The sequence below is a fragment of the Sceloporus occidentalis genome, unplaced genomic scaffold (genome assembly GCF_023333645.1).
Source record: "Sceloporus occidentalis isolate IW3139 unplaced genomic scaffold, rSceOcc1.0.p SCAF_139, whole genome shotgun sequence".
Taxonomy (NCBI): Eukaryota; Metazoa; Chordata; class Lepidosauria; order Squamata; family Phrynosomatidae; genus Sceloporus; species Sceloporus occidentalis.
Window position 1 is genome coordinate 1,119,106 of NW_028317119.1, and position 72,089 is coordinate 1,191,194.

The 72,089-nt window shown below is 40.7% G+C and overlaps 2 protein-coding genes and 1 non-coding gene across 3 annotated transcripts; 1 reads left to right on the forward strand and 2 right to left on the reverse strand.

Moving 5' to 3' along the window:
- Window positions 1–4,411: 4,411 nt before the first annotated feature.
- LOC149281092 (U6atac minor spliceosomal RNA) lies at window positions 4,412–4,536 on the reverse strand. Its single transcript, XR_016278079.1, has one exon. It is a non-coding gene; the product is annotated as a U6atac minor spliceosomal RNA (small nuclear RNA).
- Window positions 4,537–21,471: 16,935 nt separating this feature from the next.
- LOC149281093 (protein kinase C delta type-like) lies at window positions 21,472–34,221 on the forward strand. Its single transcript, XM_089499735.1, has 17 exons — window positions 21,472–21,589; window positions 22,070–22,269; window positions 22,474–22,534; window positions 24,204–24,363; window positions 24,539–24,570; window positions 27,036–27,121; window positions 28,356–28,485; window positions 28,831–28,931; window positions 29,352–29,445; window positions 29,570–29,700; window positions 29,782–29,955; window positions 31,009–31,100; window positions 31,267–31,329; window positions 32,146–32,284; window positions 33,178–33,366; window positions 33,588–33,716; window positions 34,063–34,221. The coding sequence occupies exons 1-17, from the start codon at window positions 21,475–21,477 to the stop codon at window positions 34,219–34,221; spliced, it is 2,055 nt and encodes a 684-aa protein (XP_089355861.1). The 5' UTR covers window positions 21,472–21,474.
- Window positions 34,222–38,292: 4,071 nt separating this feature from the next.
- On the reverse strand, window positions 38,293–49,574 carry LOC149281094 (6-phosphofructo-2-kinase/fructose-2,6-bisphosphatase 4-like). The gene is made up of 14 exons (XM_089499737.1): window positions 49,475–49,574; window positions 47,801–47,917; window positions 46,655–46,751; window positions 45,859–45,925; window positions 45,095–45,169; window positions 44,459–44,515; window positions 43,985–44,106; window positions 43,326–43,533; window positions 41,415–41,561; window positions 40,998–41,102; window positions 40,257–40,386; window positions 39,603–39,665; window positions 39,048–39,112; window positions 38,293–38,352 (listed from the first exon to the last, which is right to left on the reverse strand). Exons 1-14 carry the CDS (start codon window positions 49,572–49,574, stop codon window positions 38,293–38,295), a joined length of 1,413 nt encoding a protein of 470 aa, XP_089355863.1.
- Between the last annotated feature and the right edge of the window lie 22,515 nt (window positions 49,575–72,089).

Genomic DNA, 72,089 nt, shown 5'->3' on the forward strand with positions numbered 1-72,089 from the left:
GCCAAGACAATGCTTGGTTTCTATTTAAAGGACAAGACTAGCACATACAGGGGGCCAAAGTGATTGATTGCAGGGGAAAAGGCAAGTAATGCCGATGCACCGACATTTCATAAAAGGCTTAATATAGGACAAAGAGCACCTGGGGTAGAATAGCAATAGTCCTTGGCCAAGCCTACTAAACATACGCTAAAAGCTTGGAGTGCAGGTTATCAGGGATCAGTTTAAAAAACAGACATGTTACCCCTTTTAATACTTCCTCAGAAAATGTCTGTACTAATCTAAGACTGCTTAACACAACCGTAAATCGAAAGGAGAACCTTTACATGCAACAGAGGCAAAGCTTGACAAACAATTAGCTTATCAGCACGGTGATAATTTCCCACATGTGCATGTAATGGAATATATTACATCAGAGCTATCCAACGTTTTATTGTAATGGATCATTGATATTTTAAGATTTTTTTGTTCATTCACATAATACTGGGTTTCTTTTTTATATCATAGTGCCCACACGGGGGAAAGTCATTGTGGGGCTAATCCATAGCACTGTTCTTGGACTGGATAATCCTGTGTTGCTTCATTTGGTAGGCAAAGTGTCTGTACATGGACACCATTGTCGTGACATGGCTTGGGGGAAAGCATTGGAAGCTATGGGGAACAAATGTTGCATTTGGGTTAAATATAACAAAACAAGTGGAACAGCAACGGTAAGCAAGAGAAGCAAGAGAAAAACCTTTTTAGTCAGATAAGGTTGTACTACATGTACAGTATATAGACAAAAATAACAATACGTCTCATACTGTATATACTTGTGGATAAGCCAACATATTTGGGATGTGGTGGGGTTGAGCGGGGGCCCCAGTAGTAGCGTGGCAGCTTGTACTGCGAGTTGCATTGAAGACAGGCTTAGGCTCCAGCAGGTAATTGAGTAGCATGGGGTTCTGGCTGTGTGTGTGTTAGTGTGAGTGTCTGGTTGTCTGTGTCTAAGTGTGTTTACATTTTTGCAATCGGCTTATCCACTAGTACTGCATTTTCACAGTTTTTTGGTTGAGGGTCGGCTTAGCTTCCTTAAGCAGTCTTAATAACAACTTTTCTAAGAGTAAAATAATCTATTTTATGAATAGGGATTACTGCAGCTATGTATTCAGAAAAGCATTATTATTTATTCATTGTCTTATATAGTGCCACCATATTCTGCAGCGCTGTACAACGGGTAAGCAGGACATAACAAGTATGAGGAAGGCCCTACTCAAACGGGCTTACATTCTGCAAAAAGTTAGGGTATATTACACAAGAGGTAAAAGTACCATTGTTAGTGATAGATCAGCCACACTAGTGTAAGTATTGGACTGGGAAAGATGAGATAATGGAATATGGGAGGAAGGGCGTTAACGTGGAAGTTTGTAGGTTTTTGTGAAAGACCGAAGGTGGGGGGGGTTGGTAGATGGGATCGAGGATAGGGGCAGCCCTTGAGAAATCTTGCAAGACAGTGTGAGAGCTAGAAAACAGAGGATGAGCGGATAGACCAGTTAGAGGTGTACTTGGAGATGAGTGAGGAGATGTAAGTAGGGGAACCGCTATGAAGAGCTTTGAAGGTAAGATTGAGGATTTTGAGATGAATCCTGAATCGCAGCGAAGAGACTGACAGGGGGGAGATGTGTTAGTAAAGCAACGAGGAAGACAACTCTTCCAATAGTCAAGGTGGGAGATAGACAGACGTTGTAGACAGACTGAATATAGGTCAGAGTGAAGTGTGACACCGAGGCAGCAAGCGTGAGTGACGGGGAGATGGTTGTACCATTGACATTGAGGGAAACCGATGAGAGAATGTCAGCAGAAAGGTGAGAAGTTCAGCTTTATAGAGATATTTCCTTTTTGAGAACTAGGTACAGAAAAGTTTATATGAAAACAACATGTTACTAAATATCTCATGCATATATTAACAGGGTTTCCCTAAGGTTGTTTTTCAGGGGGTATCCCTAAGGATAGTAGACTTATGATTACCACCTTTAGGTAATGTCACCAAGAACAATATAAGGGGTCATCACAACAATGGTAATTCTGGAATCCTATGTAATTATCATAAGGCTGTTTTTGGAGCAAACAGAATAAAGGCTGACATTTTAAACCAGAAGCTGCTCCACTTCATTCCAAATGTTCAAGGTTATGCACCTAGAAAGGACCTCTGACACTTGATTCCCATGGCAGCCAGTGGACTGGACTGGACTAAAGCCCTGTTACTGGGAGACACACACCACTGGAAGTGACTGCACAACAAGGAGCTCAGACGTGAGTGTCACAAGCGGTTAAATGTCAGATGTGCACCGAGAAGGGGTGCAATGGTGTTCGTGAAGAATGAGGAAGGAGGAACAGACAAGTCATGCGGGGGAGGAGGAGTGAGGTAAGAAAACTTAGAGATAAAAGAGAGGGAGTGAGGAGGAAGAAGTGGCGGATAACAAGGGGATTGCAGCGGGGTCAGGGAAGGAGAGATTAAATAGTGCACCGTAAAAGAGGTAGATATCTGAGCCACGGCAGGCTACAGGGAACCGGGGGGGAGATATAGGGGGTGGCGCCTGGCGGAGGGAGGTAGTAGCTAGGCAGGGAGGGGGAGTCCCAGCAGAGCTCACATTGAGCGGAATAAGGAAGCGGCGTTAAACCGGGGACCCCCGCCCAGGACCCGACGGCCAGCACCTGAGAGCCTCCGGCGAGCCTGACAGGTGAGACGACGGGGTCGGTGGAGGGGGAAGGTTTGGAAGAGGCGCCGGCGCGAAGGGAAAAACTTTCCGGTGCTGATTGAGAGAGTTTCGGGGGGGGGGGAGTATTCGGTGGACAGAAGGGAAGGTGAAAGGGGCGAGGAGCAGGCTAAGGAAAGGAGAGGAGAGGAGAGGGGAGGGGAGGGAGAGCAGCCGGCCGGGTGGCGGGCACTGGACTTTAGAGGTGTCACGAGAAGTGAATAGGTGGGAGAAGCGAATAAGTAGTGACGGCTGGAATGACTTGTTAGTGGATGCAGAATGGGCTGGCTGGGAGTGAGTGGATGACGCGGGAGGAGTAGGCAGTGAGCAGATACATGGAGTGAGTGAGGGTTATTGTAACGCTGGGGGTGTATTTATTATTATCTTTTATTTATATTGCGCCAGCAATGTACTCGGCGCTTCTTACAAGACGAGAATTGACAGACTAAGACAAACCGATACATTTCAATGTGTATTGGCATTACTAGCCAGAGTGTATCTGCTATGTGACACACACTGCTGTCATCATATTGTTTGTCTTTATTGGCAGCAAAAATAAATAAGTAATTTGTTAGTCAAAGAGCTGACAATCTAAAACTGTGATTTCATTAGGCGGTTATATATAAAGCAGTAAAAGGCAAATCCAGAAACGCTGCTGGCTTTCTGTTTTCTGTCTACAGGATATTTATACAACCCATGTTTCCACATTTAAATCACACAGATATATTGGGGCCGGTCATAGAACACTTCATGCTTCGTATCAGGCTCACTTTTCCATAGAGCTCATAGGGACTGACTCTTTTTGCTTTTAAAGAAAGTGATGAATGATCTAAAAAAAAAAAAGGGTACAGGCTGATCTACTAAGAGGTTTCTACCCACAAGAAGGTCCAATCTTTTTTTCTTTACCAGAATCCTAGATGGTTCTTTAATAACTTCACTAAATATATACATGTTAAGGAAATAAATGCCGGAACTGGCTTGTTCGAGTGTATATTTACAATAGGGGATGGTGTTGATCGTTCGTGATCACTCACGCAATGTATGCGGTCTAATCTAGATGCTACAGATGCTGATACTAATTTCAGGATTAAGTAGTTAAGCATATAATTATTATGCAGCGTGTGATATTTCTGCAGCATGAATGGCTTTCACATGTAGCATTAAACTGAGTAGTATGTAAAGGTTTTGACTCTTCTTTTGTGATCCTCACCCAAACCCTAATGTATGTAGGAGACTAGTATTAAACCAACTGACACATAATTTAGCACTTAATGAACATTCGTCACCATCATGTCTTTGTTGCTGATTCGACTCTTAAAAGTTCCAGGACTTTCATTGTATTTCTGCTTGTGAGCCAACAGCACAAAAAGGTCACAGCTGGGTTCACATCTTGGGCACGATGTATAGGGTGAAGAAGAATGCGTGCCACTGGTGTCTCAATTACCTGGCAGGGCAGCCCCCAGTGGAACAAACAGTCCATGGAAACATATAACTTAAAGGCAAAATAGGAAAAAATGAGCCCATCTAGTCTTCTTGGCTTTCCTGATTTAAAGACCTTATATAGTCCTACAAACCAATCGCCGTTTCAGTAGCCCTGCTTAGAACTCTCTCCAGAAAATCCATATCATTCTGGTGATGGGGTCTCCAGAACCGTACAATACTCTAGATGAGGTCTCACCAGAGATCGGTGAAGCGCTACTTTATAACCACCTAGCACTGACCATTTGTGTGTTGTAAAGTTCCCAAGGACCTGTTCCATCCTTGCCCAGGGGATTGCTAGCCCTCTCTTTCATTTATTTAATTCTAACAACACAACTTATTCTTCAGTAAAAATGGTATGCCTGCCAATTTAAAATTATATCTGTAGGTGATAACCGTGAGTTAAAGCAGGGTGCTCCTCACCTTTTGTTTCTGTAGGTCCAACCTGTTAGGCAATGCTCTACTTATAACGCTGTGTAATAGGATGGTGCAATATAAATCAATATATGACTGTGACTGTACTTAAAATTATCCAGAAATCCATTGTTAAGGTATTCTTAACAATACCCGTTTCTCATGTTTAGAACATAATTATTTTCCAGCTCTACTTTTGATTGGCTGCTGAACTTGGAACCTGGAATTGTTTGTAACTGTTACAGAAGGAGGAGCTCTGGATTTGTGACACTTTTGTCCTTTTGCATAATGATGTCAATGACAGTGTGAGATATACTATTCAAGTGTATGGTGTCACATAAAGAATGCATACTTAAGTACTAAATACTTCTCTTTAAGAAATCAATGGGAGCAAGCCAGCGCTAGAGCTTCTCAGCAGTGAGTATAGCCAAACACATCTCCTGAAAGCCAAGTAGCTGGGTGCAGAATACTGGTTAAAACCAGATTTCAGCAATCCTTTCTGTCTGTTAATGCTTTTCTCTGTTAATATGATAACCTTATGAAACACTTTGTAGAACATCACCTGTCATCATAGATTGTAGTGTACAGAATTAAGGCCGTTATGAATGTTACACGGGCTATGTTGTGTCCCACCAGTGATGAATTACTTTGTAAGGATCTTAACATACATTGTTTTACTGGGAAGAAGAGAGAATCAATCTGTATGGAACTCCTAGGCAAGCCAGCGCTAGAGCTGTCTGGTGGTGAATATCTCGCATACCCGCATTTCTAAGCAATGGTTAATGCGTCTCCTGCAAGGCAAAGAGCTGTGGGAGATAGGGGAAAAGACCAAATGCCTAGTGGACTTGTGAATTCGGATTCATATAAGTTTAATTTTTAAACAAAATTTCATCAATTTACATGAATGTCCGAAAGTGTGAAGGGACCCAAATGAAACAAACAAAAATGAAGCAGAGAGCACCAAATTTCCGTTTGGGTTTTCACTCTCTCTCTCTCTCTCTCTCTCTCTCTCAATGCTCTCTTCTCCGCTGACCGCCTAAGTTGCTGAGGCCTTTCCCGCAGCTCCGCTTCTTCTCTTGCCTCTTCTTGTTCTTCTGCCTTCTTTCATCATCTGCTTCTCCCTGTGTCTTTTTTTCCTTGTAGGCTTCTCTGTGAACCAGGCTGTCCCTGCAACTCCTACCTTCTGCTGAAGTACTCCGAGAGATCAGAATAACGAGGATGAATTTGAGGCTAAAAAGAGGTGCAGAAATGCTTCTCTTTCTCCATGAATCCATCTTCATTATTCTGGCCTCTAAATGTGAATTTGATCACTAGTGTTGACAAATGAAGGGTTTAAACCCCATTTCTAATACAAATATCTATAGCACAAGACTAATTATATTCCCATTCCTAAGAAATCATGTTGCTTTGTTGGTGTTCTCATTGTTTGTTATTATTTTTCTTTATTTGATGTGAATTTCTGACTACAAGCCGCTGTCTATTAACCCCTCAGTAACCAAAGGTTATAAACACATTTTATCCTCAAAAAAGTTCATTTGTTGTTTGTTCAACAAATAATCTCCTTTAATATTTAATGCACTCATACCAATTTGTTTTTCACAACAGAGCATGGAAAATCAAGTAATTGGCAAAAAAAAGCTTTTTACTGTTTTCTTTAATTGATACAACTAATGTGGCTTCTAAATACCCATTGATAGTTTCACCCCATTAGCCTTTGTTGCTCCAGAGATAAGTGCAGAAACTAAACTGATCACAGTAATAAACTGAAATCAGAACAGATCACATTACTCTAAAGGATTAAAAACGGGATGTAATTTTTTTTTCTCCTCTCTAACCCATCCCCACTAACCATGTTCATAAAAAAAGGCAGGGTGAAAAGGAGAATTTACATGTGATTAGCGTGACATTGTTTTTGGCTTCCATGGGAGAAGCGTGTCATCCGATTATGTAACAGTGTATTTAAAGTTACTTAAAAATCATTAGGGCGTTCAGGGCTGCCATCAGGAATTGTGGGGCCCAGTACAGATGTGTGTACCCCGCATCAGCACCATAACCCCACCTGTGTTCTCTGAGACCGCTTCTCTTTCCCAGTTCCTTATCTCAATCTTCCTGTTCCTCCAGTGTCCATACCATCTTCAGTGTCCATCTCCATCCCCACCTTAGTGGTTTTACCACCCTGTTTCCCTACAGATCTGCCTTCCTCCCAACCTCCAGTGTCTCTACCCCTTTGTCCATCTTGTCCGTACCCCTCTGCCCCCCTCCTGTGTCTGTACCTCTCCAGTTCCCATACACCTCTGCCCCTCAGTGTCAGCACAACGCTGTTAAAGACCCTTGACTGGCATCTTGAGATAACCTTTCTCATCCTGCTGCCAGCACGTTTATACACATTGTGCATGCAACAAGCAAGAAATGTAGGCACAGAGGGGTAGGGCAAATATGCTGCATGAGGCCCCCCCCCCCCGAGGCTTGGCCCCTTACAGCTCTACCCCCGATGCCTGCCCTGACAGCGTGCAATGTCATTATGGATGTGGAGATGTTAACCACCCTTTATACAATCACCTTGTCACTTACCAAAGTCATTGTTAGTGCATTCCTACCTTCATGGATTACCGGTGGTCTTAGGTTTTCGAACTGATTGAGGCTGAAGCTTCTGCTTCTTCAGGAAACAAAAAGTCCCTTTGTACATAATATAACAAATAGCAAAAGGAGTGAAATATTCCTTACCTAAGGTAAATACCTGGGGTAAATATAATATAATATTTTGCTTATTTATTTTACTGAAATGAAGTATTTAATTGCTGCCTCGGGTCAAGTGCCCCACACTCTCACAAAGATGTTGAGAACCGCTAATCTAGAATAGCATCTGTTATTCTCGTTAAAGATTATTAGTTTGCAAACATAAAGGGTCTGTGATGTAAAAACCTCATGGATGCAGTAATATTGGTTTGTTTACACTGTCTATACATTCTCGGGATCATTTATATAAACATTCATGTTGTATTACTGCAAAGGTATAAGGGTTCAGATATTTGTTTAAAGCAGAGATCTTTTAGAGAACAAAAATGCATTTAAAGAAAAAATACTTGCTGTGAACCAGCCTATTGGGGCAGGGAAAATGATTTATTCATTTTGGTCATTCCCGAATAATCATAAATGTGTCGCTTTTCACATTCGTTTTGTTGTGTAGACATGAAATGTAGTTTACCTAAAGACACGTCATGATCAGAAGACCTGTTACTGGAATTCTTATCTCTATTCATTTTCAGAGTTTCATTATTACTTAATGAAAATATCGACCTTGTTTAGGCTGCGTTTTCTGCAGCGACTATTGTGTATCGCTGCCTTAAGGGGTTGCGTTTGATTCTTAATTGGTCTCTTACTTTCCTGACTACCGGCAGCACATGTAAGTCATGTGAGTAGAATGTATGTTTTTCTCAAATAGGATGTGAATTTGTATTGTGAAATGCTACTGGGCCCTTAAAACTTTCTTTGCGCTCTAACCCAGGGGTCAACAAATTTGGTTTGGATTTAGGAGCCAGCCAAAAAAAGTTAGGGGACAGCTTTTTTCTTTCTTCCCCAATAATATTTTTATTTTCCTATATTAACCAACTTGACGTCTGGGGTTTGTTAAGCCTTGCCATACACTAACATACGTATACACACACACGTTCTTACATTCAATGCTTATGTACACCCGTGCTAACACTATACAGTAATACACACACTCGAACACTAAATGCTGACATACAGTATGTCATTAGCATTAGTGTGTAACATAACCAACACCATACATGCTGGCACCACACCCTGGCTAACACTACATGTACATGTTGATCTCTGCTTTGACCTCATTATGTGGATCACTGAGGTCAATGGGCATTGTTTGTCGGTTGTCACTGAAGGGCCACAGTTCTAGCCTTATGTTGTAGAGCCTATGGATGGAGATGAATTGAAGTTTATTGTGATATAATTATATAATATTCAGTTTTGCTTAAAGAAGGCACACACTCCATCCCCTGTATCAGATATGGTTATGTCATACAGGTCTTTTGTCAATAATGCACATTAACCAACATCTGCAGCCACAATTCTCCACTTGTTGAGGGACAGGCATTAGTCTCCTAGTAGAAGCCTTCAAAACAAAAACATGTAAAATTTGTTATTTTTGTATCCCTTCTCAAGGAGTCTTATATTTATGGCATGCAAAAAACTGATTTAACTAATATGACTATTATATTGCCTCTTGGGTAGCAGAAGACAATTCAAAGTCAGCTGACTAGTTCAGCAGGTTCATTTAGATGATGGACCCAATGTATCATTAGGAGTGTAGCTGAATATAGGCATTCAATATCACTGAACAATCTGCCCTGTAAATTCCACAATCTGCCCTCATCTAACTAGCGATTTCCTATGTACCAGTGGATTCAATTGTCTTTGTGTACAGATAACACTATTCTCAGGCTTAACCGCAATTCCCAACTTCTTTACGGTGAAAACAATTTTTTAACCCAATATTCCTCTCTGTGGACATAGATGCTGTCTTCTGTGGCTAAAACGCAAGTTTCCAGTATGCTAAAATGCATACTGAATTACAAAGAAGGTCCATAAATAGGTAATTGATAACAATAAAAACCTTATATCTCTGGAATTTAAGCAAAAAAGCAGATCAAACTAAAACTATAGGCAGTACGGGATGAGTTTTATCTATTTAAAATGAGCCCTTGGTAAATCTACCCTGATGAACCATAAGCAGATCTGTTAACATGTAACGTATTTACATACATAGAGAGGCAAATAGATTTTGTGTAAAGTCTCTCCTAATAGCACAACCTGGCTCTTTAGAGCAGGGGTTCTCAAACTGCGGCCCTCCAGCTGCTGCAGGACTACAGCTCCCATAATGCTCCTTCAGCTAAGGGGCTGGCTGAGGAGTATGGGAGATGTAGTCCTGCAGCAGCTGGAGGGCCGCAGTTTGAGAACCCCTGCTTTAGAGCCTAGCTTGTTGACTCAAACTATCCCTGTAGCACTAGCCGGGGTTCTGTAACACCAGAACTTTGGTGTAGGGTTGGTGCCCTTCTTCTCATGCAAAGAATTCCCATTTACTGTTGGTAGAGCTGCTGGTGGAAGGATATAGGTCATCCTCACCCTCCCCCAGTCATTACACCCATGTAAGTAACCCCTCACACTCAACACAATATTAGTTTGGCTCATAATTTGCACTGGAAGCACTTTGTACATGATGTTTCTACTTCTGAAATGCAGAAGTTTTGGTCGTTTTTATTTTGTTGCTTAATGCTTTTCAAAAGTGGCCGTTACAAGTGATATGTAACAACTGGTTAGGTCACAATCACAAGACAAACCTGCTATATTTGTGGATTCCATGTGTCGCAAGCTCATTCCAAAAGTTCTCAGACCTGGTAATATTGGAGGGCAGCACTGCTGGTGCTTTATGATATAAAATAACCAACGGGAGTCTCTGGATCAATGTAATCAGACAGCAATCCGTCAACTAGGTCTAGGGTTGCAGTCTCCCGGTCTCCTCTTGGGCAGTTGGCCCCCTGAGGGCCTCTGTTCAATGTGCTGTTTACCAGGTAGATCTCTGATCTCCTCAGCCAGCCAATTTACAGTTTGGAAAACTGTGCCAAGCCAGCACAGCCGCCATGGGATACATTAAAAGGTGCGCTACGGTGAGGGCGGCTGCTGAGGAGGGGCCCGAGGTAAAAACTCAACTGGAAGATCCATCATTTTGAGTGATCAACCTGCACCAGTGAAAGAAAGGGCCTTGTGTGGGTATCCTCAAAAGGTGCATGGTTGGGCTATTAATTAGTACTGTTTTATCCTCTGATCTTTTGCAATTTATGACACTGCTCTTTATTTCCAATAAATTGCACTAAAATGTGAAAACATTGTAACGTTATCATTAACTCTAAACATTTGGTTTGTCATCTTTTCAGCGCTTTATACTTTTCAGAAAGCGTGGTTAACCTAAGGCTTGCTAGCTTTAATTAGGATAAGTCCATCCTAAGAGAGTCCATGCTGACTTCTTCTCTGCCATCAGTATGGACTCTTAGGATGGACCTACCTTACTCATGTTCATGAAAGGGTAAGACTTAACAAGCAAGTTATCCAGAAAAACACTTCCCGCTAATATATTTAGCTGATGCTTTGGTGTTTCTACTGTTAAAGAGCCCCAAGCGTCTTTCCCAGTCTTGAGTTCATGTAGTTGATGTGATTCTAAAAGAGCAAGTGGAGGCTTGAAATCAGCCTCCCGCTTGCAACCCTGTAAGTAGAGCGATGTTCTAGTTTGACCGGTTTGTGCACTGCTATTGGTCTCACTTTGTTGGTAAAGGACAAGTAGCAGAATATCTCTATTGTTGTTACTATTGATTTACTCTTCCACACCCGTCTTTATTTTTAACCCATTAACTACTGGGGGTGTCCCTTTACATTGAAATAAGGAGATGATCGCTAAACCTCCCTATGAACTCTGAAAGTGTAATTTTGCCGTTACATTGAAGCAATTGCTCTGCCACATGTAATTGACACTTAAGAAGCCAATCTCATAAAAGCGAGGAGCAAACGCGGGAATTGAGATGATTTCTTATGTTTGTTTTTCCCTGTAAATATATTTAGCGTTTGCAGAAAATAACTGTTCCGTGTTCATTTTAAGTACATTTGTCATTTTAACACTTACTCTTTATTGCCTTTTGCATGAATGGTAATTACAGTGTTGTTGCTACGCCAACACGTAAACTAAAAAAAGAATGGAAAATTTTAAATAGTTTCTTATTCCAGCCGTTGTCCTTAAGAAGAAAATAAGTCTTCTAAAGTTGCCCCAGCTGTACAGAGCTCTAGGATAATTGATGCAAACCTGTAATAAAGGATATACGAGTGATGTGATCTAACACAGGCTTTGGGTCCATGATTTCTTCCAGTTGGCTCCTTTTATATCTTATTTGTCCTCTTTACTCCTGAAACTTGCATTAACAGATTTGCATAAGTAAACATTGGATGCTTGTTTGGATAGGAATGCCTAATCATGCATGGAAAAAGTGAGTTTCTGGCTAAATGATAGGAGTCCAGCTTCTAAAGGCTGGTGCCAAGGCACTTCGAGGCCGAATACGGAGCTAAAGGCTGGCTTCAGCCGCAGGGTGGATGTGGTCTGGAGGCTGTGACTGATCGTTTATTGAGCAATCCTAAAAAATGTAGTCGGATGCAAGTAGGACAGCTCTTGGTTAATGAACAAATATAGTTATACAGATTTCAGGGTACACATACTGCTGTGCAAACCCCATATCTCACCCTGCCCCTCCTTCAGAAGAATACTTCTTGGTTACTTATTGGTTATTTGTTAGTGATTCTTGAATCTGACAGGTGGACTTTGGAGCCCTTATAAACTGGAACACTATGTCTTTCTTCTGCTAAAACACGCTCTACCAGATTTATGATGTTATGGAAATGGTATATATACTTATATACTAATTTAAACACCGTGCGTGCACAACTGCCATATGTACACGCTATGTCTGCATGTGCCTTGTGCATATTGATCTACCTTTATAAAATATATTGACTGAGGAATGGGGCTGGCGGGGTGGCACCGGTTTTAGGACCACCTGCCCACCTTACCCAATGAGCCACCTTGTGGTGCTCAGCTACTGAACTTTGCAAGGAGGCTATGTGAGATCTGCAATGGATGTCTTTGCTCAGACCCTCATTGATTTTACTGCTCCACGGGTTATATCAGAGGATCTCCCCATCCGTCCCATGGTCCCTGCTGCCTGAAATCTCTCCTGGATCTCCTCATATCTGTGTAACCGTTCCTTCTCTGTCAACTTCTCTGGCAAGACATCATCACCCCTTCCACTTTCGGTTGGTGTCCCCCAAGGTTCAGTCCTTGGCCCTCTGCTGTTCTCTCTTTATACTTCCTCTCTTGGCAAACTAATCAACTCATTTGGCCTCCAGTATCACCTATATGCAGATGATACCCAAATCTACCTGTCTTCTCCTGATCTCTCTCCATCTCTCCTGTCCCGTATTACCAATTGCTTGTCTGCTATTTCTTCATGGATGTCACAACACTACCTGAAACTTAATCTTTCTAAAACTGAACTCATTATCTTCCCTACCTCCATCTCCACTCCACTACCTGAATTCTCTATCACCATTAACAAAACGACTATCTCTCCTACTAACCAGGCCCAATGCCTTGGGGTCATCCTTGACTCAAACCTCTCCTTCATCCCTCACATTCAGTCCCTCGCCAAATCCTGCCGCTTGCACCTAAAAAACATCTCTCGTATCCGCCCATTCCTCACCCAAGAATCCACAAAAACCCTCGTTCATTCCCTTATCATTTCCCGTCTTGACTACTGCAACACTCTTCTGGCTGGCACTCCACTGTCTCGACTATCTCCTTTACAGTCTATCCTAAATGCCGCTGCTAGGCTCATCTTCCTTGCACGTCGCTCCTCTTCTGCTTCCCCCCTCTGTGAAACCCTCCACTGGCTCCCAATTACCTTTAGAATTAAATTTAAGATCCTGGTACTGACATATAAGGCCATCCATAATACTGCTCCTCCGTACATTTCTGACCTCATTAGCAAATACTCTCCTACTCGATCCCTACGTTCCTCCCATGGGCTAAGGCTCTCCTCCTCACTCATCACCTCTTCCTTTTCCCGTCTACAAGATTTCACTCGAGCTGCCCCATATCTCTGGAATCTACTCCCAAGGAACCTTCAGCATTCTCCCTCCCTCCCAACTTTCAAGAAACATCTAAAAACCCACTTCTTCAGAGAAGCATACCATCTTAGCTGCTAGAACTTCCTTGTCATCGATACAACCCCCACAATACCTCTCACCCTTTCTCTATGCCTTATGTTTGTCACCCCATTTCCCTCTAGATTGTAAGCTTGCGAGCAGGGCTCTCTCCACCAAATGTATCGGTTTGTCTTAGTCTGTCAATTCTTGTCTTGTCATATCCCTTGAATTTATGTATTGTATTAAGCGCTGCGTAAACTGTTGGCGCTATATAAATAAAGGATAATAATAATAATAATAATAATAAAAAAAGCATGACTGTGGGGCAGCTACATGGGACAGTGCCCGAAAAAAACACACACAAAAAAAACTGTCTTTTGAAAAAATCAAGCCACTTGGGAGGTATGCATTCCATTTGAGACTATAAAAATAAATTAAATGAGCAGTTGAGTATATATTGTATTAGTTTAGATTATATGAGATTATATATTATTATATGTAACTGTTGATGGATAAGTGTTAACATTATCCATCAACATAGTACACTTCTAGCTACACCCTTTCCATTTGTGTATACAGTATGAATGTGTATGTGAGATATATATATATATATATATATATATATATATATATATATATATATAATAAAGTTGAAAGAATAGTTATATTTTACCTGCAGCCATATACAAACATAAGACTACCAGGGGGTAGCTTGAAGTTGTACATTTCCTCTTTGTTTAGGATACAAAACTCTTGTGTTCCAAGATCTCTGTTATAAAATGGTCTTTGTTGGTTATTTGCAGCAGGGTCTGTTTGAGAGCGAATGAAGGGCGTACTGAAGTTTATAAAGCTGATTGAACAATTCCTTGTACAAAATACTGTAAGTACCAGTTTGTGCCAGAAAGGGAATCTTCTAGTCTGGTTTTGGAAAATGCAGGCTTTATACCAACAGTGGTATTTATTATACACGCAGCCCAGTCAACCAAGTATGTGTGCATTAATACATAAGGATACAACTAATTTGTGTGTGTGTGTGTGTATATATATATATATATATATCTCATTATATTCACTTTGTGTGCATACTAGGAAGAAGCCACTTTAATTTGTGTTTTCAGGATGATTCTGCTGGTCGGTCTGTTGTTGGGATGTTGATTGTTATTTCTTAGCTCCTTGAGCATAATAGTACGTCCTGATAGAGCACCTGTTGGGGTCAAAGGAAATATTGTGTCCTGCCCTGTTTTGGTGTGGCAGGGGCATTTAAATTAACAGAGACTGGTGTGTGGCAGAGAGTGGTGTATGAGTGTCAAAGTGTGATTTGTATAGCTGCCACACACACCCTCTCTTTCTGTCTCTCTCACACAAACACACAACATGCTGCTTTCAAGCACCAGCAATGCTGCACTGCTCGGCGCTTTCCCTTTCCGCCAGCCTTGCGCTTGGTCCTGGTGAAGGAGCGCCTGCACTCTTCTGTAGGCTGCCGGCATCAATGCAGAATGGACAATTCAAATGCAGTTGCAGAGCAAAGTAATACAAACTCCCACAGGGTCACGCATGCTGTCATAGGGATAGCAGGGCACAGGGTATATGAGTGTTTTTTTTATTCATTTGGTCTTGCAGAAAATACAGCTCTTTGCACTTCTTATGGTACTGCCTGTGTAGGCATTTCTTGACTTTAGCAGCTTGGTCAAGTTGTAGAATCATTTACTCTAGAGCTTCCGGCTCAGCGTCCAAGTATATCCTTAGAGGCCAATCCAGGAAGGAAAACAAATACTAATTGCCTTCCACTTGGAAGGAGAGGAAATTCGCCTGGCTGAGGCACAAGTTCCAAGGAGCACATCTTCCGTTTCAATCTTCTACTTAACCTTCTCACAGCTGGAGGGAGATGGCAGCATGTACACGGACTTCCCCTCCGAACACCTGCTGTTTGTACATACGTGTGTGTGTAATACGTGTACAGGATGCGGCGACAACAGGAAAAAAAGAAACTTTTATCAAGGTTAATTTAAAACAACAGTTTACTAAACTTTTCGAGATTGTACCGTGCGTTATTAAGCACCATATCTGGTGATTTTTATTTTCTTCAAGAAGCGAACGAACCCTCACAGATTTAACCATGCATTGTGCAGTGTCTACTTATCTCTTGCTGGAGAGGCATGTATAATTCATAATGCATTGCTCTGTTGGTGAAATGAAACAGTTTGAAAAGCTACCTATTAACCACCACGGGAACATTTCCTGCCGCTATAGAACGGAATGTGAATGGAAAGTCAGTAAAAAATATAGATTTTTTTTCCCCATATGCCTGATGTTAAAATGGTGGGAATTTCCTACCATTTTGTTGTTAGTATCGCATTAAAAATACACTTCCAAAGTATTGTGCTGTTTTTCTTAAAACGGTTCTAGTTTCTGCATAATACAATGTTTCCAGGCAGCTGCATATTAGTCATTTTTTGCTCTAGCTGTTATTTTAGCACAATCTACTAAACAAAAACCCTGATTTCTTATCGTATTGCCTGTGGTAAATAATGGAATGGCTCAGTCTTAATCATCCAGCCTGACACGCTGTCGCAATACATTTTATTGTATAAGCAGGGTGGTGTTTGAGCAGGGAAAGTCATCCAAAATATCACACAACTGACCATTACAGCAGCCTGCAGGTCCTTAAATAAAGGAATTTTAAGTAAAACGAAATAAATCGGGTCTTTGTACTAGCCTATATCAGTTTGTTTTTTCTTGAGGCGCTTCCTTTATAAGTACCCAGGAATAAAATGATACAACGTGTTACAATACTTTATTTTATGCACATGACTGCGTGCCGCCTTTATGGTATAGTTAACGCTGTAACTGCCCCCTCCACTACATTACAACCCATCCGTTCCGCCTCGCTCATGTCTCTGAGTGAAACTCTATGAAACCGAAACAGCCTGAAGCTTTTGGTTAACAGTGAAGTCGCCAGTTGAGTTAAATGGTAACTCGACTGATGTGACTCAACTTCAGCTGCAAGCGCCTGCGATTTTATGTACAGTAGATTTGTTTGGCCACGTGATACACTTACCCCCAGTCAGCTCCAACAGGAACCCCTGATTTAAATGGCACCACCTGCCATGAATTGCTTCCAGAGTAAGGGAGCTGCAGCTTCTCCCTAAACAAAGTGTGCATATTAACGAACGCATAAAGTGCCTTAATATGCATTCTTTATTGTGCTGTGGTGTGGAAAATTACTTTCCCTTTTAACCCCTTCAGTACCATATGGACACAATACCTAAATAGCAGTGCCAAGATGCCCATTAGTATGTACCAGCACATAGTAGCTTTACTGCAGCGGCAGGAGGTAACGGCGCTTGGCGTCAACTTTGTTACATAAGGAATGCCTGATGGGGCGATGGGGCTTTCCCTTCTGGTAGGCATCGCTGATTATGCCCACTGGAAGGTCACCGAAGGACAGGATAGACCCAGGAGTCTTGCTTGCTGATAACAGTGTTATCAGTGCAAAGGTAAACAAAAAACTAAACATAACCAAACAAAACAAAGCCCTGACATTTCTCTAGCACTACATGTAAGTCAGAATTATGAAAAATACTACCCTATTGGGTACTATGTAAGGATGGATGTGGCGCTCTAGAAACATAAAAAGTGTGTGTGGGGGGGATAGATTGTTAATCAGTGGCACCTACCGTGTAGAAGAAATGAATCCTCCCCATCCTACAGCATAGTGGATGGGAGTTATGGGGTGCAGGGGCCCATGCCTAACCCCGCAGGGGCGTACTTACACCCTCCTCTGAACCCAGGCCGGGAAGCACTTGCAGGCCTCCCTTTGGTTTACTGAAGGTCTTACATTTATTTTATTTCCTTGTGTGTGGGCAGATTACAGCCACATTGAAAATTTGCACACAAAAAAAACCCCAGCCATTTTCTATCTTAGCAAGAACAGCTATTATTGGCCAAATTATGTTTGTGTGTACAACTAAGTGTACAACTTATGTAGTGTACACGAAGGCATTGACCTTTTTTCCTCTGCATGGTGGCTACGGGTGCTATGAAGAAAGAGCCTTTGTTTTGTATATCCAGCTAGGAGCGAGCAGGCAGCACCCCAATATTATCTGGTCTTGTCCCAACCGAATTATGAAGTTTAACCATTTGTGTGATGTTATCTGTTAATGGTTAACTTTTTTAAGGCATACTGCTGCCTGAGAGCCAGGGTTCCTTTTCTCTTGACTTGCATCTAAAGTCACCAATTTTCCCATCATGTTGGTTGTTCTGTGGTTCTGTTTTGTAAGAGTGGATGAGGACAGGTCTTTGATTAGATGCTAATTGGGCCACATTGAGAGAGATCTCGCTTCTTTCAAAATTCAAACTCCAAATATTTATAAAATTGAATCACCACGAAACTACATGTGGTTTATGCTGAAAGCTGTGGCGACTACACCTTAGTGTGTTCGCAAAGATGACCAGTAGATGGCAATATATTCCTTTTCGATTGGTTTAACATACAGCAGGTTCCGATGCAACGCTTTACTTGTGCTAGGCATGAGCATCCGCAGGATTTTTATTGGGGGGGGGGGGATTTTACCTCCTTCCTATTCCCTACCTTTGTTGTCAAAGGAGAGCGGTTTCCTGGTTGGAGACCAATGTTGAGCATTAATAGGAAATATTATATGATCATAGTGGTAGTAACTAACAGACCAGCATGTATTTGTGCAATATGAGAACTTTAACATAGCATAGCTGGGGTGGTAAACATTAGCCACAACTACCTCTGTCTACAATTCCAGTAATGGCTCACTGTATATCATGGGAGCTACAGTCAACAACAAAAGCGTTAGTGCGTAGTGTAGGCCACCACAACCCCAGTCTATAACTACAGTTCTCATGAAGCTCCACTAGCAATATGGCTGCCTGAATGTTATTGTAGATGCAGTCAACAAAATGTAGTGTTTGTGCTGTAGCCCTCCTTATACCCAATATACTGCTACCAGCTACAGTTCCCATAATAATCATCCAGCAATGTTACTTGCTCAACATCATGAGTTGCGGTCAAAACAACATAATATTGTGTAGCTCTGGGATGCACAACAAACATTCTAAGGTATTTAAAAAATGAGGTTAGTAAAAAAGGGACAAAAAAGACCTGAAGCCAAAATTGGACATTTCGTATGATCTGTCAATCAAATAGATGGCTGAGAATCCAAAGCTGTGCATTCCGCTGTTTCAACATCTGTAATATTAACTAACCCTAGCTTCACTACATGTTTGACCTTAACTACTCTGTGTCTGCAGCATGCAAACTGTGAAGGGGAAGAGACCAGACCAAACCACTCTGACAACAGGGGGTGTGCAGAATTAAATAAAAGCTTTTTTTGCTACATTCCCCCTGATTACCAGTTGTTTTTCTGCTCTCTATGTCTAGTTAACCTACTCTAGTCAGCCTATTGTTGGTCCCTCTCTTGCTGCTGCTCCAGTGGCATGTGCCCCCTCTCACCCCACTCTGGATGCCCATAATGCTGCCAGGTGTCATGTATCCATGGCTCCTTAAACTTTACTGCTGCTACCTAACTTTTAAGCCAAACTTGCATTGATCCCTAAAGACATGCGCTACTTGGCTTCTGAAAAAGATAAACTAGCTCGTATGTTCTGCATAGCGTGTCCAGCCTTGTCAGAGCATATTATTGTTTAGCACCAGTGCGCTTACCACACGTATCTCACCTACAATTCACTGCTTAGCAAATAAAAACCCCTACTTTTGTGAGGTTACCTCCTGTTGAGTAGACTGAGATGTTTATGGTAGAACTGGTCATTCTATGTTGTGTATTTCTGTCAATTAATACATAATATTTATGAGGTCATTATGTAAAAGAAAAAAAGAAATTGGGCAGAAAAAAATGGCTATTAAAATATACCTTTCATTAAAATTATGCTAAAATGGATCCTAAGGCTCATGAAACTTATTTTAACATAATTAATCTAGCTAAATCTTTAAGTGATCTACTTAGATACCAATGTAATGTAGGCTAGCTGTAGTTCTTACTTTAAATAGGAGCTCATTGATAAAACTTTCCGATGCATAATTTGAATGAATGTACCCGTCTCCCTACCTATCTATCTGTTTAAAAACTAAGTAGACTTTTCTTTCTGCCTATGGTTTATGAGTGATCTGTACAAAGTTGCAATTCTAACTAGATTAGCATTGAGCAGATTTCAGGCTGTTCATTCATAATTGTACAATGAATAGGAACGTGTCTCGCCTGTGTGGCTTCTTTGGAATTATTTTGGCAATGTGAGATATAGTTTTAATAAAATTTATTAAAAGGCATATTTTAATAGTTTCATTTTTTTCCTGCCCAATTTTTTTTTCAATATCTAGGGTTATCCCCTATGGAAAACTCGGGGTTGTAAATAAGGAACCCTTGCCCCTCATTATGTAAAAGACGCTAGCCCCCTAAGGCACGTTAATAGCCAGTAATGGATTGATGAGCTACAATAATTATCCAGGTTCTGAATAGCACAGTTGCTGAACTCCTGTGTTCCTGCGCTGTTTGTTTAGCGATAATATAAACTATGGACATTTTATTCTTGCAGATTTAAAGCAGATGTTTGACAATCCATTAGGAACGAGTCCAGAGTAAACAGTTGTAGTTACCTGGTTCTGGAACTTTTGCTCTTATTGCCCTGCAATCTCTACAACACATTTTTTTTATTTCCCTCGAAAGAGCTGGAATGTTCACAGAAAGTAGATTATGTCCCAAACAGCAGAAAACCAAATGTTTTTCTTTTGAGATGTTCCCTTCCTTTTAAGACACCTGTTTGACTTGTTCTTGTCTCCTTTATTGGGTAATTCAATTCAGTTCGTCATTAATCTTTAGAACGTCTACTGAAATGACTTATCCCAGCAGGTATCTGGCCTTCTCTTCCTGTTTGAAAGCTTGTCTAACAGCTTTGGAAATCTTTGTAACATGCTTGTCAATGTCTTCTTCACCACCAAGGCTATTCTTAAGAACGAATATATTTTCCCAAACTACAAGACACAACACAGTACATCCTTATAATCTCGCCACGTTGCTCTAGTGGTAAGGACTGCTCGTTAGGATCATTGGGTCTCCCTGGGGTTCTATCTGACTCTGCCAAAGGTCTCTTGGGAAAGGAATTCAAAAGGTTCTGCCATTATAATCAGCAGCTGGGCATAGGCTTAAACTGGTTACGTGTATAGATCAGTGCCAGGAGTTGTGTTGGGGTTATTGAATAATAAATTAATTAAATAATGGAGCGAGGGGTGAGATAAATTTAGAGAATAAATATAGTATACATAAAATCAAATTTACAATCTCTTAAAATATTGCTATCCACAGCAGTTTATTCTGATACCATAACGCGTTTCACCAGAAAGCTTCATCAGAGGGTAGACGATGGATAATCTAGAACAACCTTCTTTGCTTAAGATGTTGTATTCCCCTGGTGGAAGGAAGTAGTCGGATCTGTATTTTGGTTTTTTGTTCTTGTTTTTTATATTATACAGAAGAATGATTGTTTCTGTTGCTCCAAGGAAGTAGTCTGGTAGTAAATAGATCAGATTGTTTCTTGAAGATCCAAAGTATTTCAGGGATAGCTCCAAAATTATGTGTGTCAGGACTAGGTGGTAAGCTTAAGGGGGACTTCCTCCATACACTTTGTCATTGTTGGTATCAATTTTGACGGTGTGTTTTGTTTCAGATGGACCCAGTAGACATTATATGCAGGCATAGAAGTTGCCGATGTAGGCCATCTTGAAATATTTGTGTTAAATTCTGTTTAAAATAAATAAATAAAAACACGTTGAGCTGATGCTTTATGGTTGCTGAATGACCCTTATGAGAGGTTTGTTGCCTATGTAATGTGATACGAGGGCATCCAAGTGGCCAGATAGTTTCAACCTGCGCATTTCGCTGCTGCTAGCAACAATCAGACATTCTATATAATGCTGGAGGGTATCCAGCCAACGCGTGAAATATCACTGTTTAAAGCATAGTACCAAAAAGTAAAAGTATTTTACCATTTTTACCGTAAGCAAGTAACTCATGTTAACCATTTATGATTCTCTATTACAGGCTGCACGATGGCTCCGTTCCTGCGTATCTCTTTTATCGCCTATGAACTTGGCCCTGTACCAAATCAGTCCGAGATATTGCAGCCCTTTTGTGCGGTGAAGGTGAAGGAGTCGCTCACCACGGGTATGAAATTCCTTTAATTTACGAAATGGTTAATTTTGGTCCTGTCACCGTAGAGGTGCGGATAACACTCGTCTCTTACATGTAGCTAGGAAGGTTGAAGAAGCCGGGGTGTGTAGTAGTTGCCCTCGGAAAGGTTTCCTAACCATTTAGGTCTCTGCTGTGTGGCAGGGCTGTGATGCATCGCCACGCTGCTGGCAGATCTTCCCTAATAAAGAAATCTCAAGGTACCCAGAGAGCTCTAGCGCATCACTGGAGCAGGGGGGCGATACACCTTGGCATTGGCCCATAAGAATAGAACCCACTTGATTTCGCCAAGTTTCTGAAAGTTATTAAAGTTATATAACCTCATCAATGAACGCCTAAAAACCCTGCATTTGTATATATATGATTAATGGAGTGCACGTGCATATAAATAAAAATAAAAAAATTTATATATATATATATATATATCATTGTGGATGTTAATGGATCTCCCCACAGAGAGAGGGAAAACTTTAGTGCAGAAGAAGCCCACCATGTATCCAGACTGGAAGTCCGCATTTGACGCTCATATCCATGAGGGTCGGGTGATACAGATAGTGTTGATGAAGGCACCTGAGGACCCCCTGTCTGAGGCCACTGTGGGGGTCTCCGTTCTGGCTGAACAATGCAAGAAGGGGAATGGCAAATCCGAGTTCTGGGTAAGATGATACATTTAGTACATTTTAAGACTTTGAGTTAACACTTCTTTCCTTTTTTATATTTTACAACAAATGAGTTGGTAAAAAAAAGTAAAAGGAAAAAAAAAAAAGAAATTACTTAATAAATGGCATTGTATTCTGTGACTTCTATTCTGCGGTTTGTACTTGGGTTTTGATTTTACTCATTTTGATTTGTCTGTGTAGCTTGATCTGCAGCCTCAGGCCAAAGTACTGGTGTCGGTGCAGTACTTCTTGGAAGACTCAGGTATGTCCTCTCTGGCTTCCTTGTGAACATGCGCAAATGTGAGGCGTGTGATTGCTTTGTGGTGTTTTCTGGAAGCCTCTCTTGCTCTGAGATGTACACAGACTGTTCTCTTGCTGAAGTTCACACCTTGCTGTTGCCTGGACTCGGGTGTGAAAATGTGAGCGGCCAGAGAAGCTGCTGGCACACCACTGGAAATTAACACTTTAGCTGCTGAATGGGACATTGCTGTGAAAATGTGTCATTTTCTTCATTTTTTTTGTGTTTGTACTTAATCTGATGCAATATTTTCATTGAAAAGGCATGTAGAAGAGCGTATTGTTTTTTTTGTTTGTTTTGCTACCTACTGTGTATTTGTATTTATCAATGGATCATAAAACACCCTTTATATTATTGACTATGCATAATGAAGGGCCAATCACGGCTAAATTTCTCCAATGGGAAATACTGAAATCGATTTGAATGTCATCCTCAAGGAGTTTTATAAAGTGTAGAAGATAAATTGTTTCATCCCCATGCAGCCAACATGCAAATTCACATTATAGTGCTGCTGTAAATGTACGAGGGGTGATTGATATATTGTGACCAACAACATATAATCCGGTTATTTCCTCATGGGGAGGCAGGAGTTATGACCCATTATTTTATTCATCGTTAATCCTCTTTTATTGCTCTGAACGCCAAAAGAAACAGACCAGGCCAGCTGGTATACAGTTGATTCATACCTGTCTTTTTTTCCTATTTCCTGCTCTTCTTCATAACCATTACAAATGCCATCCCTGCATTATTATTATTACGTATACATTTAAGCTTTGGAGGCAGAAAGGAAAGTCATTTATCGGACATTTATTAATTTTATCCACAGTACTATTAACAACAATATTATACTACAGTATTCTCAAACTTTCCTCCCACAGTTTTCTTCTTACACATCCAGGTTGGAAGACAGTTCAGTGTTAGTGTGTGTGTCTGTGTGTGTGCGCCCTGTATAATAAATATATAACACCCTTATTAATCTATAACACACTTTCAACCTTCTCAACTGCCCTCCCTTCCTCTTAGTGCCTCTCTTCTCTCCTCCCTCAAACACATCAGTGAGTTTCACATGTAGGCAGAGCAGATCTTTGCTCCGTACGTTGTGTTTATGAAGAGCGCGGTTCCGGAGTCGCTGTGCTTGGACGTCTCTGTATCATGCAGAGCTCTTTGTCTGCACGCTGGAGGGGTTAGTGCTCTGGATCTGGTCACGCTTGTGTGCAGTTTGTTGAGACATGTATGTATGATGGCGCGTATTTCTGTTGTGTGAATGCATATTGTCCACTTGTGTGTGTTTTGGGGGTGTTCTTGTGTTTTTTTGAATTTGTGATTACTTTGTGTTGTTGAATTTTGTGCGACAGCCTCGCTATTATGTGTGGTTGTGTATGAAATGCGGCATAATAAAAGTAATGCTTGTTTACAGACAGGTAATGAGATGTTGCAACGTTGAGTATTGCTTAGAGTCTTGCGGTGGGCTGGTTTTATTCTGTTACGTAGGACAAAACAAGGACTTTTTGTCGTTGCTGCATTAGACTGCCATCCTTTTGAGACACACAGTTTATTTCTCCTTTTCATCAGGTATAAACCAATCCATTTTATTGATCTCATCTTTTTATCTTTATCTTTTTTTTACCTCTAGATTGTAAGCAGTCAGTCCGAGATGACGAGGGCCTCGTGACAATAAACAGAAGAAGAGGAGCCATCAAACAGGCCAAAATACACTACGTCAAGAACCATGAGTTTATCGCCATATTTTTTAATCAGCCAACCTTCTGCTCTGTCTGCAAGGACTTTGTATGGTGAGAAGATTTTTTGGATGATATGGGCTCAGTATACATTAATAACCCTTGCACTTTATATGAATGTATAAATTGTGAAAACTTAAAGCTAATTAATTACCGGTATACGGCAGCATTTTTCATAATCCTGGTCGTAGGGTCCAGTTTAACTGACCTCTTACATTTTGCTTCGCAGGGGCTTGAACAAGCAGGGCTACAAATGTAGACGTGAGTATATTTGTGTTTCTAACCTGCATGTAGTATTTGATTGCTGGGGAGATAGTTCAGAATTCAGTGACATTAGTCACATTAGGTTATTTTGGTACAGAAGGGTGAATAGAAAATAAACAAAACTGCACACCAAATATATAGTTTAACTATATACATTTTTGTATTCAAGTATCCAAAAAATATGATTTTAGTAAGTTAATGAGAACCAGCCCTAGTATATAAACAATCTATCAATATGTCAAAAAAATACGTATCAAAAGGATGTCATAGTGTCCATATGTATGTAACGATTAGTTATCGCATCTTCTCCTTTAAAGATAATGTTTGTAGGAAAAATAAAAAAAAATCATCAATCCACTGAAGAATTTAAAAAATTGATCTGACTGATTTGTCATTTATTCACAATCAATGATGATCAAGGTGATAAATTAATTCCTTTCTCTAAATAGTAAAAAAAAAAAAAAAGCTGAATTAGTCCAGTCAATCAAGGATCATTAATTTAATCTAGAGTAATTCATTGAGAAGTCTTCAAATATTAAAATCAAAAATCTATGCATAGTCCATTGATCTAATTAATCGGAAAGATAGAAACATGATTGTTAGATATGCGATTCCTCCTGCTTGATTCATCCCAATAGTAACGGTACACAAAATCCGCTGGATTCCAAACGCCACAGAGATTAAACGCAATGGAAAGATCTCGCCAATCGCAGCATATGTTGATATTTGAAGCGGGGAGTCCTGCTGAAAATATTTAATCTTTAATATTTAAATATTAATTTAATATATGCTCGAATATTGTTTCAATGCCAGAATAGACACCGGGCCAACATATTATGTAGTTGGTGAGATCTTTCCATTGCATTAACCCCTGTGGCGTTTTGAATCTTTACAGCGTGAAAGAATCAGCTGACTCTATGTACTGCTTAACACTGGGATGATTCAAGCTCGAGGCATCATATATCTAACAGTTATTTTTATACTTTTGTTTTCTCTTGATTAATTGCATCAATGAATTATACTTATTTTTATTGATATTGTTAATGGATTTTTGAAGACTTCCCAATGAACTGCTGTAGATTAAATTAGTCATCCTTGACTATTTCAACTAATTATATTTTTTTACTATTGAGAGAATGGAATTCATTGATCACCTTGATCATCCTTGATTGTGAATATATGACAAATCAGTCAAATTGCTGACTTTTCATTTTTCTACAAGCATTACCTTTAGAGAAGATGAGATGACTAATAGATACATTACATATGGACAGTTTGACATAATTTTGATAACTTTCGTATATTTTCATGTGATCCCATTTAGATTTTTGTCCTTTTTTTCTTTCTTTTGCAATTGTTGGATTGATCATATACAAGTATATTGGGGTTGTTCCTCACTAACTTATTAAAACAATATTTTTGTTGATACTTGAATCAAATGTAATATATTTAAACTACATTTGATGTAAGCATTTCCTTCCTTCCAAGCATTCTGTAGAATTGTAAAATATCCTATTTTGGTGACCATTTAGATCGGTCCGTCATCAAACAGATTTTGTCTATTAACGGATGTAGCTATACAGTATGTCTGTATCTGTCACTTGATAAAATAAGCAGTGTATACGTGTCAGAAACGTGCGTAATCTGCGTGTAGTTCTCCTGTTTTGTTAACTTGTGGGTTATTGTGTATTGGATCCAGCAGCCTTTATAAGAGTGAGAAAGGAAAGAACTTTAGGATGGAAAATTGATCAGATCTTTGTTTGCTACAAGTCAATATTTCCTTGTGTACAATAGTCCCTTACTTTGAAACTGTCCAAAATAATTAGTTATTGACACAAACAATTTCAAAAACATTACTGAAAGAGCTTTCTCCTTTTGTAGTGTTAATGTTCTTTTGACAAACCTTTTGGAGTAGTCTTGGGGAGAAATAAAACCACATCTTAGATCTAGTATCTGATTTGCTCTACAAGTAAAAGCCTTCACATGGTTATGTTTCCTACATGTGCATCTGAAAAATATCACTTGTGGTTTCTTAGTCTGCCCAGCTTCTGTATCTTCAGTTCTTCCCTCTCCTATTATTTCTTTAAAGTTCCACTCTCTATGCTCTTGTATCTGGCTGTCTCCATACGAGCACCATGTTTCTTTACCGTTTATTTCATTGTCCAGGACACATTTGGCATTCTACAAACGTAATGTTTACTGTTCGAAACCCGTAAAGGGAGCATAGAAAGAATCCGGTCGTTATTCAAAAGGTCTTTAAAATGTTAGTCACCCCCTGGTGGCTAAACATGAAATTAAAGTACAACACACATGATCACTTCAGTTAGTAGTCCAAACTGTTTAGACCAGGGTAGCTCAGATGGGGGCATTTCATCACTTGTTAGTACTTGTCTTATTAAAACATCTTGTGAGGCTGTAACCCGCTGTTTACTTGGATCCATACTCCTTTTTATTGTCTCTAGAATGCAATGCCGCGATACACAAGAAATGCATCGACAAGATCATTGGCAGGTGTACAGGCACCGCTACAAACAGCCGGGACACCATGGTAAGTTTCCCTCTCCCTGTAACTAATGCCTTCTGAGTATTGGCTGGAACACCAGTTTGCTTTCCTTATAGATCTTAATTTGTGGACAGGGCAGGTAATTCGGTTTGAAACAAAGCTGTAACTGTGTGTAATGAAAAGAATCCTGAATCCATTCTAGAATAGGTGATACTCAATCACAACTTAAATGGTGTTCTTTCAGGGCTGTTTTCTAAAACAACAATTAGCAGGTGACACATTTTTGGGTCAATACTCAGGGAACGTATTGGTTTAGCTTCCCCGCTTGGTCACTGATGTCTCACTCAAGACTGCTGCGTGCGAAGTTCAGCAAAGGAATCTCTAGCCGGATTACTTGAAAAGGCTCTGTTGTATTTCAACTGTGCCCCTTTCAGATTTTTCCTAAAAGGATCAGGGTTGACGGATATGACCAAAAAAATCAGTCCTTAGGCTTTTCTCCACTCCAGTGCAGTAAAAATAAACCAGGTCAATCCTGAACCCAGCACCTCGGCATGCATCCCAGTGTCTGTGCCAACGAAGGCATTGGGGGGGCATGTTCAAATTGTTAATTCTTCTTATTTCAAAAGACAGTGTACATCAAATCCACGTTCACACAAGATGAGTACAAAGTTTCCCTGTACTTGTAACAAAACAAAAATGACACAATATGGGTACAAAAGTTACTCTGTACATGTTTGTGATATTATGTGAATAAATATCCTAAAATTCAATCAGCCTCCACGTCCCCAAAACCCCCGTCTTTACCAGCTTTACACAGTAATCCACCCGAGAGGGCAGTATACAGCTCGGTCGCACACCGCGTCCCCACGCTCCTGCGTCCCCACGCTCCTGCGTCAATCTTCATATCTGACTGTCAAATAATTTCAACTCTTGTAAGGCAATTCTCTAATCAAGCAGTTTCCATGCTGTAAAAGGGACGCCTAACAAATATACGGAGCTAGTTTTTTGTTTGTTTGTTTTTACAATACTTGGGTGTCGGAACGCGGTGTTCTGTTTTCCTGAATCCAATGGGAATAGGGAGATGGGGAAAAGTCAGTTTCTGGATGCATGGTCATATGTGTACCCTTTCTTTGTACATTTTAGGAATATATCTGTTTTCTAAACCAACTTTAAAGATTTCTGTGATGTAATCATGCACTGTAGGTCATAGAAATTAGTTTTACCTTCTAATTTTTCATTTTGTTGAAATAGATAATGTATCGCTTTTCTTCCTTTGTAGTTCCAGAAGGAACGCTTTAACATCGATATGCCTCACAGATTCAAAGTTTATAATTACAAGAGCCCCACCTTTTGCGATCATTGTGGTAGCTTGTTGTGGGGCCTGGTGAAGCAAGGGTTAAAATGTGATGGTAAGTTTACACAGAACTCTTTCTTTGTGACCAAGCTGACTAGTCTGGCTAATGGTTCATGTTTTTGATCCAAACTCTATCAAACACAATGACTAAGTTAGAAGAAAATGTACACGTAGGTACCTTTAGGTAAAATATGCTCTGATTCCTAGTAACTAAATGTAGCTGGCAGTAATAATCTTTCGCTGAACTAGTTCATTGTTCCACCATGATCCTCCTGAAATTCTAGACGTTATTCTAGCATCAAATATGTACTTTTAGCAAATATAGGTTGATTTTCAACCTATTTTTGTTTCATAGTCTGCATAATAGGTAATTGTGTGGTTTTGGTTTTTTTTTCTGTAGAGTGTGGCATGAACGTTCATCACAGGTGTCAGAAAAAAGTTGCCAACTTATGCGGCATCAATCAGAAGCTTCTAGCGGAGGCGCTGAATCAAGTCAGCATGGTAAGAAGATGGGGGGGGTGTAGGAGGCAAAGGGGGTGGGAAAGAGTTAAAGCTACTCAATGGAATGAACAGACCAGGCCATCCACTAAATCAACAGATACTCAAGTAAGCTGGGTTTCTACTTGGTTCACGGTAAACAAAACAGTCTTGACCATGTAACATAGTAACATAGTAACATAGTTCATAAGGTTGAAAAAAGACCAAAGTCCATCAAGTTCAACCTATATACATATTGTGTCCCTATGTGTGAGATGACAATTCAGCCAAGTTCACCTAACCGAATACCCATGTTGATAACTTCCTTATTTTGGCGGTGTAAACTTGCAGTGTATTTGGGGGTAGGCTGGATGGAGGCTGAAAAGTTTGTTTTTATGTCTGTGCCCGTAAGGAAATGCTAATGTTATTGTGTCTTTGCTGTAGAAATCAAGCAGAAAATCTGATTCAGGCTTGGAGAACTGTGCTATATACCAAGGTGTGCTTCCAAAGCCAGGAGCGACTGGAGCCGATGCTATTGGTAAGCACGGGATTTCCATGAATGTAGTTTGCCAAAAGATGTTACGTGTATGCGAATGCGTTTGGAATCTGTACTTTGGTCTATTGCGTACTGGCAACTGAAATGAAGTTCTGTTTCCCCCCAGATCATCAGTACGGTAAGTTGTGGGAGGGGAGCACCCCTCAGCCTTCGATGCGTGTTTCCAGCCTGAGCAACCGTTTAACTGTAGACAAGTTTACATTCCATAAAGTCCTCGGAAAAGGCAGCTTTGGCAAGGTAATCCATGAACCTGACGAATGTGCTTTGTGTAATATAAACAGCACACAACATACACTAACTTTACTTCCACCAACGTAGGTGCTTCTGGCTGAACTCAAAGGCAAGAATGAGTTCTTTGCAGTGAAGGTGTTGAAGAAGGATGTGGTCCTGATTGATGATGATATAGAATGCACTATGGTGGAGAAACGTGTGCTGGCGTTGGCCTGGGAGAACCCTTTCCTCACCCATACCTACTGCACGTTCCAGACTAAGGTACATCATTGTCTCTAGCCGGTCTTAACAATTCTTATATTGAACAGCGGAACTAATTCAAGAGACACACTAAAAAAACAGGTCTAATGGTGCAAGCTTGAGTCTAGCTTTTACCGATATAAAATAATATTAAGTCTTATGTTCTTGACCAAGTGGTCTGATATAGAAGAGAAATGTCCATATGTGTGATCTTTAAGCAACCATATTAACAAAAGTGCACTCGGTTCACTGAAGAGTACAGTATAACATGACTCAAAACACTGAAAGAGCACATCGGCAATAACACTTGGCAAGGTGTGGCAAACCATATCAACAAAGGGCCAGTATAAAATAAGTCCACGTCTGCTATGACAACTTCAGGTTGGGTCTGAAATTTAGTATAACTAATGTAACCCAGCACAATATATACAGGAATACTGACATCAAAGGTCCTCTGCTGGCAATAATTTATTTTTTCAGCTTATAATGATGAAGACACTTCACGTCACATACACGTTGTGCTTAAAAGTTTGAATACCCTGGCAGAAATTGGGAAATGTGGGCATTGATTTTGAAAATATGACTGATCATGCTAATCTCTTATTTAAGGCTAGTGATCATATGAAGCCATTTATTAGTTGTCTGGCTACTTTTGAAATCATAATGATAATGGATATCGCCCAAATGGCCCTAATCAAAAGTTTACATACCTTTGAATGTTTGGCCTTGTTACCAACACACAAGGTGATACACACAGGTTAAAATGACAATTAAAGGTACATTTCCCACACCCGTGGCTGTTTAAATTGCAATTAGTGTCTGTGTATAAATAGTCAATGAGTTTGTTAGCTCTCACGTGGATGCACTGAGCAGGCTAGATACTGAGCGATGGGCAGCAGGAAAGAATTGCCAAAAGACCTGCGTAACAAGGTAATGGAACTTTATAAAGGTGGAAAAGGATATATGAGGCACAGTGTAGATGTGAATCCGTGTGAGGAGTGATGATTCTGATGAGTTACGCAGCCTTTCTGTGTATCTCTGAAGGTCATGTATTTACCTTCCTATTTTCCTCAGGAACATCTCTTTTTTGTTATGGAGTTTCTAAACGGTGGAGACTTGATGTTTCACATACAAGACAAGGGCCGCTTTGATCTCTACAGAGCCACGTGAGTTTGTTGACCATAGCATGATAAAATTATAACTGATAATTCTACAAGTTAAAAACCATGAAAGATCAGACGCCTGCGTATAGACTATCTCAGTGACTCAGTGACTCAGTGACTAGTCTTTCATGTAAATGTGATCATTTTTTCGCCTTTCTTTCATTTTTAGGTTCTATGCAGCTGAAATAGTCTGTGGGTTACAGTTCCTTCACACCAAGGGTATAATCTACAGGTGCGTGACAGAACCTCTCCTCCAAATCTAATTTACTGGGTGCATTTTCACATTTCTGTTCTAGTCTTGTTCCAATGACTTTAAGGGTGATTTGTTTTCTTGCTCTAAAATAAATGATTTTGTTGTGTGCTTTTTCTAGCTCTTGTTGCTATAATTCAGGAGATTACCAGTAAGGTGGAAAATCTTTGTTCTAATGATACACATTTTTAGGAGTTCCTTGAAAGCAGGGCCGGCCTTAGGGGTGTGCGACTGCACAGGGCGCCATGGTAGCGGGGCGCCTGCCCGGGACTTAACTTAAAACATCGGGGTTTTTTTGTTTGTTTTAACTTTATTTAACATTATTCATGTTAAATAAACTTTAAAAAAAACCAAAAAAAACCCCGATGCTTTAATCTAAGTCCCGGCAGGGGCGCCGAGCGGTTGCTCGTGAAGTTCTCGGCAACCGCTCGGCGCCCCTCACTCTCCGTAACTCCGTCGCGGTGCCGGCATCTACTGTAGAGTGCCGGACTATTCCGACGCTCAACATGAAATGCCGGCACCGCGGCAGAGCGAGAAGACGGATGCCTCCCGCTCTTACCGCAGGACTCCGGCAACAAGGTAAGTGGGGGGGGGGGGTAGTTTGAAGGGGCAGTGAGGGGGGGGCGCCAGAGGAGTAGTCCGCACAGGGCGCCACAACACCTAAGGCCGGCTCTGCTTGAAAGTCTTGTTTCCACAAAAATGGACAGTTGTTCCTGGCACGAAATATGTTCGTGGAAGTGTATGGTTGATGGTTATGATAGAGAAATACAGTAGTCTCTCGTTTCCATTATGTTGCAGAGATCTGAAATTGGACAATGTGATGTTGGACAGAGAAGGTCATATCAAGATTGCAGACTTTGGCATGTGCAAAGAAAATGTATTTGGAGACAGTAAGGCCAGCACTTTTTGTGGGACCCCGGACTATATTGCACCAGAGGTGAGAACCCTCTTGATTTTCTGTAAGCATTAATGACCTTGCTGCTAGTGCGGGACATCATTTTTATTAGCTATATTACAAAAGGTCTTAATGGTAAAGTGATACATGATAGTCTTTCCTAGTGGAACAAGCCAAATGGCGAGTGATTTTAAGTAAATCAGAATGATGGTCGAAAGACTGGCAGCTGTAGTTTAATGTTGTTAAATGTAAAATAATGCACTTGGGGTGTAACAATCCAGAGGCAGAATATAGTTCAATGAAGTGGAAACTAAGGGATTTTATATATATATATATATATATATATATATATATATAATTTATTATCTTAAAGAAGAGTGACAAACATTTAAATACTTAAAGGGATTTAACAAGTACAGAAGGGAAGATTATTTCAGGGGTTAGATGTTAAAACAAGAGGCAATAGTCTCTTGGAGGGTTTAGCTGTAATGTAGGTTTTACTAACGGAGGCGGAAGAGGCCAATACGGTGAGTGAATTTAAACATGCATTGGATGAACACAAAGCTATCCTGAATCTAAGAAGAGACCAAGGACTAATTTCTGGTGTTTTAGAAACAAAAAATGTCAGAGAATAGACAAGAATAAGTGAGGCTACAGGTAATTCCCTCCCATTTATCCCCCACTTTGGGGTGCAAATGAAAATGTTTTCCTCCAGCTTTACAGTGGCTCCCGTTACCCCATCTAGCTAAAGAGATGTTTCCTCCACACCCATATATAAGTTGCTTGGTGAATTATTTTATCTGTCTAGCTGCGCTTGAGGCTGTGTTCCCTGTCGTGTTATGTGGTTATGATGACATTAAGATAAGGTTTGACATCAGTTGTTAGAAGCAAAGTTCCCGAGTAATAATCCACTCGTCTCTTCTACTCAAACCTAGATCTTGCAAGGGCTGAAGTACACGTTCTCTGTAGACTGGTGGTCCTTTGGAGTTCTGCTGTATGAGATGTTGATTGGACAGTCCCCCTTCCATGGGGATGATGAGGATGAGCTCTTTGAGTCTATTCGCGTGGACACACCTCACTTTCCACGTTGGATCACAAAGGAATCAAAAGACATCCTGGAAAAGGTACATGAAATGTAAATGCTGTAGAATAATACAACATACCCCTCTAGTGTCTACATATGGTTATACTTCCCACCTGCCCGAGTCCCACGATGAGGATTTTAATTGTAAACGTTCCGTTCATCACAATTTCAGTGGAATATGCCTGTACCAATCAATGCCACCTCTTTAAATTAATTTTTGACATGTTGAATATTATTTAATCTTTTTGCTTTTCTTTCCAGTTTTTTGAAAGGGACCCTCAAAAGAGATTAGGGGTAACTGGAAATATCAAATTACACCCATTTTTCAAGACGATCAATTGGACTGCACTGGAAAAGAAGGAGCTGGAACCTCCCTTCAAGCCTAAAGTGGTATGTTCTGGCCTCATGTCATTAACAGAGGTGGAATGCGTCAGTGTTCCATTTGAAGGGGCTGTACATGTATTTACAGATCGCTATTTACGATCGTCTCGGTTCAACCTTCATAATGCTGGGTTAATACGGAGAGGAGATATTTTGGTATCCCTACACGGTATTATTAATTGAAAAAACCCTTACTGATGCTCAAAATAAACAGCCAAATTAATTTTTCAGCATAGAGCTTACAAACATCTACCATTTAAATACCAGGGTGATTGCAATGGGTTTGAAATACGGTGAAGTTCACCATTAAGAGTCCTGTATATCAAAGTAATGCTGGTTTCCTCCGTTTGCACAGAAATCTCCAGGCGACTATACAAACTTTGACCGCGAGTTTCTGAGCGAAAAGCCACGATTATCCTACTGTGACAAGAACCTCATAGATTCTATAGACCAGTCTGCATTTCATGGCTTCTCCTTTATTAACCCCAACATGGACCGGCTTCTGGAAAAATAAAGGTTTTCGCCCTCCTTTTACCTCCAAGCTGGGAACATCGATACACACCAGATGGAGGACCGACCTGTGTTCTGAATTGCCTCATTGCGGTCACAGGTTCCTTTATCATGTAACAATTTCACTCCCAGTAATACCAGTGATCGCTAGGCTGGCTGCAAGTGGTGCCTGTTTTTAGAACTTTAACCTTTTGAGTGCCAAAAGGGTGTGAACACTGCTTTGTGTACTGCATTGCTCTCATGCTCAAAAGGTTAACACTCCCTTATAAAATAATCCGCTGTAGTGATACCCCTCACTGGTTACTTGAATGTAGTTTATTTGTCAAAGAACACCATTATAAATATATATAGATATAGAATATATAGAATTTGCTGTATATATCGCTAAAGAGAATTAACAGCTAGGGGAGGGTGGGGGAAGAATTGACTATGATATATTTTTTACAGTCCACTCCGACATTGTTCTTAAAAATAAATGTTTTCCCAAATGCCAATTAGACTCTTTGTTTTGTTTGGTTTTCTTACATGTTGCAAATGCATCAGAACTGAGCACAATGTATCGGAAGACTGTTCTCTATGCTGCTGCAAAGAATTGAAGTCATAACAAATATTGGCCTCCATAGTCCCTTGTGCTAAAGCGTGTTCCAGTTTTCCACGAGTTTTATTAGAAATTGTGCACTGCAGTTATGATATATCCATAACACGTATACCTCCACATCTCCCAGCTTCTGCAAACGTCTTCTTTCTGTCCACAAACTTGAGCAATCAAATGTTCTGAAAAGTGAACTGCTACAGATGTGGATTCAACCTCTTAAGTGGTGGTTTTTTTTTTTTGGCTCATCCTTTTAACCCATACAGGACTACAGGTTTTTCATACCTGATGATTTTTTGCCCCTTTTTTTAATGTTGTAAATCATAGTTCAAAATACCAACAAAGTAAATATTTTTGTACGGCAGACAAGGCAGGGTATTGCACTAGGAGCAATCAAACACTTGTTATGTAGCCATTTAACTGCCTAATTTAGGCAGAGCAATAAACTCCTGCACTTTTTTACCACCAATGAACGCTTTGGATTTTTGTGCATATGATGTGAAAATTCAGTGTAAGCAAAATTGTTCAGATGTATCTTCAGGAAATACCCCACTTGCGTAGTTGGATTCACAGCAGTCACATGACCCTAACGGCCACTGGCTGATCCTCGCGTTACTGCTTCAGTTACGATGCATCACCTGTCGTGAGAACTGGCCCGTTTGGCCGCTGCATTTTCTTTATGTACCAGTGCTTTATAAGGGGCACCTTGGCACACCTTTTATAGAGGCGCCAGTAAATCTATAGAGGTGTGAGTGTGTTAATGACGTGCGTATACATTGGTATATATTAGAATTATATGAAGTCTCTTCACAACACAATGGCAGAATCGGTGTCTCCATTAGTGTCTCTCCTTTGTAAACTGTGTGTTCTCTCTAAAAATTCTGGAAGATATTTAACAGAATGGAGCCTTAGTAGTGCCCTTAGGCTCTATAGTGGCATATTAAATGTTCCAATAACATACGGACCAACACATCTGTTCTTAGTACACAGCACAATATTTTGTATGACTCTGCAACAACGGCTTATGTTTTTTTTCTTCTCTGATATACCATTTCTACTAAGCATGGCTTTGGGCTTTTTGCTGGATTTGTGGAACTGAAATGCTGTTTTAACTCGGTCTGTACCAAAAGTGAGATGCATGCCATGCCTGTTGTAAATGAATCAATCACAGTAGGCGCTATCAATCACGCCAATGCCTACTGTGCAATTACTAGTGGTGGAATAGCAGGGTAATGGTGAACGATGCATATTGTATTAATACAAAACTGTTCTGGTTGGTTAAAAAAAATCATGCATATAATGAATTATATGGGTCTTCTGTGTATGGCCTTTTAATAAAACAAATGTGTGATGTGAATTAAATGCTTTTTATTTAGTTAGTAATTGAGCTACTGCTGGTGGACATACAAGGACTAAACTAAACTATATACACACAAACACATGGGGGGGGGGGGACTTTGGGGACTTTAACAGTGCTGCCCCAGGGCCCCCACCTGATCTTGATCCTCCTGTCTGGTAGCAAAGTCTATAGATACTCACCCAAGCTGCTGCACGCTATGGCCAAACGACCCCAAAAAGACAGCAACAAAAAACAAAAAGGCAACTATAGATAGATTGTTCTTTACTTTTGCATTCAGGTTATAAAGCAGCATTGAAATTGCACAAGCAAGAAACAGTTTATGCATGAAGACATTCCCAGAGAATAACCATCTTTACAGCTTCTGGACCACCCCATTGGACTACTGCCAAATCACCACCAATACAGAGATGGTATTAAGGCTAATATAAAAGAGCCAATTACATGTTGCCCAGAATTAGAACTATTATAATATGCCTAATAGGCATTTGAGGTCTAAAATGTTTAATATATATATATTATTTTTTTAAACTAGTTTTCAGGTTAGAAGAGAGAATTTCCTTTCAATTTTGATTAATTTAGATATCTCACTCCAGTATTGGGCCATCATCTATTATGTCTTTATTGGTAATTATACCAAAGCTTAAATATATCTTAAAGCTATAACTATAACAGACATTTAAAGTGAAAAATTCATTGGCAGTTCCTTACATCTAGTGATTTGTTTAGTTTCTATTTAAAAGGTTTATATTTAACTTCTCCCGCCTTGGTGTTAACCTGGAGGAGATGGACCTGTACATATTGCACATTTGTAACTAAACCCAATGCCCTCAGTAATCAGCAGCTGTTTAAGAATTAAAAAAAAATAGGAGAAAATTACAAAACACTTGCTGTTCGCACATTTGAAAATAAACCCAGATGAATCAGTGCAGAGGTGATGTATGGACGGAATTGAAGAAATAACGGTTCTGTGCAGAGGATCGCCAGTCAGTGGCTGAGGAGACCCTGAAATAGCCGTTGTGCATTAGGAGTCGCTCCGGTGTAATGACCCAAAACGCAAAGCGCTTCCCATCAGAACAGCTTGCAGGTAAGGGGCTGAAGTAGTAACCCCATGTTATTAATTGTATATTATGTTAAAAAAAAAAAAATGGCTTTGCAATACCTGGCATTTATTTAGGGGTTGTCCTTTGATATTAGGGGATTAAAAACCTAAGTACACAAATTCAGTTGCGTACTATTGTCCAGTAGGATGTCATACAAACTCCAACTTAGCTTGTTTAATGTGAAGGCATTTTCATTTATGATGAATATAGCATTATACTAAGAGAGGGAAAAAATAAAGAACTATGAAGTCCTGTTTCTTTTTTTTCATAATTGGGTATAAGTTTACTGTGAAAAGCGCAGGGATAAGACCCTTGAACTGTACATCGGTATATGTACAGTACACAAAGAAAAACAACCCAGCAGAACTGTAAGCAAATGTTAATATATAGTTATCGATTTAGTCTCTATAAGTGTACTGCATATAACATTATGCAAAAGTTTGACATACTGCAAGCACAAAGTGTTTTTGGATCCATATATTTGCTTGAAATTCTGCTAGTGCAGGTTTAGATTTAGAACATCGGCACAATAGCTAAGGCTAGGATTAAGGAGAATCCGTTAACAGCTTTCTTCCAGTTAAAAACATGTAATAAAAAGTATGCATGTGAGACGGGGCTACGTAAACGGCGTCTAACCGATCTACCGGTAAACTTGGATTCCCAATTAAGAATTTGAATTATAATATGTTGGTACCAGGTATTTCTGGAATGCTTAGGGTTTCACAAAAACCCAGCACAAGCCCATTTCCCCCCCCCCCCCCGTATGCGTCCTGCTCTGTTATGTTAACAAAGTTCATTTAACATACAATATTGCGCTACTAAAACCTATGGAAAGATAAAATGGAGTGTTAAAAACCATACGCAGGGCCCAATGCATTAGAGAATGTTTCACCAATACAGATCAATAAAAGAAAAAAAAAAGTTTCTCCCATTTTATAAATTGAGTTTCTGACAAAACCCTTTAACCCCTTAGCTGCCAGATGTTTCTGATATGTAAGCGGTGTTGGAGGGACACATCCAGGACTAGAGGTGATTTGGTACAGTCTTCAATGCTTCTTCACTTGAGCGATCCACATCAACATTCTGAAGGGAGAATGAATAAAGTATAAGAACAGGATTTTAAATTACCCGGATCTTTCAAGTGCATGTCCCATAATAGAATTAAAAAATAAAAATCACACAGATATGTTCTTTCAAATTAAATGTATAGGTTGACAAAAAATAAATAAAAAAAAGATTTTAAAAACAAATTAAGAATTATCTTAGTCGCTTAAAATGGCAATTGGTGCAGGATTGGGATAATTTCAGGTAAGAGGGCAAATATTAGAAACAAGATATAAAATAAAAACCAGCACCAAAGTTGTGGGGTCCGTGGTGATCAGGCACAGTAATCAGGGCAGCTTCAGGTGGTCGGGATATATCTACATTCTACAAGCAGAACCACAGATATAATGTAGAATGATTTTAAAAGCAGGAGCGCAACATCTTATCAACGTTGCGCAATCATTTAAGAATAACTGAAATCTGAGGACTTTATACCCTGGTATGTTATCTTTACAGCTTATGGGTCAAGGCTCCCGAAGAAAAAAAAATATTGGAAGGAGATAAATAATCAGTATATTGATAATAAAAAGATATCCCTTTTTGTTTTAAGACTGTATTTAACCATCTAAAGAATGTTTGCAGCTATGACTCCTATAAGTCTCCAGTTACTAAATGGTTAAACTCCCTGCCTGTCTTTCTGTCTGGCTTCCACATGGGCACATATAGGAACTTACCTCAGGCTTATGTCTATGGGTGTTCACAGCGTCAACATTTAAAGCAATGGCTTCTACTTTACATCCTGTGGAGTACAGTCAAACAAAATATCACACATATATTTTGATACTTTTACCTTAATTAAATGGCTAAAACATCTTACTTAAAGAAGCCATCAACGCTTATGTATCATTTACACACACACACACACACCTGTTTTAACATATATTACGCGTCTACGGAAAAGAAAAAGCTTGAGGATAAATAGATGTAAATAGACATTTTGGGATAAAAGATAAAGACATTAATGCATTTCACATGAATACATAAAGGGCGCGTGAAATACCACAGACTGATTGGCTGGCAGGACGCGATATACAGAAGAGCTCGGCCACAAAGCAATGTAAATACTTTGTTACATTAGTGGTTTGAGCACTTTGTTTGATTTGTTGCTAAATGTGGTGAGGGGCATATTAAGTTCCATTAGGTATTCTATGATATTCCTCTACGCTGAAACTTTTGCTTCTCTTTTCCTTTGTACATAACAGTTCGAAAGTCCACTTAGAAATACATACCGTAGGCAATAGGAGTGAGTTTCAAAACTGTGTGCAGGGGACATACGAGATAAGGCAACTCTTCTGTAAGAGACGGCATAAAAATAAGATTACTTATTCATGATATGCATCATATACCACACGAGACGAGCCAAGCTCCATGTTATATAGACAGGGATGGAAGAAGGCCTTCTTTAATGCAGACAGAGGCAAGAAAAAGTAAGTGAACCCTTTGGAGTAGGCAGCAGTTACATATAATGTGGTCTTAAAATATCTTCATTTAAGTTATACGAATGAACAATCTGTTTTAACGAACACAAATACTGTATTGTTCTTGAATACATCAGTCAAATATTCATAGTGTGGGTTGAAAAGAGTATGTGAACCCCAAGGCTAATCGCTTCAACAAGAGCTAATTGGCTCTGTAAAGTAATAAACATGGGGGCTCAAGTACCAATAGTTGAGTCAAAAAGGGGTGTACTTTTTTTTCATGCCCCTAAAAAAGGAGATACTTTCAATTTCTGGATTTCTACATTTTTTTAAAAAAAGACTATTGGCATAAGTGCGGTTTCTGCATATTTACATATTGATACAGTCACTAATAAATATTATTGATCAAACGAGTGCGCCAACGCATGAGTAAATGGCGATGCAGGACATCTCCCCGGTCCTTACCTGCACTCTTATCTAGGAAGTAAGCCAGCAGACACCTCATGACAGCTTGGTGACAGATGACCAGAATATTCTCTTGCCGCTCAAGCTCCATAATGACCGGTTCTAGTCGCTGAACCAGATCCTCGTATGACTGTAATCACATGGTTATTGCCAAGACACAGAGCAACACTGCTTCATATAAGCGAATGACTAAGCTTTAGAAATTAGAAGTGGTAGGACTTTTAGGTCCTGGAGAACAGGAAAATAGAGGATAACACAAAATACTGATCACATGTTGTTTAAACAGTGTAGCAAGTGATAAAAGCTCTCTATTATTCTGGCCTAGCCCATTTAAGCACAAATGTGTCACGTCTGTACCATTAGAAGATACTGAGATAAGAGTCATTTGTGCGGTGTCAGGTGAAAGGGAAAGGACACATCTGTCAGCACATTAGCTTTGTATTCATTATAACAGGGAAGCAAATATATCCCAAAGCTTGGTTGGCACTTCGTGACAGCAACATTATGTACAAAGGGTTGCCATTACAATTCCAAACACTTAGCTTGGCTTTTGGGTGTCTAGGCAAACAGTATATCATCCCTAGAGCAATAGCACCAATGTCGCTTTAAGGGCCACATCCCATGAAGTATTTTAATACGGCCAAGCGTCTTTCTCGTCTATCCTCTCTGATTGCATGTAATTCAAAGCAATAATAATAATAAAAAAAAAAGCAATAAAAACTCAACACAAAATAAACTCACCTCTCCTTTTGGGTACCGATATCTGTATTTATCCTGATCACGCAGCGCAAACTCCAATGGAAAAGACTCCTGGATCTCCTCGTAGCGCATTTCCTCACACACTCCCTATTCAGTGAGAAAGTCAAATGTTGCCCAGTGTTACAAACCAACTCGAAGGATTATGGATCAACTTTTCTGAAAATGGGGGCCCTGTCCTTTCCTATTAAGTCTGCCCTCTTATGTATTCACATTTTTCCACTTTATCATTTTTACTCCCTTCCCACATTTTCCCCTGGGCTCTAATGTGTAAGACTTTCAAGTATCAACGGTTAATGAACGATCTACATGCGGCTTTTCAATTAACAAATAAGTCGAAGGCTACAGTCCATGAGCAGTATTCAGATACAGAAGCTGGAGCTTTATGGAACCAAAACTTACAGCATCAATCTCATTGAGGGTCTTCCACTGCTCATAGGGCACACCGACAGCCTCGGCTGTTTGAATAGTTCTCTTCATCTGACTGGTCCAAACTTTTAAGTCATGGATGTTTTGTTCATTAATATACTTGGCGAGACGTTTGGCAAACTGCAGGGAAAGGTCAAAACACGGGTTAAAGACTATCGGCCATGAAACACCATTTGTAGATGTAATTTACCAATGCAAAAAAACATTTATAGATATTAGCACACCAACGCTAATCAAACGATCAACTGAATTAAACATGGCTGCTACAGGGAGGCAGGCATCCACAGTATTCAGTTTACCCTTTTTCTTGATAAATGAAGCAAGATGTTCTAGCCAAACCCCAATGTTACACAATGCAGCGTGTACCAATATGGAGCACTTTGTAAACTTCCTCACAGGTAATTCTTAAAATAATTGGCCAACACATTTCACACTAAAGATCCAAGTACTGGTGTCCCAACTTCATTACATCAGAGCGCAACGATTTTGTCCCCAAACTGCCCGTGTCAAACGTTCCTAAACTAATCGTTCACTAAGGGTTCTTTATAAGTGCACATATCCTCCTTCATATTTTTGTTGCCCGACTGCTGTGTCTGACCACAACACACCATAGCGGAACAGTCCCAGAATCTCAGTTTACCAACGTGCGACAGATCAGTAATGGGGTTTTGTTGCGCAATCCCTTGACAAAGTTTTACATCTAGGTGCAAAGGTATCGAATCAGCGCTGCATTTGTCTTTTGTCCTGTACCGTGTATTACATTTCACTATAGGACATCCTTATTGGAATAAAATCACTAGGCTCCTTTTTGTATTCAGGATATTCGTAGGTTTAAAATCTCTATCTATTGCCACTGACGGAATATTAGGTAAAGCCCAAATATGTGGACCCAGTACTTTAAGTGGTGCTTACTTGAGACCTGTGCAAGAGATTTTTGTTTGCCATGCCTATAAGTTTCCAAAAGCTTGTCATTTTTGGCGCCATGGATATCCGGCTACACGGTATGAGACATTGGGGTTCTTTAAGTTTAGCATTAACAAAGTAGGAAGATACTGCAGAATGCAGCAGAGAAGATTCATCCTGTCTATAACAACGTTCACACCTTTACATATCACTTCAATGAAGCTTGGAGACATTTCTTACAGAACAGCTTAGGTGACTTTTTTTTCCCCCCCAATGATTACTAGGAATTATTAAATTGGAGATTAATTAAACTCTAGCCGGCTGTGTAGCTACATCACGAAGGAAGAATTCTGTGCAATGAAAATTCCTTGAGGCTGTCAAAGTTAGTCTAGAAATCCAAAGCCCACGGCACTGGGGCCGAGAGGCTCAGAGTAACCACACACTGATGTTTACAGCAATACAGTGGAAATACTATCCGGTAAGAGGTTAAAGTTGCATCTTGGCACATTGCCAAAGCTCCACGTAGCAGAACAAGCAACTAGGAGTGATAGTACAAGCAACCTTTAAAGATAGCGTTTTATCGTTCTTCCAAATGTTATAAAGAATAGCTTCATTAGCCATATGTAATAAATATACACAGACTTCACGACTGTACATTTTTTAAATCGCAAACTGTATGTACTAAAAGGTAAAATGTGTGGGGTTACAAGCAAGCCATGGTTACGCTACAGATCACAAGCACTTCTCCCTGCACATGATGTACTAACATTTGTAAGAATGTATATTAAAGTACTCACAGGCCACTTTAACATGCATTCTTCTATAGCAGGGGTGTCAAAGATAATAGACTGTATATTTCTACAGACATAATGCTTAGTTATTCACACAGTCACTGAGTGTAAAATTGTTTGATATTTTTGCAAGCAATCAGGTTTGGCGGTCAGTAAATGAAGACTTCACTGAATCTGAGTGCCTCTGTACCTCTTTGCCCCGACCGGAGAGCCCAGAGTCTCCTCCGATGCGGCCTTTGAGGTTCAGTTCACTTTCCCCGTGCCGGCACAAGTAAATGGAACGCGGGGTCACGTGAATATTCATGAGGTAGTAGACGATGCGGCTCTGGATATGATCCACGACACGGTTGACTAGGTATCTACGGCCAACATCCATGATCTTAATATAAGACAAGTCCCTAGAAAGACAAAGGCAAAGTGGTCAACAGCCATCCCACTCTCAAACTTCCCCCAGGCGTTATGAAATAAGTGACCTAAGTCACATAATCCTGAACGTTACTGGAACTACTAGGTTACCACAGACAGATATTCAGAAAGCATAGTCTATTAAAAAAGCACGTCTTGTGAAGGTTGTGACAAATTACCCGTTTCAGTAAAGATTACTTTTTTGGCCTTCAATATCTGTGATACATTTTCAGGATCAGAGTTCCAGAAAAAAAGGTGGGCTTTTTTACTTAAAGCCATGATGAGCACGAAACACAATCAAATTCTTCTGCCTCTTGTTTTATGGATAGTCTAAATTGGAAAATTACCTAACGAGAAATCATGCGCATTATATACCAAGTTAAGGTTTAAAAGGTGACAGGGCCACCTCAAACAGCAGCTTAAGACGGATTGGAGATGCCTTACTTGTCATGGATCTCATCCAGTGTCTCGTAGGAATTCTTATAACTATCTATCCGTTTCATGAAGTCTTCTGTAGCCTCCTCGCTGCTGCAGTTCAAGTAATCCGGGCTCCTCAACTTCACTTGCTGAAGTTAAAAAAACATTGCATGTGTCAGGGGTTTATAAGCACATTATAATGTATTGCACCAGGCTCAAAAAACTTTCAGTACTTTAAAGACCTACAAGAAGTCTCACAATTTCAGCAAAATTCATATTTGACACCTAAATAATGCAGTGCCTTATACATTTTCATAGAAATACTGCATTTATTGCAGTATGAGTTAAATGTAAAAGTGAAATTTGAGAAGCAAAAATAAGTTTTCTTTACTAAATTACAACATTTTCAACATGTGATTGTTGTTGAACGTATCAGCATTAAGAGGTTGTACAATAACATAATACCGCAACTTCTGCAGAACATGAAGTTGCAATACTCACCACAATGTTCTCTGCAATAACATCAGGGTCAACACATACCGATTCCACAAAGAACGTCTACATTTGGTGGAAAAACAAAATCGTTAAGCAATAATTCAGTTACTCCCACAACCTGTAGAAAAACTATTGCAGACAGCGTAGACTCCGCACCCAACAATAAAGAGACTGCAGCTCCACACCCGATAGTCCTCATCCTCCTCCTCAATAGCACTACAGACCGGTCACGGGCTGTTTGGATTTTTAGGGATGGCGGACAATCTTTCCACTGGCCGACTATAAGGACATTGCCTTGGTCTCGCTCTGCCAGTCCTACTTAATCAGCATGCATTTCTCACGGCTGTGTAGGACATGGACAGGCTTGGGGTCTCTTGTACGATGGATGGATGCATGGGAGGAACAAGGTTTAGGATCCCCCAGTAATGATTTCTAGCAAAGGGTCCTTGTTCTTTCAGTGCCACCTGAACTGCTCGTTGCCTAATTTTTGTGGGGGATCAGGTGGCTAATCCTCACATTTATCACACACTGGGGGGTAAGAGAACAAAATGCCAAAGGCACAACGAAAAAGGACATTTTCAGTATTGTCTTGAAGAAGAAGAAAAAAAAAAAAAAAAACTTCCATGAACAGAGAATACTCACTTTGAAACCATTCTGTTCAGCAAACTTGAGGATTGTATCCCGTCTTTCCCTAGTTGTGTTTGTTGCATCAAATACCTATATAGCAGAAAAACAGCCATATACTGTGTAACTGCAATCATTACATGTCAATATATGCAAGCACACATGACTATGTATTTATCTCTCTCAAATACATTTACATATAATACATACATACAAACGTTCTATACATGGATAAAAGGAAATTGTTGCTACAAAACTAAATTTGTTATAGAAGCCTCATTACGGACGTACAAAAGAGAAAAGAGATTGCATGCAGTTGCCTAAAGCCCCTCATATAGAAGGACAACCTTCTGCAACCTCCAGAGCTCGGCTTGCGAGAAGACAGGCTTTCCCAAAAGTCTTGTTTACAGGCAAAAGAAAGCTTTTCATGCTAACATTTTCTTTCCATGTTCTTGGCTGCATGGATAGATGCAAAGCAGATTAAAGATCATATCATATTTGCTTTGCAAAGGGAGTGAAATGAGACAAATCCTAACGTCTCCACCCAGGAGTGACTGAATATACACCGGTATGGACGGGGATATTAACAGCATATTCTCACCATCACTCCAACAGCACAATGTCGTTGGGTGGCACATTTCCCTAAACGTGGGTAAGGTAGAAGATGATAATGTACACCAAATGTAACCGGTTTAGCTCATGTTAAATATAATTGAGTCAGGTTTATAGATACGAATGCTCTCTGTCGCATGGCGTACAGGACTAGGCACCTATATACTTACTGCCACATGACCTCCTTCCTCTCCCAGGTAGCGTTTCACATCATTTAAAGCCAGTAAGGCGCATTGCCTGTAAAAAAATAAATTAAAAAAAATAGCATTTAATACACAATCACAACACCTGCAAATCCCACAGGACAGAAAGACGATACAAAAGTTAATAAACAAGTAAGGATGGGTAAGTGGCTGCGCAAAAGGACCATCAGCGTGGAAGGAGTCAGATCAGGAATATGTTCCAGGGAGCATGAGAAGAACAGTTATGTCTATGCGGCGGTAATCTTGTAGTACACAGATATATCCCAGTACTTTGGAGAAGGCTCATCCTAAGTGGTTCACTTCTTAAATCAGCCTGGAAACTAAAGCTGTATTCCCAGGGTAAGGATTAAAACCGTGATTTGCGCTTCCTGGGGCAGGATCGGCTCGGTATGACGGCGAGCCCCGTACTTTGTGCAGATGGATCTGGGACAGAGAATGCTTTGTGCGTAATCTGGGACAGAGTACAGGAGAAAGGCTATATGAAAATGTGTATCCATTTCCGGGGGACAAACAAAAAAATACTTTTAGTCTCCAGTAATCGGGGAAATAACGGATTAAATAAACACAGCCGCTGTGGGGTTTACTGATGTCATTTTAGTGAGATTTTGGCCGACGGTATCAATTGCTATTGATTCATTGCCGAGTACACTGTGCAGCAGACAGACACACAGACATGTCACCTGTTATGTACACGCTATTCTCCCTCCAAAATCACAGATAGCATAAAATAAGCAGACTCCCCTCCGCCGCCAACAGAACTCACTTTCGGACTTTCTGTCCTTCTTCGTTGTCTGGGAGAAAAAACTCAAAGGATCTAAATGACTTCACAAGTTCCCTGCGGTACTGACCAACATTAAACTCTACAGCAAAGAGAGAGGAGAAAGAATTGACAAAATAAGTCTTCTGTAAAGCATCGTCAGCCTCGACAGACATGCAGGTTCACACAAATGTCGCAAGTTTGTACAGGAAAACACAATGTTATTTACTAAAGGGGCTTATTTATGGTGTTTGTAGGAGAATTGCGGCGGAAACCACAACAGTCTTTAAGAGAAATTTGCCAGTGATGTCCCTTCATCATTCACAATGACGTCAGGGAGTTCAAAGCGCGACTCTCTGCCAACCCCTGGTTTAGTGAATAAACCCAAAAGGTTTGTTTTCAGTCTGGTAAACAGGTTAATCTGAGCTGCTAACAGCTTTTTGTTAACTACAGTCCTGGAATTTACAGAAACAATTGAATGAATAAAAAGGAATAACTTTTTTTCCTCTTACTATAAAGAAATAAAAGCTTATTTTAATAGATATTCCAGCTAGTCTTTATTGGATTAGCCCACTTAACACCTACCTGGGACACACAATTTGAGCCAAATAATATGCATGGCTTACAAATGTGATACTTTGTCAGACATTGTAAACTTTTGTGCTTGGAATTGTGTTTTTATCTTAACTGCTATACCAACAATATTGTTTGCCCCTAGGCTGTAACTTGAAGCCTACAGGCATTTGCCATAGAAACACTATCTGATGGCCGACAAGCCTAGTCTGACATTTTCTTCTGCTGTTAAGACTCTTAATGAGCCCTTAATCTTGTTTTTAATAGCCATGTGACCACCCCACTGCTGGCAGGCTGTTCCATTTACTTACTACCTCTCAGTAAAGTAAAACTTCCTTACATTACACCCGACCCTCTAATTGTGCACTTTTTCCAACATGGGTAGCCATTACCCATTTTAGTAGCCCTTTTCTGAGCTCTTTCTGGATATATTTAACAATCGTTGCCTTGAATATGGTCTCCATTCATTTCCCAACTATTGTCTTACGTCTGACCGGTCTGCAGTTGGCTACCGTTTTTGTGAAGTGGTACAAATGCTCAACGTTCTGGAACTACTCCTGTTAGCAGTATAGGACAAACCTTTGGTTGGAACGCCAATCCAGTTCAGGTAGCGGGTCAATTTCTTTGAGATGTAAGTCTTTCCTCTGGCGGGAAGGCCAACCATGACAATGAGAGTGGGACAATTTGTCATACACACTGAAACGAAAAACGAATGTTTATTGGTTTATGTGGCACCATCATACTCTACAGTCCTGTACAAAAACACAGACGATTGCGAAATAATACAGTTTCTGGTCAAATGCCGAGCATTTCTAATCTACAACATTCCAGACAGTTTTACATGCAATATCTGTACCAAACATTCATGTCATTTACTAAACCAACAAGAGAAATCCAAAGCTCTTGTGAAATGTATTTGGGTCTCACAGAGCGCGTAGGAGATCTAATAAATGGTATATTACACTTTACATACAAGACCAAAAAAAAAAAAAGAGAAAACAAAGGGGGGAATTACGATGTTAAAAGTACATTGTTTGTTTATTCAACACAATAAAACAATACACCTCCCACCGAGAGAACCGGCGAGGGGGGCTGTTTAATCTTTACGTCTCTTTTACAGAGACAGAACGCAAACCAAAAAAAGGAAATATCTCAAGAAATTCTGTTACTGCGGCTCTTTACTGTTTACCGTTAAGAAGGCGGTGGTAACGTGATCCCAAGAGGTTAGAATAATCAGCCAATGTTTAATTCTTTCCATGCCCGATTAGACATTGGCTTAGACATTAAAGGCTCCATACAGACAGACATAGTGACACTTTATACTAACTAACAGCAGGGAGCCTGCACCCCCTCCCCAAACACGGGACGGACTAGAAGAGGCTGTTCTTTGGCTATTGTAACCAGATCTCTGTGCCCCTTAGCCTTGCAGTACCTTGGACTCACATGATGTTACAACAATCCGGAAGTATACAGACAAACCGCGACAATGGAGTCAGACTTACTCTGTGTACTCCTAGTGCTGGCAGGTTGCTACAATCACCTTAACATCCACACAGAGCCATGAACTTATTTCCCCGTAGGGCGATTTGCCACAAATAAGGATGCTCCGGTGCTTGACTCTATTATGCAATCCTTACAAGTATTACAGAGCCACAGATGGGTTTCACAACTGCCTAACAGCGTTGGGAAACCTCCAGGAGTACACGTGGAAGCAGATCGCTCCCTCCGCATACCTTTTCCCTGACCTGTGTAGTAGATATGCAGCCACTGGTTCAGATCAATGAGGTAAGGATGAGGTGATGGTTCAGAATTCCTCCCCAGCACACAAATTACTCTACCGTCAGCGGGACTTCCTCTTAAAACACACAAAGCGAGTTATACTAGATGACGACGGACTGCAAGCTCTGCAGGCCAGCGACACTGAAAGCCTGCATTATAATTTTATGGCCAATGCAGCTTTTACCAGCTAGTCCAACAAATGCTGCACAGAATTGACCCGGCACAGAAGACTTTGCTGCAGCACAACGCAGGCAAGGAGACAGAAGCGCCACTCGTACATGCTTACGCAGCACGCGATATTTCCAGTAAAAGGTATTCAAGCACTAGGGCTTTTCAAAGCCATCTTCCATGCATGTTCAGGGTTCCTATGGAATATGCCATATAGTACATTTAATAACAGCCCTGGCTATAAATGCTATAACAGCTCCCCGTGTAGATACACTGTATTGTTTACATTCTAATAAATGGCGTTACCTTTCCTCTGTGCGCTGTGCTGTACAGGATGTCCATTGTTATACGGAACCCAGATTTTCTTGAGCGGATTCTGGGTCAGTTCACGGGGAGACTGAGCCATCGCTGGACACCGTAAACGCTACTCCACACAGAATACACACAGGATAGACACACACTCACTCACACTCAACACAGACCATTCACACACACAGCCGACACCGCATCTCACACCCACTGTACAGATTGCACAAACACACCATCTGCATGTGTTAAACAGCGAGGCCCGCAAACGCTCCGCCCAGGGGGCGTGTTACCAGAATGAAACGTATACAGGCTACCATGCCAGTCTACCATAATTGCACTTAAAGAGGAGCACTCCTAGCAACCAGACATGTATTACATTTATTTACATAGCGCCAGCAGATTCCGTAGCGCTGTTACAACACAGCCAGTAAAATAATTTAAAATCACACACAACCACACACTGGTACAAAGAGAGAAGAGGGCTCTGCTCTTGTGAGCTTACAATCTATCATTGTTTATGCTATATTTGCTGCCTTCAGTACAGTACAAATGGGTCCTGGAAAAATTCTCATATATATCAACTCTGACGCCCTCTCATGAGGTCACTGGCTCTCTGCAGCATATATTTTCATGATTCTCAAGGTTTACATATTTGTTAAAACGTTGCATTTTTATCGAGGGCATACAATTTGGTAAAAACACTCAGGTTCAATATCCCCATATACTGTTTTTTGTTTTTGTTTGTTTAACAATTGATGCCATCTACACATCAACAGAAACACGAGACAAGTTTTAACAATGCCGGGACATAGGGCCGGTCAAGACCTTCATTAGACACGTGAGATAAGTATGACCTAATTAGTACAGGTACAGAACACATAGGTAAGTTTATAAGACACTTAATCTACATACATACAAGTAACATGCGTTCTCGGGGAGAAGAAAGACCATCGCTTACTACACAGATCAGATCTGACATGAAAACAAATCTCTACTATGACAAAACCGTAACGAATGCGAATTAGGAAAGCATTAATCACACTTGGTCATAAAGTCATTAGTCCAATATGGTTTTGTACCTAAACATTTCATAATAATTCTGGGTCAGCAGATATATACAATTAACCACTGATAAAATTACCATTTACACACAACACTATTGCGCAACACATTGCTTGACACCATTACGTTAACCCCTTAAGGACCAGGCTGTGTTTTACCTTTTGTACCATTGGGACCGAGGCTGTTTTAACACTTTTGCGGTGTTCGTGTTTAGATGTAATTTTCTCTTCACTCACTTAGTGAACCCACACAAATTATATGGGGTTTTTTTCAGGACAAGAAGGGCTTTCTTCAGATACCATTGTTTTCATCATTTAATCTAATTTCCCATAAAAAAAATAATAAAATATGATGAAAAATTAAAAAAAAAACCCAAAACACATTTTCTGACTTTTACCCCAAAAATCTTTTACTCATCCAAAAAAGCTAATGAAAAAACCTACTAAATATATTCTACTATTTGTCCTGAGTTTAGAAATACCCAATGTTTTTTTGCTTTTTTCTGCACGTTATGGAGCATTAAGTACAAGTAGCGTTTTGCTATTTCAAAGCCATTTTTTCCAAATCTGGTAATTCTTCCCCCCCATGTGCCATTTCGGGTATCTTTGAAGCCGGCCAATGCAATTTACCCCATCAAATCATATATCTTTGAAAACTAGACACCCCAAGGTATTTCAAATGCTAGAATTTTAACTCTTTCCATGCACTAATTCTACCACCAGTCTTTGTCAAACTTTGTGGTAGTAATTTATTTTGTGTTTTTTATCGCTAAAATTGCTCTTCAGGTATGGATTTACAGCTCCTGGTATACATCACTTTCAAACAACACCTCAATATGTGTTCAGCAACATCTCCCGAGTACAGTCATACCCCCCATGCATGGGTTTGTTGGGTTGTTTGGGAGGTAAAACGCCACATTTAGGAAGTGCACATTTTTTAACTTGGAACTTTTACATCTGGTCCTACTGCCCCCATGTCCTAATGGGACCATCTTTGAAGCCGGCGAATTCAATTTACCCCATCAAACCATATATTTTTGAAAACTAGACACCCCAAGGTATTTCAAATGCTAGTATTTTAACCCTTACCATGCATGAGATTCTACCACCAGCCTTTGCCACACTTTGTGTTAGTATTTTTTTGGTATTTTTATTTTTTTTTACACAAATTGTACTTTGGGTATACATTTATAGCTCCAGGTATACGTCACTATCAAACAACACCCTAATGTGTGTTCAACAACATCTCTCGAGTACAGTGATACCACCCATGCATGGGTTTGACTGCTGTTTGGGGTTAAAAGGCCACATTTGGGAAGTGCGCTTTTTTTTCCCTATTTTGGTCAGTCTGTGCCTATGCCCTATCTTTGAGCCTGGCCACCACAATTTACCTCATAAAACCATATATTTTTGAAAACTAGACACCCTAAGGTACTTAAAATGGTAGTATTTAACCCTTTCCATGCATCAGATTCTACCACCAGCCTTTGCCACACTTTGTGGTAGTATTTTTTTTTATTTTTTTTTCACACAAATTGTACTTTGGGTATACATTTATAGCTCCAGGTACACGTCACTATCAAACAACACCCTAATATGTGTTCAGGAACATCTCCCGAGTTCAGTCATACCCCACATGTATGGGTTTGTCTGGTGTTTGGGGTTAAAATGCCACATTTTGGAAGTGCGCTTTTTCCCCCCCCCCATTTCGGTCAGTCTATGCCTATGCCCTATCTTTGAGCCCGGCCACTCCAATTTACCCCATCAAACCATTCATTTTTTTTTAAATTAGACACCTTGGGTATTTGAAATGCTTTTATTTACATTTTTCCATGTCAGGATTTTTGGGAAGATACAGCGCTAATTTTAGCACTTGCTCATAATAATAAACTTTATTTTTTTATTTTACCGTATTTGCTCGATTATAAGACGACCCTGATTATAAGACGACCCCCCAAAATCTGAATATTAACTTAGGAAAAAAGAAAAAGCCTGAATATAAGACGACCCTAAAGGAAAAAAGTTTTACCAGTAAATGTTAATTCATGTAAACTATTTTTTTTAATAAAAGCTATGATTGAGAAAAATATTTTTTTTGTTTTTATTTCTTGTATTTTCCAGCCTGTCCCCCAGTTACGCACATCTGCCCCCAGGCTTGCCACACCAATATGGCACTGTGGCCCATGATATGCCTTTTAACCCTCTATATGCCACTGTGCCCCATGGTATGCCTTTTGACCCCCTATATGCCACTCTGCCTCCAGAAATGCCTTATACCCCTATATCCCATTCTGGCATTTAGGGGGTTAAAATGCATATTATGGGGCAGAGTGGCATATAGGGAGGTATAAGGCATTTCAGGAGGCAGAGTGGCATTAAGGGAGTTAAAAGGCATTGTATAGAGCACTCTGCCTCCAGAAATGCCTTATACCCCTATATGCCACTCTGGCATTTAGGGGGTTAAAAGGCATATTATGGGGCAGAGTGGCATATAGGGAGGTATAAGGCATTTCAGGAGGCAGAGTGCTCTATTAAATGCCCCCTTAACGCCACTCCAGAAATGCCCTATGCCCCCATTTAACTAACACACACACACACACTCTCTCCCCCCCCTCCCCTCCCCTCTCCTCTCTCCTCTCTCCCCTCTCCCCTCTCAGCCCTCTCTTACCGGTGCTTCCAGCCGGGGCAGCGGGTTGACGTCGCCTTCTGCTGCAGCCGGAAGGAGGTGGAGTTGGCAGCGGGGGTTTGTATGCGTCCGTCGCGTATACTTTCCCCGGCTGTCAGAGATCAGAGATCTCTGACAGTCGGGGAAGGTCTACGCGACGGACGCAGACAACCCCCGCTGCTAGCCACACCTCCTTCCGGCTGCAGCGGACGTTGTCTACGCGGATCGCGTAGACGTCAACCCGCTGCCCCGGCAATACAGCAGGAAGCACCGGTAAGTGTGTATGATGGGGGGGGGGGGTGAGACAGGAGGATCCAGGTCCCCTGCAGCGGTGCGGGGGATCTGGATCTTAGTCTCCTAATCAGACTCTATTTGAGGTCTGATTAGAAGACGACCCCGATTAGAAGACGAGGGGTATTTTTCAGAGCATTTGCTCTGAAAAAAACCTCGTCTTATAATCGAGCAAATACGGTATTTATTTTACTCTTTTTGGACTTTTTTTTTTTTTTTTTTTTTACATTTTGCTGGAACTGGATAGTTCCTCTAAAGCATAATAATTTTTAAATGTTACCATGTTTTTTTAAGCTTTTTCTTTTTTTAATTTTTTTTTTTTTTAATATTTTACTAATCGAAACCAGAGTTCTCTAGAGGGTCTGGAGACAGTCTAGCGAACTTTTTCAACTTTATTTATTTTTTTTCCCCGGGCCGCCGCCATCTTGTGGATGGCGAAGACTGCGTGCAGCTGCGGCTGTGACCGCTCTCCGGAGCGGTCACAGCCCGCCTTGGGGTAAGTATTTGGTGTCGCTGGATGAAGTTTAGGAGGCGATTGTTGATCGCCTCCTAAACGCTTTTAAAACGGGCGTTGATGTTGACGCCCCGGGGAGGGGCCAGACATGCCCCATCATGCCGATCTCGGTGTTACAGCAACACCGTTTAAGCTTAGAAAGTGATCGTTGATCACTTTCTAAGCTTGTTTAAGTCTCATGACGTGTCAGGCACGTCATAGGTCGTTAAGTGACCGTTTTGCATGACGTGCCTGACCCGGCAATGGACGTTAAGGGGTTAAGAGGGTAGCGTTTAAAGAGAATTCCTGTTTCCTGAACCAGAGGCAGTGGGATAGACAGAAGCCTTTTGGGATATATTAATTAAGAGGCGATAGTGTTGGAGAAAAATAATTTCGCTGGTAGACTACAAGGAGAAACATGGGGTGATGGCTTCCATTAAGTACAGTAATTGGAACCATGTGAACTGGAATGCCTGCATCTCTCCTCGTGAAATACGCAAACATAACAGGAAAAGCAGCCATGCCAAATTAAACTTCTATAAGCAGCCAAGGTCACTTTACTATATCAAATTTGAATCCTGCATCATTCTCTAATGCGATGCAGCCATACATCCCACACTAGAGAGACAGCTCTTAAGATCTTAATGTGTCCCCCTCCCCTCCATCGCATGGGGAACTGGCGGTAGCCATCACAAAATACAAATGCGAATCCGAGACTCGTTCTTAATAAATAGGGGGGGCCAATTAACTTGGGGAGTCTGCCGGAGAGTTGAACAATACAACTCCCCAATATAGAACCAGAATTTAAGGACAGACTAAGTTTAAATACAATGTATTAAATTATTTGTTGCTGATAGAAGTTCCTTTGGAAGAGGTTTATCCTGAAGTATTGATTTAGACCTTAATACGTTCTTGGATTTGTCTTAGATTCAGGCTAGCCTTATTCCATGCATGGTTAAATTCCCGTAAAGGATTGTGCGTTATGGGAGGCAATGAGCTTCGGCATAATGTACGGTTAAGCCAGTAAGACTGCATTATGCAGGCCCAGCTCAGCCCTTCCCGTGAGAGAAGCTCACCCATCGTCCCTTCAGAACTCATATCAAAGCCAGGAAGTTCTAACAAGGAGAACTCCAGCAGAAGCTTGGGATTAGAGTGTGTGTGTGTATAATATATATAATGGGGGGGGTTTGCCTATTAAACATGATTCTATGATTGACAAGTGGGTGTCATGGGGAAACAAAAAACATGCATTTTTGCGGGATTTAAACAGTGGGCTGTGACAGGGACTGGACCCCAACTTGATAGCAGGCCTGAAAAATTCTGATGGTAGCCTTGGAACTCTCAGAAGGGAAACAATTCTAAAAGGGAGTCAGCGACAAAGATGCTGAACCACCACTTCCATAGCCAGCATGTGGACCGACCACAATATCACAAAGCTCATATCAACGTAAAATTGCAGAAATACGCAAACTGAAAATATTTCAAATATAAGGTATTCCAAACTCTGTATTGCGGCTATAAATTAAATAGGGAATAATTAGCAGGCTTAGGTACCACAAATTAAAAAAAAAAATTAAAAACACATTTTGAAGTAGTAATCTTTATTCACTCACAAGTCCATTACTCAAAGGGTTAAACCCCTATGGTTCCCATTAATGAAAACGTCCTCTGCACAGGTTATCATTGGGGATATTCCAGGAGTAGAAGGTATTCACAGCGGAGCACTGCTTGTACCGAGTCTGTTGCACACTCTTGTGGTTAGTTTAAATAACACAAGCGATTCAATTGAAACGTTACATGCTCATTGAGTCTTTCCCATACGCTCTTCAATAGCGTCACATAGTTCTCTTATAATGAAGAGGATTCCCACCCAACTTAAATCTTAAGCGTCCAACTTTAGGCTATATCATTGCCTGTCACTATGTAATGGCTCTCATTCTTGTCCCTGTCTACCCAAGTCTTTTATATTACTTTCTTTCTGCATCACACACACACACACACACACACACACACACACACAAGACTAGAGACATAGAAATATAGAATGTGACAGCAGATAAGAACAAGGACCACATAGCCTCCTTCATCTTGTCTTAAATGGAGTATGGCTTTATACCTATCCCACAGATGTTTACGTTCCCATACAGCAACCACAACATGCTCCAGCATCAGTAATAGATTATTCCGCTGGATATTATTTTATGGGCAACTGTACTTCTCTAGACACATCAGTACCCACGTTGGGAGTGACAATAAAGATTTCTCCTTTGTATATTTTTAGACAACGCTTTTTTTCTATCTAGATTTTTCCATTCTACTACTATAGTTCTCTTAGTTTTTCAGAAAGGCGAAGAACAAAAACAAAACAAATAACAGCTTCCGCATGATTCCTCCAATCGGTTTGTTGGATGTTACACGTGTACAAACTCATGGAAATACTGTATCTAATTTTGAATGTGAACATATTATACCCAAGTTAAAAATAAATCTTGGGATGTTCTTAATTTACAGCGGTGTTCCTTAACGTTGTCCTTGTGTAGCCCCTAACTGGCTTGACTGCAAGATTATGTCTCCCATTACCTTATCTCTGCCTTATTGTTAAAGGGGCAGCTAAATGTCCCAGGGACCTATTCCAAAGAATAACGTACATTAAAGTGTTACGTGTACTTTTATTTATATATCATTGAAAATGTTGGCTGCTAATTTAAGCGGCCAATCAGCTGCAGAAGAGACTGCACTGAACATTTTTAGAAGCGCTTTTGACACCTGCGCATAGACGGGCAAATCTCTTTAGAAACACCATCCCTGTAACATTCACCGAGCCAATGCCGGACGTTACTGGGAGTACATATATCTGGTGCCAAGACACCATGCAAGGAGTAGGGGGGGGGGGGGGGGACGCCATGTAAATTTAAAGTGACTTCTCAACTATCATATGAAAAGTGCGTACGATGGCTGGAGTGCCCCGTTAGCCCTGTGAAGCTCCTGGAAGATTGTTCTAGGTGTAGTAAATGTATGGATATTGCTTATTGTAAATGTGAAATTCCTTACACGGTTTTGCTAGTGCTTTTTATTTACAATATATGTTATAGATAATGTATGGAATACCAGGCACTCTGGTCAACAAACATGTATGTAAAACTGGCTGGTTATGGGGATTAGATAAAAATATAAAGGCATCCCGGCAATGTACGAGATAACGGTGATGCGGGTCAAAGCCTACAAGTGTTTCTGCGCGATGTATCAAATACAGAGATGTGGCACGCTAGATTTAAATTCATGTGCTCAAGTTGAAGCAGTCACGGACATTAATCCCGTTTAAGAATGCAGATTTGAAAGTGCCATCTTATCCTGGTATGTAATAACATAGATGCTAGCTGTCCTGTTTTTCCCAGGACAGTCCAGGGATTGTCCCGGGACACCAACAGTTGCTAGTGTTGGGAAGGGTGTGCGCTAAGGCAAGTGAGTGCAAGGGGTGCACTGCACCGAGGCGCCACAAGGGCTGGTTTTAGGTGTTAGGGTAAGTGTGTGTACGGGCCAGTAAGTTTGTGGCTGCAAGAGCAAGTGTGAACTAGTATGTTTGTGTGTTTTGCAAACATGAATGTGCATGTGTGTATGTGTAGGCATTTGTGAGGACAGTGTGTGTGTGTGTGTGTGTATTTTGACAGTCTCAATACTATTACAGAGCTTTGGAGGCAGTGGATGCAGTAATTTTCCAAGTCACTGGCAGCTGTGCTGCAAAGCGTCCCCGGAATTTTTTTTCGAATGTTGGCAAACATGTAATTGTACCGTACATATACAGTACATATAATAAACAGTTTTGGTCTAATGGACAAATTAAAGATTTCTTACTTGTGGGTGAAGCAAGAGATGACATCGCACATGTTTGAGTTCTTTAAATATTGTTATCAACCCATCAATGTATTAAAGTATCTAAGGGTTAAATAGCTTGAAGCAGGCAGGTCCCACGTCACTAAGGGTGAAACGGCGAGGGTTACACTTTACACGTTAAATCAGTTAATCACATTGTAGATAAAAGCACTGCACACCTTGGGACCCTTACAAGCACTTTTACTTTGCTCTCGCCCCAGCCTTTTAGGCTTGGTGTGTGGTTGGACATTTTTTATAACGCCAGCCTAAAATGGCAATTCTTTTTTTTTTTTGTGAGGTTTGCTCCTCATATTGCACTGATTTTGGTTTTTGTACGGTTTATTTATTTATTATTCAAGTCAGATGTACCATCTTTAAAGAAGAATGGAAAACGGCCACAGTGGAAAAGGATCCCTGATGGGAAGGACCAAGAAGATCTTCTGTGGGGCTTGCAGCTGAGGAGGGAAGAAAGATGTTGCATATCCCTTAGGGACAATATCAGGATCTGGTGTCCGCCATGGCCCTTAATGGCAGATATCACATGTGGATCCTACGACACCACCGCATGGAAAGCAAGACAAACCGAGAAGCTATTAATGTAATTCAAATTGTATTTGTATTTATCTATAACACATTATATATATATATATATATATATATATATATATATATACACACACACACACACACACATTAAATAATTTGATGCCTAGCGTGTTAAAACATGTTGAACATGCAGGGTAGCAGCAAATGGTATATCCAGGGTTTCATTACATGGAATTAGAGTAAAGGTCATGGAAATCACTGCTGGCGGCGGTCCAGCTGGATAGAGCGCTGCTGAAAGCACCGAATAAAAAACACAGCAAGGTCAACGATGACAACTTTATTAAAGCCGAGCCTCGCTCGGGTTATGCTCATTATAGAAAGATATTTTCAGCCATTTACAACGTTTTCGGTGTTTTTGTGCATAACACAGTAAATATCCTCACTCGATGGCAGTCTATTCCATGACGTAGGAGAACGTTGCTGTAACTCCCCGGCTGCTGGAGAGGTGCGTAATGTGTTAAGCTTCGTAGTGTCAGACGATATCTATCAAGTGCAATGATATTCAGAGTAATAAGCCGACCATCTCTCCTGGTAAGACACGGTGCATGCGAGGCTGGCAGCTTGGAAAGGGTATGACGTTTACCATAAGCACCTAGACAACTGGCAACAGCGCAGCGTCGGTTAAAGGTGGAGATAAAGATAAGCCACAGGCTTGTCGTAAACTGTATGTTTAAACGCCCGAACATGCTCTACTTTTAAGGTCTTAAAGAGATGCTGAATTCTTTAAACCGTCAAGTAGTTGCCATACCTACTGCACGTACGGAAACTAAAAATCATAGTGTAGTATGCATGACGCAGCCCAAACCTGCAGGCTTCATCTGAATAAAAACATCTCCTGTCCTAACCACCCTGCTTACATCATGAAGATAATTAACCTGATAACTGCCTGGCAGTGCAATGGTTAAACAACGCAGCAGATGCAATTTTGAATATAATTTTCCTTCTCCTTTGGACTTGGGCCTAAAATGAGCCACAGAAAGTAGGCGCAAGGGCCATGTCCTTGCCCTGCGGTGGCTTTTGCAACCTCCGTAACATGCACAAATAGACCTATAAATACCCGACACGTAATGCAAAGCTTAACTGATCTTTTCAGGACACGCAAATATTTTTATCCCAAAAAACTGAACAAAAACAACCACTCCGATACAGATCATGTTCAGACCAGAGCACCATATGTTATCCAGGAAGCATCGCAGGGAATTCTTTGCACTCAATCCAGGTTTTTACATGCTCTGGCAAATGAGTGGCATGGGGTAGACCACATGCGGGTCACAACCAAAGTTTGGAGAATCAATGTTCATCCCAGAAAATGGCATTGTAATACTACTACCCATGAAATAACTAACTTGAATGATGACGTTCTTTTACGTCGCCAGGTGTATAGTAAAGTGTTCTCACCTTTAACTCAACATTTGAAAAATCCAGAGAGGACGAGGTATGATTAGAAGACTAGGGAAAGGGGCCTTACCCTAAAATTCATGTAAGCATTTAGAAGAATGCATTTTTATTTACCCTTGTTTTCTGTTTCTATACAATTTAGAATGAATTTTAAGGCCGTAGATAGTCCTACCCAGCAAACATTCTGTGATCCAAGAAAACACAGACATTGGAGGAGGAAAGAGTGACTGCCGCCAAAAGAGGGACACTTTGGAGGTATCTCAGCAGGATCAGTTGGCAAGCAGTAAGGATCAGCAGAACCTACACCAGTAGCAATTTACCGCTGCTTGGTTTCCTGTAAACAAATATGGTGATTGACTCCTAGGGTCACCTTTCAACGACCAACACACCAATGTTCAACTAGGCTCATACACTTTCGGAGCACTATTTTTTCCAAATACTGTACAATCCTATCAGCAGTTCTACAAAACTATTCCAGGTCTTCCCTGGGAGCATAAGCCCTATACACTTAAACTACAAAAGTAATTACCCCCCCCCCCCCCCGACTACTTTACCAGCCAAATATTCTGATAGTTAGGAGAAGCCATAGGAGTCCAGTAAAAATATTCTAATATAAAGAGAAAATATGTTTATGCGCCAGTTCCTCTATGATGGAAATCCCATATATGCTTAAACCTGTAACGCCGCCTATTACTGGTGCGCATCCACGAATAAATGGTAATTTTATACAGATATTAATAATGCCGGATACAAAGGAATTAAGGTTAGAGTGTTAGGAGTCTTCAGCAAATCCGTAACAGGCCAGGACAGTTATCGTTACTTGAACCCTCTTAAGATTATGAAAGTCGCTGAGCCTTGGATTATCTCACCAGTGCTCAAGCACCGACATCATGAAGCTCTGACATGTTATGGGATCTGTGAATACAGCTACGAGACCCACTCAAGAACTAATAATACACAGGCAGAAAAGACAACGGCTATAGCATTTTTATCCAGGGGTCGGAGAGATCCCACGTAACATTTCCATTGAGATGCAACCCTATGAAAGAAATGGATGCCAACGCGGGAAATACACTGCACCTCCTCAGAATTAGCCTCGTCACGACCGACCCTGCCGAGTTCAGTCGTTTTAAAGAAGAACTAGATGTGGATACCAAGATTGCAGATGACTGACAAACAGAACTTGGTAGCATCTCTCTGAAAGAAGACCATTTTTGGCCGATTAAAGCTCAGAGTCAAAACTCGGACATGACTGCATATCACAATAGAATTCAGTGTCCGTGCATGATTTGCCTACCTGGATATGCCATTTAAGTAGAAAGAAAACACCCACACATATATTATATATACATATATATATACACACACACACACACACTCCAGAGACTGCCGTACCTAGGAAGTCCTAGGGTTGGGCCACTAGCCAGAAGGCATCTCAGGGAAACATTGAGAGACAGGAGCCGGTTCCTTCATATTTACTCCGATCTAACGAGATCTGAGCAGCGACATCGGTTGTTTTCTTACCGACACAACACGGCAGAAACACTGATCCGATGCAGGCGACTTCATAGAGTATCTTAACGGCCTGATCATCACTCTTAATGATGAAGAATTAAACAGCTGATATTTGAAGAGTCTCAAGGCAAACCCGTTTGCAAAGTTCAAACCACGAACGAAAGCTATAAATACACCTTAGATAAGAAGCGACGAATGGTCCTATAAAACATCATGTGACGTCCATTCAATAAAACACTAATCACTCGCTCGTTTGGATTGTGGAATAACAGAATCTGATAGAGCGGAAGGTCTGCTGCAGTCGCAGCCAAAACAGGTCAGGTATGGAGATTAATAAACAGCCAGCACCATACTGTTTGTGAAGGCTGGAGAGGTCATTCCAAAGCATGCACTGTGTCTGTTCCACAGAGCTGACACTTCAGCGATCACGAGCTTTAGGAATGGATTCCGATCCAAACTGACAACTGACACTACAAGACACGCTGACTAAGGACATATTTACGGGTCATCTGAATGCATGCGCCTTACCGGATTTTATATACATTAATGATTTACTACCGCACGGCACAACGCCAACATACAACAATGTTTATGTACACAAAACACAATGATACAAATATCCACATCCAGCCTCCTAGTGTCACATTGTGGCGAGATCGGGGAGATTGTGTATCCAGGGTGCAGGGCAGGGGCTGCAGGTTTGTGGCAGTTCTGTGTTCATTTCATTAAGCTGTATGTGATCTGCCGGGTGATGGGAGAGACGCACCGGGCGGCAGGGCGGCTTCCCTCACTGTTTACATGGCTCCTGGTCCGCTTCTAAAGATGGCTCGGACGGCGAGCCCGGAGTCCGGGGTGTGAGGAAGGCACCGTATGCCAGAGATAAGTCCGGGGGATGGAGGGACCCCGGCCAATGACACAAACACACAACCTGTTACACTACATAGTAAAAGACTCACAAACAAGGCCACAAGGCAGCCAAAGCACATCCAAGACGCGCAGGACATGCATTTCGGGGCACGCAGCGTACGTGACTACTTGACTACGTGCGAAGCTGGACATTACACACACACACATATATATATATATATATATATATATACACACGTATGTATACACACACACACAGATAATAAACAACACGACGGCAGATACAGCGCTATACCCCGTTACCCCAGCACAGCACCACGTATTACCCCATCCGTGCAGCCCCTCAGAGCGACACTCGGGGTATAACAGCCGCCTACCTCTCCTCCCCCTGCAGGGGCTGCTGCTGCCCCTCATGGCTCCGGCGGAGATGGAGAAGTGACTTTGCTCAGTGAGTTGTGGGGGAGCCTGGCGCGGCGGCTGCCACCTTCATGCTGCTCGTCTCAGTAACCCAACGTGTGCCATGTGTGAGGGCGCCCCCCTCATTACTGCCCGGCCACGGGCACCCACGGAATGCAATGCTAAGGAGGGTCCTCCCAGGGGGTCTGCCCTTCACGTACAGCCCGGCTATTGGACAGGACCGCTGGAAGGGGCGGTCCCTCGCGCAGGGAAGTGGAGCTCTGTGTTTGTACACACGAGCTGGGAGGCTCGTCTCCTCACCCTTTCACTGCCGGGCATCCTTTTATACGCGGTGCATGACTTCACCAACACCTTGGTTTAGAGGCGATGATCGTAAAATCTTATAAATAAACACAAAAAAATAAATACACGTTTCCAGTTTGAATGAATAAAGTTCAAAGGGTTAATTTTATTTACCACCAATTTATTGGAATGTGATGTTGAAATAAAATATTTCAATATGTGGGTAAAATTCATCTTGATTAAAGAGGAAGTTATTTCCATAAATCATCCCCAATACCAAATGTGACTAAATGTCTCGCATGCAGTAAGAAAATGTCACCTGTAGAATGGGTGTGTATTAAACACAAAACATATATTATAAAATATGTAAAGTATGACATCATACACACCACACCCGAGATTTCCTGCTAATCGAAATCTCACACCCCATTTCTTGGAAATTATCTTTTAATAAACTATTCATTTATTTGAGCACTTATTGCAGGTCTCCGCTATTGCAGCGAGTCAAGGTGGGCAAATTCTTGGGAACGTAAGAAGTCCCCAATGTAAAGATGCAAACCTTAAATATCCCTTGGTCTCGTCTTAAGTTAAGAATAGTCTTATGCTTATATCTTGCATTTACATTTCTTCACTATACTAGCCTCTACGACTTCTGCTTGGAGGCTGTTCCATTAATCTACCTCCATATCAGCAGATTAGAACAAAAAAAAAAAATGCTCACAATACCTGGTTTTACATCTCCGGTGACGTGGCGGGCTGGCAACCGTGTCATATGGCTAGCCTTAATCTAACACAATTGGATGGAGTCTTTAAACCAGCAGACTAGACGGGCCAAGTATCCTTTATCTGCCCTTAAATTCTAGAACAGGAGGTGGCGGGCAACATTCAGCCCACTAACCATTCCTGTCCAAATCACGTTCCCCAAGCAGGACTACATAGCAAACCAATAAAGAAGCAAAGAAAGGATCCAGCCAGGTTCTCGATGCCAGAACAGTGAATGCAAATTAATTAGTACTTTGTAGGTATTAATAATTCATTAAACAAATATATATATAAAGCAGTCCAAAAGAGTCAGGCACAGGACTAGAGAGGAGAGAGAAAAGAGAGAGGAGAGGAGAGAGAAAAGAGAGAGAAAAGGGAGAGGAGAGAGAAAGGGATGCTAGCGATAGAGTGCTAGTTTATTCACCAAACCATCACTGTCCGCACATCGGCCCTTCATCAATATACTGCACAGCATTGCATCACTTCCTTAGATTGACAGGTCAGAATAAACAAACCGATACACCTGTGTATCCCCACCGAGTCTCTAGATTGGCTGAATGCCAGTTTAACCCCTTGTATTCCTGAGGTGTGTGTCCACCAGGATAGCGGTACCAGTGTCACCACCTGTTTAAACACAAACCTTTGGTGTTACATTAACTGTTACAATACAAGCTTTCCTGGATAAATACTATATAGAACCATTAACCAAGAGAGACATATGATTGGTAGATTCTCACAGCCAACTGCAAGGGCTTCAAGTCCTGTGAACATGTATAACCTATATACTAAAAGAAACCAACCTCCCGCACTAGCACTAAAATCCACACACATTTATACAAGGGATGTTTTAATATAAGATATTTTTAATATAAAATATATAAAAGTGCGGAAACTTATACATATATATATATATATATATATATCTATATATATACACATAACAGTATTACAGAGGAAGTAAGACAGATATAAATGACTCCACATTGAGGCCATGTGGAAGTGATTGGCCGCTGGCGTGTCAGATTTCACATCTCGGTAGTCAGTCATAATGGACGATCTATGTCCGTGAATGGATCACTCGGGGTCACAGCAGTTTTTCCCACATATGGAAGTACACATGGGCATGCGATCATGTAAATAACGTATTGACGCTCATGTTTTCATAGCAATGTCGGGGATCAGCCTGGACCAGTGCGTCCGGTCCGTTGGCTCCCCTTTTATCGCCATTAACGGTGGGTCCCTACAGGACGCGCTACTGAATTCTGTTATAAACACCAACCTCTGGGGCTATCCTGCAATGCTGGCTTATTTATAATAATATTTAAAAGGCTTAATGCAGCGCTTTTGGATATTATATATATATATATATATATATATATATATATATAGAGTAGTAGATGCATTATTAAACACTCATTTACAGACACCAGATAAGCCAGAAGGCTTGTTTTTCCCTCAGAAATCTCATGGTGCTGCCACAACCACAAGGGATTCTGGGTAGGCGCATGCAAATAAGGTGAACAATGATCACCTTTTGCCTCTATACACACTTTATACATGGATCCCTTGAAATTAATTGCCCGCTGTACAAGACAGCCTTTAGACAAAACTTAGGTAAGAGGTGCAGTAGCCAGATCACCACTTTATATATATATATATATACATACACACACACACACTTACCTTTAGACCGTTAGGAGAAGCGGCGGGTCTAGAACTGGAGCAGACGGGTTGTGAGTACATTATGGGGCAGGAGATGTGCTCCTCAGTCAATCACATCTCCTCCAAGACAAGTACCTGGGGAGGGGGCAAATACATATCTACAGAATCCTCATTTGCATTTGAAAGGTGGACACCATGAAAATCTCTTTATAGACCTGGTCGCTTGAGACCTCCATTGAGTTCTTGCTCTGTTATCTTAGCCCAATCCACTAGACAAGCACCCTTCTTATTCTACCCGGTGAATAGAATATCCAGACACTCAAACTATTTGAAGTACATGGAGGAACAGACTTCATTAGCCATGCCATAAAGAATCAGTGCTATAGAAGTCATCCAAGTATCAGGGACAATAAATGGCAGCCTCCAGCTGTGGCGGTAGAAGGAAGTTTATTTTAAGTGAGACGCTGTATACACTACTCTATAGAGCAATATCGTTATATTGAGGGTACATAGTATACAGACTCCGCTTGGTAAATAAACCAAGTTTTATTATTGTTTTTTTGTACAATAAATTCTTATATCCATTTTAATTTGGACTCAATGTTTTAATTCATTCAGTCCCACATAGTCATTCTTATAAACTATGCCCTAATGCAAAAAAGTTGTCGTAACTAATCATGTCAGTCGGGGTACACCATTTATTCTTTACGTCTCACAGAATTTTAAATGGCCACCTATTTCGGGGTGTTGGCTACCTGTTCAATGTGATTTACGGCGTAAGTCCAGGGATGTACACTGCGATACACTCATTCCCAGAAAACATTATGCACTCCTTGAAAAAGAGGAGGAAGGAGGGAAAGGGGGACCAAAAGAGGGACTGTTGCTCCTAAAAGAGGGATACTTGGTAACTATGCAATATATATGAACCTCAGTCACCCCACAGTGAATCAATAACTCATTACGCTGTTCATCTCATTAGTTAATTGTTCAAAATAAACAATTTATCACTTCCTAATCTTTGGATATTTTCCCTAATTTTATCCGATGACTCTCAGATAAATCACCCAAGTCTGGAGATGCTCATGGCTATTTAGGTTATTATATTTCTCTGGTTCAAATGATGCATGATCTAAAACATTTCTTTATGCTGCGAGGAATACGGTCAGTGAAATGTCAGAATGCTAATCCGATGTTTGCTCTAAATATTTAAAGGCTCTTGTACATAAGATAAACAGTACACGATCATCCAGGGTAGTCTATAGGAATAGAATTAATAGAAAAAATAGACTTTGACGGCAGATAAGATCCATTCCACCCTCTAGTCTGCTCATTTTTCCTGATGTAAGACAGATCAGTCCTGGGTCTTGTCTAAATTCAGAATAGAGTCCCATGCATGCTTAAATAGCCTTACTGTATTCGCCTCTACCACTTCTGATGGGAGTCTGGTCCATTTATCTACCACCCTTTTTAAATAACAGGTGCTTGCATCAAAGCACAATTCAGATTCCAAATGTGTTCATTAACTGTTGGATAAAGAGAAACAAACATAAAACAACCTATCACCTGCTGAACTTCATCGCCCTTCAACATGATGCAGACTCCTCTTTTTCCTTATCGTCAACCAAACTGCCGGCTATTTTTTTTTTTTACTTTCTACAGCCCTTTTCTCTTATGTCCCTTTTAGTTTTTGCCGCAGTTTCAGTTGTCTTTAATTGCCATTGCTTGGTTTTGGGGAAGAAAAATGTGCGAAGTTGCTCAAGTTGCAGCTAAAGATAGCTCAGGACAGAGGCATAACTAGAAACCACAGGACCCTGGTGCAAAAATTGCTTCAACTGCTACTCTGTGCCATCATTGTCCCCAAACAACTTGTCTGTGCCTTCTTTGACCTTTGCTCCCCTTTCCAACATACAACAAATGTAAACACACTTACACAAATGACACACACTCCCCGTCTTACCCCACTTACACATACATGCTCACAAACACCTACACACACACACACACACGTGTGTTGCTCCTTAGCTCTACCAAGAGCTGGGCTTCTTGGGGCTAATAGGTTCAATGAGAAACTTCCAAAATTCCTGCCCACAGACCCGTACATAATGATTTCAAAGCGGTGACACAAGATGTACAGGGGACACACAATATATCACCCCTGACCGCAATAAAAATAAATGAATGCCGGTCAAGAGCTCATCGGGCTGGGTTCATTACTCTGGTCGCTTCTATACTTATGAAATATAAATAAACGCAAAACGAGAAAGCTATCATGAGCCAGAGGAGCAGTAAACAGATTACACAGCAGGACCGATCAGAATTATCTGATTAAAGGATTTGCTGGCAGATGGATCATTATACAATCCCGTTTTGATCATCAGACTGGAAGAAAATAATGGCGTAATAACAGGGATGTTTTTCTGCCTCCACACCAGTGCTAGATTGTGTCACATCTCTTTATTGAGACATGACCCGGATGTGGCAAGTTTTTCATATTTCAAGTCGAATTTCTGAGGAACTGTTTTTAACTACTGGCAACTTGAAATGTTATGTAGTGTGACAAAACCCATTTTGCTGTCAATCATTTCATTTTTCAGACCTTTTAGATCAATAAGGATAAGGAGTGAAAAAGAAGTGTTAAGAATAAGTAAAATAAAAGCCCAAATGGAGCCATCTCTGGCCTATACTTTGCTGGTTTAAATATACTAATGTAAGCCAGACTTAGCTAAGCCAGCAGACAACACGTCTAGGTAGGCAACGGGTCATCTGACAACTTGCCCTTGGAGGACGGGGGAACTCCCTCTCCCTACAACCTGTACCGCCGTGCATGTGATCGCTGCTACAGCCAATAACACGCACTGATACAGTTAGATGATGAAGGCAGCCTGCGTGGATTTCAGTAAGAAATTTGGCACTGTCCGTCATAGAAGAGGTATAGATGTTAAAATTATGGTTGCCATCTTTTCCTCCACAAAAATACAGGCCATAGCTGTGGGTCAGTGAGAAGGGGGCCATAAAAGGGTGGAGCCGCATAAGGGGAAGAACCACTCAATCTTTGCATGACTCTACGACATTGAGCTTCAGGCTCCTCAGTTACTGGTACTCCCTGACAGTGGTACATCACAACTCCCATCATTATATATTGATCCAGACACAAACAGGAGTACATCATGACTCCTCTCATTATACAGTGAGACAGACACAAACGATGGTACAGCACGACTCCTCTCATTATACAGTGAGCGAGACACAAACGATGGTACAGCATGACTGCTATCATTATATTGTGATCCAGACACAGATGGTGGTACAACATGACTCCTATCATTTTATAGCTAGACAGACACAGATGGTTGCCCAGCATGACTCCTATCATTATATAGTAATCATGAAAGAGGTGGTGGTACGGCATGACTCCTACCATTATATAGCAAGCCAAAGACAGTGGTACAGCATAACTCCCACTACTATATAGTGAGACAGGCACTGATGGTGGTTCAGCACAACTCCAATTACTATATATGGAGCCAGACATTGGTGGTGGTACAGCATAACTACCATCACTAAAGTCTAAACGTGTGCAAATAGGCCAAAAACAATTCTGGCACATTTTTTAGTTTTTTTTTTTTTTTTTGGCCCACTCGCTTTCGGGCAACAAATTACATTTTCTGCCTGTTCGGACATAAAACGAGGAGCATTTTTCATCGGGGAACAAAATTTGTTGCCCTCATTCACTCTCTTATACTCTCAAATAAAATACAATTGTTTAACTAGGGTGGCAACCCTAGTTAAAATAGTTTAATAAATAAGGGAATGGCAGGTGACAAAAGGTTGTAGTTAATGGTGTATATTCAGAGGAAGGTCTTGTTACTTGCTAATGGCGGGGTACCTCAAGGATCCTTCATTTTTTATATTTTTATTAGCAAAAGATCTTAATGGTAAGGTATGCATTTTTAGCTGATGATACAAAGGTCTGCAACAGGTTATGTATTACAGGTGGAACAAGATAAAGGGACAGAAGTTTGGTCTTACTCTTAGGGCCCCTTAAACTTAATTCCCCCTCTCTGGGAACTCTGAGGGATTCACCTGGAGACTCCACTTCTCCGGTTGTCCATGGAACCGTTGGGATATGGGAGTGGTGTTACGGCACGCCTCATTCCGGGCCCTCTTCCTCTCCAATAGTATGTTCCCATGTAAGGTTGTAGGTTACAGCAGGGGATGCATCAATCTTAGCCGCCATATTTGCACACAAATGCCTTCAGTCTGCACAGCAGTACCTATCCAATATTTTTGTATATGTATGTTTAAACTTCCCTAAATGTGGTCTTTCATAAACACTGTGGCTGCACTTAATCACCAGTTTCCACATTAGTTTTCTTAAGAAAAAAAAATAAAAATATATATACATATATACATACACACACAAATTTAAAGGTAACAAAATTAAGTTTCAATCTACCTTGAAATCCCCCAACCAAAGCTTTAAAATAAATTCCCAAACCATATGGGAGCATGAAAACAGATATCTAAAAAGTACCCACCACCCCTGAATTATTTAAGAAAGAATTGGCAAATGTTGCAAACACGTTTCACGACTACTTCTCTTCCCTAGTCACGCATGTCATGTCAAAATACCTGTTCCTCCCAACAATTTTTACTACAAGCAACAGAAAATTAATTCTCAAAGAATATTATGCGACTCTATTGGTCGCTCGTGTGGACTTTTAACTCCTCAGGCCGAGTTTTGGCTCCAGGACTTTAAAAGTCTGTATGAGCGACTCTATTGGTCACCAGCAGGGGGCTCGTCTGCCATCAACCAATGACGTGCAGATACACGAATATTCTAGAAGTAACTTCTTAGATTAATATAGATTTGATAAAATTTTGCTTTTGTCACCTGGTTCAAATTCTGCTCATGTTATGGAATATGTCAGTGTTGAATAAATACGTGCATAATGTCAAAAGAAACTAGAGTCTACTGTGGTGAGCAGAATATTACCATATCTGTGATATTCAAAGGATTTTATTTGGCATGCAGTGGCGATGACTTTATTATTATTACATTAAATGTACTGTTTGCTTGGTGCTGGCCATAGTACGTTGCCATGAGATATCTGACTGTCACACCCAGTTTATTAAATACAATTTTCTGGCTGCTTTATTGAAGCAATTTTGCAAAGTCATTATCAAAATAAGACTTGATAATCGTATCTAACACAGAAAGGATATAAGTTTTCAGGGGCATAACTAGAAACCACACGGCCCTGGTTTGAATATTGCCCCAGGCCCCCAACTTCCCCAAGCAACATGTCCCACAGTGCCACCTTAGCCATAAAAAGCTTGTGAGCACCACCTTTGCCCCAAACAGTTTGTGAGTGCCTTTGCCCCAAGTTGCTTATCAGTGACATCCTAACCCCCAAACAGCCTGTCTGTACCATCTTTGCACCCAGCTTATCAGTGCCCCCCAAACAGCTTATCTTTGCCATCATTGCTCTGAAATAGCTCAATACTCAATAACACACATACTCCCTCTCAAACCACTCATGGGAACACACACTCTATCTTACACCACTTACACACACGCTTGCACAGAAACACTAACACACCCACGCTCACACACAGGAGGAGGTATGTACATACATACCTCCTCCTGCCTGCCCCTACTTACCTCTCACCTCTCCTCTCAGCTTTCTGTCAAGCTACTCGCACACAGCGGGAGCAGCTTCGGTTTCACCATGGGGTCACGTGTCGTAATGTCCCCCCGATACGTTCCTGTTCAGAACAGTTTAGAAAGGTCCCTTTATGAACAAATTTAAACCCGTTTGAAGAGAACGGAACAATTGGTCGCAGGGGTCGCAGTTGCAACCGCACCGATCCTTATAAATATACCAATGAAAGCTTTTACATAAATAAAACAAAGGGTAGTAACAAAAAGTGAACTTTATAAACATTAATACAATTTTTAAATATGCAGAAGTCTCCCAGAAAGGTTATAAAGCAGTAAAAAAAAAAAACCAAACAAACATTTAATTGGTGTTACCTCACATTAAAAAAAAGAAAAGATGAGGGTTAAAAAAACAAAAACCCTGGAATTGCAGTTTCTTAGAGGAGTGTCACTTCTGCCTAAAAGCACAGGGATGGGCCTGGGGTTAGTGGGAGTATTTTTTACATGTATAAACCAACATGCTAACTTGCTCTAACACCCACTCAAACTTATAATATATATATATATATATATATATATATATATATATATATATATCCCTCCTCTGTTTTGCACTACAAACCCTAGGCTGTCTCTGACACATACTAATATACACCGTACAATAACATGCACGCACACTCTAACACCGTATTCTGACGCATGCCTACTACCAGAGTTACGTGACCCCGCTGGGCACCTCGCTTACAGGACTCCTGGGTGTCCTGCGTCTGCTCCACCTGCCTTAGAATGCCCCTTCATGTAAGCCTAAGATTGAAGTCAGCCCTGTGCATATAAAAAGTGTAATTAACAAATGGCAAAAATAACATAAAGGGATAATACATGATGAAATGTGAGACCTGTCTTTGCGTCAATTTTAGCAAGGATATTTCCAGCTTACATAACAATGAATTAGACAAATACCAACATCAAACAGGCCTAGTTTCTATACTTGCTATTCAGAATAAAAAAAAAAAAAAAAAAGTATTTAAATCAAGCTTAGAGTTTACTTAACCAATATTTAC

Bases quoted from the DNA above. Each gene is read 5' to 3' on its own strand.
- LOC149281093 (XM_089499735.1), top strand. From the start codon at position 21,475: ATGGCTCCGTTCCTGCGTATCTCTTTTATCGCCTATGAACTTGGCCCT. The intron at 22,270-22,473 runs GTAAGATGATAC...TTGTCTGTGTAG, and splicing joins ATGGCAAATCCGAGTTCTGG to CTTGATCTGCAGCCTCAGGC. The intron at 24,364-24,538 runs GTGAGAAGATTT...TTTGCTTCGCAG, and splicing joins GTCTGCAAGGACTTTGTATG to GGGCTTGAACAAGCAGGGCT.
- LOC149281094 (XM_089499737.1), bottom strand. From the start codon at position 49,574: ATGGCTCAGTCTCCCCGTGAACTGACCCAGAATCCGCTCAAGAAAATC. The intron at 45,926-46,654 runs GTGAGTTCTGTT...ATTTTTTTACAG, and splicing joins GAAGGACAGAAAGTCCGAAA to GCAATGCGCCTTACTGGCTT. The intron at 39,666-40,256 runs GTAAGGACCGGG...CGTCTCTTACAG, and splicing joins CTTCCTAGATAAGAGTGCAG to AAGAGTTGCCTTATCTCGTA.